The sequence below is a fragment of the Numenius arquata genome, chromosome 1 (genome assembly GCF_964106895.1).
Source record: "Numenius arquata chromosome 1, bNumArq3.hap1.1, whole genome shotgun sequence".
NCBI lineage: Eukaryota > Metazoa > Chordata > Aves > Charadriiformes > Scolopacidae > Numenius > Numenius arquata.
In genome coordinates this window covers 25,337,958-25,408,928 of record NC_133576.1, presented here as the reverse complement: position 1 = coordinate 25,408,928, position 70,971 = coordinate 25,337,958, and the positions used below count along the sequence as shown (strand labels likewise).

Genomic DNA, 70,971 nt, shown 5'->3' with positions numbered 1-70,971 from the left:
GATATTGCCTGTCAGTGGCATAAAGCTTAAACAGCTCTGCATGAGCTGTGCTTACTCCTGCATATGAATGTCACTGAATTTCTGAAGATGTAAACATAAAGAGCTGCCCTTTTCTTACTGGACACAATCTTATGGTCAAAAAGGTCTCTCACAATTTAGGTTTTCTTATAAATGTCACTGTTTTACATGCCTTTATTTTTCTGCTGCATGAAGTCTGTTCTCATATGCTTAGGTGCATTGAGGCAGGGCTGTGTTTAAAACTCTCCTTGCTCTTAAGTCATTATATTTGCAGACTCAGCTGGTACTCACTGCAAGTATTCTGTTATAATTCATTTTGTAAAGACTGCTCATTTAAAATCTTTTTGGAGACAAATTTTTTTTTTTAGTAGAAGGCATATGAGCTCAGTTCATCTGGGCAGTTCGTGGCTAATCTTCAGAGGAACAGAATCAAGTTTGCAAGACAAAAAGACTATAAGAGTTCTGAGTTTGCAGCTTATTTCGCTGCATATAAAAGACACACTGTATTAAACTCAAAACGATTCCGATTATAAATCATGAGATCCTATGGTCTTAGTGTTTATAGAGGGGACAGCCCCTGTCTCTGACTTTTTGTGTTAGAGCTATTGAATAGGTTCAGCTCCACAGCATATGAAGAACAATTCTATTAATTTATGCAAGTTTTAAAGTCTGACTTGATTTGCAAACTTTATTTAATTTAATAGGTGATTCTCGACGCGGTGCAAAGGCTTCCCTTTATGGAACAAGTACCATGCGAGGAAGAGGAATTACTAGATTGCTGAAAAGTGCATCTGATCTATCCACGTCTTTCAGTAATTGAAAATCTTTTTTGCATCCATTTTTCACGTTTCCTTGTTTCCCTAAAATAAGCAGCAGTTTCTCCAGACTGCACTCATGTGCAACACTTGACAGTTCAAGTTCTTGTTAGAATGATAAAACTTTTGACTGAATTTAAAGAAGACAAAAATCTTACATATTATCTACAGGAAGACTTATTTTGAAGGAACCTGACAGTTGCATCCTCTCTTTAAAAATACATGCCATAGTAGTTTTGTTTCTTAATGGATGGCGTACAAATTCAAGATTGATTAGTCAATATCACTGGATTAGAAGAATTCTTTAGTGGCAAATGTGACTTTAAACAAGTGCTTTATTTTTCCTTTAATAACCTCCTTCCCTCCTGCATGTGGAAGATAGAATTTCAGTGTATAACAATTGCTAAAAAATGATGGGGGGGGAGCATCGAAAGTATGAAGGGCTGCACTAGGGGAATTAAAGGTATAATAGTCTCAAAGGTTTGCTATAATCTGTCAGTTCTATCCATGAACAATTTGAGTGGTCATTCAAGGCAAAAAAAGCAGATTTTCTGTAAAATGTCTTGGAAGAAACATGGTGGCAAATTTATCTATCTGTTAATGTTCTTTTAGAGGTACGGGTGATATACATCAGGAACAAGTCAAGGGATCTTTTCTTTGTTTTCCTTTGCATCAGTTTTCTGGTCAAAAAATGCACGTTCCTCAAACCTACAGACTGAAGAGGAGTGTAGGTGTTATGGGTTTTTTGAAAGAAATATCAAATTCCAACTGATGTATTAGTCTGCAGATACAATTTCACAAGTTTGGTCAGGCTGGGTAGATAGCAGTCATAATTATTTGAGAGCACATAAAAACTGGGAGACTGACATATCACTGGGAAGTTAGATGTTCTGTTTTACAGAGGTACAAGTCTTGGACTAGTCTCCAAAAAGTTGGCTGTTGTCTGAGCCTCATCCTTAGTCCATGTGTCTTTAAGCAACTGATTCTCAGAAATAAGAGCTTTTTTTTTTTTTGAGTTGTTTCTACATTTTGTTGCAACAGAGGTCCAGTTGTGAAATACTATTTCCATAGCAACTAACTGTGAGAAGATATCTTTTTCATTCCTTGTAGGAACCAAAACTCAAAATTAGGTGGTTCATTCTTTTGGATAATAGGAAAAAAACCCAAACAAAACCAAAATTAAGAGGTTAGCACATTTATGAATAAACTTGAACATGATGATCAGTATGTCAAATAAGGCCAATTGCGAGTTTAGTTGGAAACCTGTTACAGTTGCTGTGAGGCCAGTTGAGGCCCTTGTTCCAGTATTGCAGGATCACCGAATCATTTTTATGTGTCTTACCTAAGAGTTTGCCTCTATCTCTGAATTTTCTTGAATTATTCTATATTTCCTTCCTTTGAGTCTGTTGTTCTATCTGCTAAATTTCACCAGATAAGGGGCAATAAACCTTTGAGATACATTGATGATGCACCTGGGAATGTTGCAACAGAGTAATAAGAGTGTCTGTTTAGTGGTATTTAGTAGTTCCAATCTCTGCATTGGAATGGAGTTGTTCAAGTTTTAAGTTTCTTAACTGACAGTCATTGCTGCATTGACATTTCAAAGCATAAAGATGTATAATCTTTGAAATATTGTCAGACGTCAGTGTTGCAATAAAAGTTTCATGTTTCAGTCTTATGAAGAGGAGAATTCATTATTATTAAAATATTCAGTATCAGTGTAAGTATACAAACCTAAGAGCATATGTTACTGTGCTTTAAAGTATTATGTGTCTTCAAGACTGAGATAAAGAATCTGAGCAGAAATGGACAAATGCAGAGGTAGGGTTCTATGGCGTGTCTATACCTTGTCACCTGTGACTTAAAATAGTATGTAACTGTAGAAGACCTTGTTATATGCTGTAGGCAGTAGGCTGTTAACTGGGAAGGTAACTGTAGTAACCAACAACCTGTAATGGTTTTTGTAGTGGAAACTGTAAGATCTATATAATGAGAATGAGTACACTAACTTGATGTAGCCCACTTAATACTATTATTCTACATATATTGAGATGGGCCCCTAATAGCTGTTGAAGGATGATAGAAAATTCTTTCATTTTAGAGGTCTGCTTCCCTAATTGTCTGGCAATTTGAAACGCTATTTAATTTCTTGAAAAATAAATTCTGCTTAATAAGCACAATACAGTAACGCTTCTCTACTTTAATGGAAAAGTAAAGATGAAGGAAAGATGGTGACTTGCAACCTTAGCACCCTTTTTAAGTACAAGGAATAGTACTGGGAAGGCACAAAGTGAGAGTCAAAATTGGAACAAAATTCTCCCCGCTTGCATGACAAAATTCTCAAGGGACAACGAAGCCACATAAAGGCAGAATGGCTCTGGAGCAGAATTTGAGTGATGCAGCCTGGGAGCTTTAAACAGGTACTTTCCACATGGTAAAAAGTAACTGTAACTTAAAACTCTGCATATGTGTGTATACATGGTAAAAGGTTCTATCAGACCCGACTTTGTGTTCTCCTACTAGTGCGGATTACTCAGTCCCGTGACAGTAATGGGTAAAAGTCATCCTGGTTTTGCAAACTTCAGAAAGTTAATAGTTATTCTTGTTCTTGTTATACGAGTAAGTAGACAAATTGTTGAATGATGCGTTACTACTCCGTACTCTAAAGGGTTTGGCTAGGAGATCAGTTGTCCGAGTCATGAGAACACAGTGGACTGTGGTGACAACTTTGCTGATTTAGTCTGACATCAGTATATTTACTTTCTATTCAGAGGGTATATAACTGATACTGAAAAATAAAGCAAGTTCGTGTAGAGTAAGCAGCAGTTACTGATTCTATGTAGTAAAAACTATGAATTTGACTGTTACTTGTGAATTTCTGGGTTTTCTGCTTTCTCTTTTCAATAAACTGTAGAAACTAAGTATGTGGAAGAAGTTCCTATTTGACTGCTGTCTGCTCAAGCTAAGAATGTTCTTATCAGTACCTTGTATTCTAATATAGCAGAAATGTTCTCTTAAATACATACGAATATACTGTGGATACAGTAATATCTATTTTTGATGTCTTTAATTTAATTTGAAATGTGTTTTGGAAGGCTGATCTTACCCATAAAGATAAAGGTGAAGAAGGTATTCAGTCCCTTGACCTTCTCTGTGTCCTTTATGACTAGGTCCCAATTCCCAAGAGGTCCTTCTTGTTGCCCTTCATGTGCTTCACCAGATTTGGCTTTGGGTGGACTTTGCCTCTCCTAACCCCGTACTTGCATAGCACCTTGGTATTTCTCCCAGATCACTTGGCCCTGCTGCTGCCTCCTGTGTCTTTCCTTTTCATGTCTGTATTTTGTCAGGAGTTCTTTGGTCAACTTCTGATTGTTCTCCTGTTTATCTTGGAGAAGGCGATACTTGAAAAATCAGCAAGCTCGCCTGGACCTCTGTTCTCCTCAGGGCCACGTGCCACAGGATTCTTCCAAGCAGATTTCTGAACAGGCCAAAGACTCCTTGGCTGTGGTCCTCCTCTTTGCTTTTTTCCTTCCTCAAGATCCCAAAATAACTAAGATCTCGCAGTTACTGAAGCTAAGTTTGCCCGCAGCCTTCGCATCCCTGATCAGTTCTTTCTTGTTTGTAAGTATGAGGTCCAGCAGAGAGTGCCTCCCCTCTTTGGCTCCTCAATCACTTGTATCAGGAGTGTCAGGCTTCTTTCAGTTCTCTGAAGAAGGCCTTGGGTACTTCATCCTGATAAGGCTGTCTATAGCAGACATCCACTGGAACGTCACCCGTGTTGGTCTGCTCTGTGTTGAACCCGTGAGCTCCCAACTGGCTCATTGTCCATCCCCAGGTGGAGCTCTCTGCATTCCAGCTGCTCTCTCACGTAGAGAGCATCTCTCTCCTTTCACCTGCCAAGTGCGGGAAAACAAGCTGGACAGTAAGTGATGTGTGGGAAGGGAAGCCTTAGCAATCTCTTTATTCCTGAGGCCTGTGGGCTCAACACGCTTGTGCCAGTTTTAGGGTTTGCATTATAACTAGTTATCAAAGAGAGCATTTCCTGTGTCTAAAGTAAAATTAATCTTTAGTACATCTTTAGCAGTATGTCAGTCAGCAGAATCTTAAAAGATAGAAGGAAGGCAGTAATTTGGTGGGGATTTTCTGGGTGAGGGGTCTGTCCCAGACGGACACATCAGGGTGTTGGATTTTGCTGTGTTCAGGTGCACGTCAAACTGGAGGAAGCAGTGCTGTGATCCTTGATCAAATGCACAGTCGATGCTCGTTCCACTGGGTGTATTCTTTGCCAGCTACCTAGAGTGAGGTCCGTGCTGAATCATACCCAAACTTGCTTCTGTTTCAGGGACCCTGGGTCTTGAGCCGTCGCAGTCAGATGACGTCGTTCTGATTCTTCTGAATAAAAATTTGTGTTTGGTGAATGAAAACCTGGATTCAAGGAAGCCCTGTCTGGATTTCCTTGCAAAATAGTTGTAGTTTTCTGCTCCTGATAACTTTTGGGAAAAATTTGAAATTGTTCAGAATTAGCACTTTTTAATCCAACTAACAGGTAAAAAAAGCACAATCATTCTCTATTAATTATGCAGTTTTTTTAAAAAGGTAAGTGACTCAAGCATATATTTGAAACAGAGTTTTTAATTTCTGGTTGATGGAGATCCATGCAGCTGACTGCAAAGGCTTTAACAACATCTTTCTTTGTGGCAGAGTAAATGTACTGTAGTGGGGCAGAGGAATAACAAGCTTGTTATCTAGTTTCTGCCCTCTTGATGTCTTCTGCAGGATTATCATCTCTCACTTTCACCCTAGAATGAACTGCCAAATAATTTTTATTGCAAGGATTCGGTAAAATGAAGAAATAGGCAAACACTTTTATTAGTCTAGCCCTGTATTATCTCGGTTCCCTCAGTTTTCCTTGGTTCTGTCTTGGAAGCTCCCACAAGCTTCTCTAATTACCATATTCAGATAATTACCCTCACTCCCTAGTGAACAGGTGAAAGGCAGGAGAGAAGTTCCAAATTCCCTTATGTTGGGTTATAATAAATTTAGTACTAGTTCCAATGCATCCAGAATTAATCTTGACGGTTTGCTCATCGTACTGTGAACTTCTTCATATAGAAGACTGCCTCGGTGTCTTTCCTGGAATAGATGATACAAATAAATAGAAAAGTAGTGCTGTTACTCTAGCAACAAGGATTGTGCAATAATTAACTCTTGTCTGTCTGATCAGTTCTGAATTGTGCACTATACTGAATCCTGCGTTTCTCAAAATCCTGCGAGGAGTGAGGAAGGCAGTGAGAGCAGACCTTGGGGGTTACACAGGAAATGGGCAGGGGTGGAACCCCTGGGGGCAGCTCTGAAGAATAAAGGAGTTCATTAAGGTTGGCAGTTCATTAAGAACAGCGTCTTCCAAATGCAAGAACAGTCCAGGAATGTAGGTAGATCGATCAGGGGGCTGTCTTGTCTTTACATGGCTGAACCCTAGTCCTAGTGCAGTATATTGGAGGTAGAAGCAGGTGTGTGGTATAAAGGAAGAATCCACAAATGCTGGCCAGGCATGTGGGGATGGTTTTTGGAAAGCCAAAGCTCACCTGGAGTTGATGCTCGCAAAGGATCAAAGTTAACAAGAAGAGCTTTTGTGACTCTGTTAGCAGTAAAAGACTGAACGAGGGAAAAATGATCCTGTTGCTGCATGGCGTGAGTGATTTAGTAACATGGCTGGAGTAACATAGATAAGGCTGAGGTGCTCAGTGTCGTCTTTGTTTCAGTCTGTACTAATAAGGTCTCTCAGATCTTTATACTCAGGAAGGGTTCAGGGAGGAGGACACCAGCAGTGAATGAAGATTGAGTCAGTTGGGAGATCCCAGCCCACACAAGGAGAAGAGAGGGGCTAGGAACAGTCAGTGTGGATTTGCTAAGGCTAAATCATGCCTGACCAGCCTGAATGCTTTCCACGAGAGGTTTGTGCATAAAGGGAGAGCAATAGTTGTCGCTTACCTTGACTTTAGCAAGGCTTTCAATATGGTCTCTCACAGTATGCTTGTATCCAAGTTGGGATGTTACAGTCTAGATGGGTGGACAACCAGATGGGTAGAAATCTGGTCATACTCTACGTGGAGGCCAGTAACAAGTTGGACTACTGGAAGAGTCTGTGCTATGTGCTACGGCCTGTTTAGTGTCTTCAGCAGTGACGTGGAGGAGGTGATGGAGTTCACTTTACTGCAGAAAACACCAAACTGGGGAGACAAACTGATATACTCGAGGACAGGAGTGCTGTACTTGGGACCTAAATGGGCTGGGGGGGGGGGGGGGGAGGGTGGCTAATAGGAACCTTATGAAATGCAGCGAAGTTCTGCACCTAGAAAGGATGAACTCTGCTGAGATGAAAGCCCAAATCTAAGTAGGGAATAAAACAATTTTTTCCTAAAAAACAATTTGGAAGGTGAAATAAGAACAAGGGTGTTGATGAGAATGCTTGCCTGGCAGGGTTTATCAGAGGACTGGGAATCCTGACTCATCTTCATCTCCATGCTTCTCCTGCATTGTGGTGATCTGTGTCTCCAGCCAGGTCATTTAACTTTTGCCTCATCGCTCTGTCACTCATAAATACTAGCAATTCACTTGCAACATTCCGTAGACCTTTGAGTTCCTTGGATGAAAAGTGCCCTAGATAGCAATAACTCTTAAACGCTAAGTTACTGACATGGGGAACAAACAAAAAACATTTTTGATCCCTAGTAAGCCTTATAGTATGTTGCCTTCAGAACGTTACAGGTGAGTAAAAATGTTAATGTGAATAGAAAAAATTAAAGTTGGAAAGTGAAGGAGCAGTGTGCTGGGGAGGTGTTTCTCCCCTTTAAACACAAGAGGGAAATGTGGTACAGTCCTGGTTAACGTAATTGCTTTGAGCAGGACAGGGTGAGCCAGTTGCACACAAGATTTCTGTCCTGCCTACTTTTCACTGGATTGCTAGGCTGATGAAGTGGACTTTTTTGTTTCCTTCAGATGCTTCATTATAGAGTAAATGGCCTGTTGCAGATTGCTGAGGTAGGGTCAGAAGGAAAACCGGCTAATTTTTAGAATATCCTCTTGGTATGCTTGCCAAAACAAATCTCGCCTAAGTAATGATGTATCAAAATCTCACTGTGGTGGTTGTTCCACTTGGGGTAACTGATCTCAGCAGTCCCGCAGATGGGAGAATGGTTTAGTGAGGCCTTAAATCCTTGTGTTCTGGTTCTTCCTGTTCGTGCACAGATAAAGCTTACATGTGCGTATTCTTCCATGGGAAAGTTGAACATAACTAAAGAGTAATTTAATACAGGCTGTGTAAAGGGTAAAGTAGGAATTTATTTTTCTGCCTACTTCCTGCCTTTTGAGGGAAGTGAGTATTGAGGTTGAGTATACATACGTTAATTCTTAGGAATAAATTAATTATTTCTAGCTTTCCCCATCATCCCTCCAAATACATTAGTGCTGCTTTAATTTTGTTTAAAGTTGTGGGTATACTACAGGTTCTTGGAGTTATTCCTGCTTCAAAAGACATACAAGACAGTCAAATAATTAATTCAGGCAGAGAAAAACTTGCAGTAAGATAGGAATTAGAATATCTGTATTTCTGGCTGACTGAGTTTAACAAATTGGATGAGGAAAAACACAGGTAGCATTCTGATAAATACCCAACTTCTAAAATGTTAGTCTTATTTAAAAAAAAAAAAGGAAAAAAATTATAAGCAGGACTGAAATATCTCAGCCGTCTCTTTAGGTACTATAACTTAGTTTATTTCCCAATGTAGAACTGAGATTAGCATTGCAGCATGTAAATTGTTCTGTTTTAATGGTTGTCAAGTTTAACTCTTGCTTTTCCCCTGCTGCTTCTTATGGAAGCTGCTTACAGAGAATTGGATTCATGGTTTTGGGGGTCATTACGTAATCTCTTCTGTATTTTGTGGCTGGTTTCTTCACAGTACTTAATGCAGATTTGCTAATCTGCATTTTTCTTTATGGGTAATATGACCAATGTGTACATGATACTTCAAACTTCAACTGACAAGCAGCAATTAAGCTTCATGTATCCTAAGAGTGAAGAGTATGGGATAGCTAATGCAGTGTTAAAATGGCGTAGAGGCTAGAGTCAGTTTCTGGCCATAAATACTTTCTGATCTCTTTTGCTGGTCTTTCCAGTTAAGATCCTTCATGAGAATCCACACTATTATCTCTCAGCAGAAGGCCTCTTCAGCCTCAGGGTATAGGTGTTTGTGAGGGAATGAGGGAGTGCTGAATAACGTCTGTAACATTTATACAAGAATTAGCTTTTGTTTCACAGTAAAAAATTTGTTACGCTGCTATTTAGATAATTCATTCTATACTGGCTTGTAACAAAAGAGAATAAAATGCCTATCAGCTCTGTTTCTGCGCTATGAACCTCATTTTTTTTTTTTTTTTTATCTGCTGTCAGCTTCTCTGTACAAAATTCTTTTTTAGTCATCCATTTTTGCGCTGTTTTGTCATGCATCTAAACTAAGCATAAGAATAGGTCCTCCAGAATGTCTTGCTGTGTTGCGGTTCAGGTTGTTCATTGCCAGAGAGATTTGGGTTTGTATGTACTTTGTAAAGAACTCTGGTTGTTGGTCTTTGCAATTGTTATTATTACAAATGAATAATTGTATTTGAAGTACTATGTAAAACAAAGGCAGCCAGAAAGCAAGCCAGAATAACAATTCTGGTAGTATGATTTGCATAGTTCAAAGTCTAGAAAATGCTGCCCATGTGTAGGAAGATTGCTGGTTCTTCTTCAAAGTTATATTTTAGATTTTTGTTACAGATTTAAAAGTAACTACTTGGGGATAAAGGGTATGTGGGAAGCATTGCAGTAGGTTTCTGGAATGCCTGAAGCTGAAGGTGCAATAGAGAGCTTTGAAAGGATAAATATTGTAGTTCAAGTCATTTATTGCACGTCTTTTTAAAAAAAAATGACCAAAGAAAAAACCAAAAAACCCAACCCCAAAACCACAAACAAACAAGCTCTTAATTAGCTTTAATACCATATTGTCAGTTTTTGGACAGACAGTCCATTCTCTTCCAAAGATAAGATAGAAGTGACGGGAGTTCTCTCCACACTTGCACACACAGTGCTTCCGATTTAAATTGTTACAATTTTGAATAACAGGGGTAAAGGAGGAAAAGTACCTTTTTATCTTTTTTCTTTATTCCTTCTTTTTATTAAAGATGTACTTGCCATGTATATGGTCTCTCACTGTCACTTTTTTCAGAAGCAGCAGCAGGAGCAATGGACTGTTTCTGACTTGCCCATGCAACAGCCAGGAAGAAAAGATAATGTAATGAAAATTAGTATTTAGGAGCTCTCTGAGCCAGAACTCACCTGACAGTATGTAGGCTACTAGACTGTTTCTAGATCTTGTCAGCTGCCAATTACAATCCATCTAACTTCTTACCTTATCTTATACCATTAGTATGCATGGTTGTTCCAAACAGCAGACTTTCATTGGTCATCTGTGAATTTTTTTTTAACATATTTTTATTTATATATGTATGTATAATATATACAAACAACACATTTAACGTCCTTAAAAATCAGCTTGCTTTGGTCTGCATAAAATGTTTTCTATACTGGACAACGCTGGAAGCTGTGACACTTACATAACTGTAAACAAGACCACTCTTCCCTGATGACTTGCAGTTGGTGAGCTTGAAAGCTTCTGTGGATACAGCAGCAACTCTGTTCTCCAAATAGACCTGTCTCGCTTCTTTTTTTTTCAGAAGGTGGGAAGTCTAGAAGAATGGTTATTTCTGGATGACTGGGTGAAACAGTTTTTCACATGCATTTTTCCGCGATGAAGTTATGTATTAGTACTAATCGTACATTAAGCACTTCTTTCCAGGGAGGCAAGGGTATTCTCTCCAAGATCTTGAAGGCAGAGCCATTAGCTTTCATTTTATTATTCCAAAAAACCTTCTTGCAATAAGACAGAGGGACTGACTTCTTTTCTACAGTGGTGTCTGTGCCTCAGCAAATCCTCAAGATGGCATCGGCCTCCTGCTTCTTTCTTCAACATTCATTCTCTGCTGTCTGGTTCCTTGTAGGCATCTCATTGGAGTGTTCCCTCCTATCTTCTTGTTCCCTAAAACATTGTTCAGGAGTAGAGTTGTTAATTAAAACCAGCTAGAAATCTTACAAAGAGATTTTGTGTTAAAATGGTTTTAGACTGCTCTAAGCTGACCTGGAGGTGTACCAAGCTGGACTCCATAAATTAAGTCTTGCTGGTGATGCAAGAGGTGCATGAGCTACTTTTTTTTCCATAACGTGTATGTAGAGAAAGGGTGACTGGTGTATCTTTACTCATTCCAACTTTTCTTCCAATGGGCTGTTTCCATCATGAGAATAAACAAAAGGTTTCTATCTTGGAGTGATAATTCTGCATACAGAGCCTCATGGTGATTTAGGCTAGCAAGGACAGAAACATCTCTAGGGTCTCAGAGAAATGAGAAACAGTCTGGGCTCTGCTTAACCAAGTTAGCTGCATGTGCTTGACTGACTTGGGCTTGCTAATGCATTTCCAAGGTTTGAATGTTTGGGTTCTACCCCAGAGACTACAAAGGTGTCTGCTAATACTGGGCATATTCCGTGACAAGAGATGGGAGCCACTAGGGTAGAAACCAAAAGGATAAGGCAGTGCACGCTTTTCTTGATTTCTTTTTTTCTCCCCTGCTTTCCATCCATATATTGATGCTGGAGAGAGAAGGTGAACCATTCATGGGTTCCATTCACTCTTCTAGAGAAAGGTACTTACGTCATCTCGTAGTCCCTGTCCTTGTCTGCCCGACAGCAGCAGCAATAGGCTATAATACCAATAACTATAATCGCAGCAACAGCTCCACCAATGATGCCAGCGTAAAGAGCTATGTTCATGGATGCTATACAGGAAGAAAAGAATTAGCCTTTTGCAGTGAGAATGACACCAAATGCAATCAACACAATCACTGGACTTCAAATCCCACCACCAGATGTCAGATCTCACTACCTACTCTGGGTGTCAGGTCCAGACTGAGTGGAAGCCACACTTATTTGACTACAGCAACTGGAATTAATTCTGTACTGAGTAGCTGATAAGTCTGCAGGAGCAATTAGTTAGACAGCGACAGGGAGGAGCCCCTGGATAGGAACAACTGCTGTGTTTTGTTGGTACATTTAGTTTCAGACTTTGGGGGCTCAGGCCTATCTCACTCTACACGTTCTTTTGTCATCTGTGAACTAACCATATGAGTTAGTGAGTGGTCTATTAGTATGTAAATCAATGCAGAGAATCTGTCTTAAAGGTTAAAAAAAAAAGCATGCTTTTTTTTTTTTTTTGAGAGAGAGAAAGACTTTTATACTTCCATCTGCATTGTCTCCATTAATCCTTTGACACTTAGCTAGGGTACTTTCTCTGGTCCTATTCCAATAAGCAACCTCGTCTCTTACGTGGCACAACGCTGACTGTCATGTTGCAAAATTCCTTTCCCACAATGTTCGTCGAAGTGCAGATGTAAAAGCCAGAGGTATCTGCTGAGATGTTCTTCAGAGTTATTTGTTCCCCTGTAGTGAAACACAAATCCAGCCAAAAAAAAAGAGAAGAACTAAAGCAGGGAAGGAAGTGGGGACAGCAGCCCTTCAATTCCAGCCCAGGGTAGTGGGAGTGATGAGAGGTTATTAAAGCTGATGGATTGCTGTCTTGCCCAGGAGCTGCCATGCTAGACCTCAGGTTTTAGTGTGATTTGTGGGAGGACAAACGGAAGTGTGCTGTTTTAATTACAGGGAACATTCCTTTTAGAAAGAAAACTGTAGGTGGAGGGTAAAGAAGTATTTGTGCTTAGTGAAAGATTTTTTGCATTGGATTTTGCTGAGAAATAGAAGATGGCCCAAACTGGCATCTGACTTTGAGAACTGGCCATTTGAAAAACAACAAAAAGCTCTTTGGTCCTCCAGCTCTTGGGATTTCAGATCTGAATTATTTAGCAATGGGGGAAATAGTTTTCTAGTCTGGGAGAGGCTACACAGGCTGTGAAAATGAATGAAGGCAAAGAAATACAGTAACATGAGATTGCTATGATACCGGTAGTTTTCTGTCCAGCCTAACAGAGCTCAGAACTATGTGTTAAAGCTTAGCTCCATCTGCTCAAGCAGTCAGATTTTGTTTGTTCCACCTCCAGCTGACATTTGTACGTGTGGTCCATGATTTTTGCTTGTGATCTGCTGATAAAGGTCTAGATTCCTGCTCTAAAAACAAAAGGCTCTGAATACTTTCCAGTGACTTTCCTGTTTTATTTTCCCTGTGATCTCACATCTTTCCAGCCCACTCCTGGGACTGGAATTCTGTTTAGTGTCTGCTGGCACCTAGCGCCAGAAAGTAAAAGAACATGCAAACCAGTAAATAACAGACTGCATGCTTGACTTTATTTTTTTATTTTTGTCTCTACATACTGTCCGTGCTTACTTCTGGTGGGTTTTCTTTTTTTTCAGTGTGATGTTTATAGCTCTCAGAGTAGCAGTCTATAACCGGACTGTAAATCCTTCTATATTAAACCAAAAGTAATTGACTGGCGAGACAAATTGGGAAAAACACCGGTCAGATACTATCGTTTTCGAAGTGGCTCCTGAGGGGATTCTGCACACTCTGCAGCACTGGGACTTGCTTAGCACAGAAAGAAATCGCTTGTAGTGAGAGTACATGCCAGTATGTTCAGTGCTGTGCGTGATGTGTTGGCACCACTTAGTGGCCAGTCAAATGAATAAGGTTTGTGTCCCTGGTGGTATTTTTGTCTTTGCATAATTTATGCAAGAATCAGCTCGTGAGTGTTGAATATCCTGTCGAGTCTGATCATGTTTAGTTTACATCCATAGCGACGCTACAGTAAGTTAAATCGGGAAGGGTAGGTTCAGATACTCAGTCTATCCGGAGCTGAACATACCAGGAAGAAACAAAGTTGTTTAAAGGAATAAATCTGAGTCCTCTGTCACTACTACACTTCAAAGAGTATTAAACCCTAATTTCTGTGTGAATAGTTCTACCAAAGGTCCTATCATGGAAATTCAGGGTTTTTTTTTTTTTTTCCCCACAGATTCTGACTTTAAATGAAAGCAAATAAAATATTGGGGTCTATGTCACAGTCCTAAAGAACAAGAAGCCTCTTTCATGCTCAAAGCAGGAATGGTGTAACCTTTTCTCATACCACCTTCCTCTAGGTGAAGAGTCATCTCTGGAAGGAAGCTTCCAGAGCCTACTTTTGTTTGCCTTCACTCCAGAAAGCAACCTGGTCATTGTCAAGCAAGCTGGGATATAAAGACATGGCAATTAGAAATCTTGATGTTATTCCTTGTGTTATTCCTCCCCCCCCCCCCGCCCACCTTAGGCTTAGCAATTGAGAAGTAATTATTTCTGGCTGCTTCGAGAGTGAGCCAACTTTCTTGCCAGGTGAGAGCTGAACTGAAAATCTTACTGACCATTGTTACTTCAGGTAACAGTCCTTTTCTCCCTGCTGAGTTACTCATGACTGCATCTTGTTTGAAAAGGACAACTTTTCAAAATCCTGGACAGAGAACTTCCTAGAAAAAGCCTTAAGTGTGTTTTTGTATTTCAGAATCTTTCCAACTCTGATCTACAGAGAGCTCAAAGGCTTGATGTCTTTGAATTTGCCGTACCTTCTGTTGCTTGTAGTACTCGGGGCTCATTTTGTATGTTGAAGCTTTGCCAGGTATATTTGGGCTTTGGGGAGCCCTCATGAGAAATGCAGGTCAGATTGATTGTCTGTCCATATTCTGCTGTCCCCAAAATCTGGCATTCTGGCTTGGATGGTGCAACTGAAGGAAGACAAAAGGAAGGAATTTCATTAAACAGAAGTATTTATTTGTTTCAGCCCATCTCCTGCACCTGTGGCTTTTACTCCTCCTAAACTGAGGCTGGTCTTGCACCTACCATCTTCTTCTCTAAGGAACTGGAGTGAACTTTTCTCTAATTTGTTTCTCCCTTCTTGGCACTGGTCAGCCAAGGAGGAATTGTAAGATGCTTTTTGGGATATGTCTAATAGTGTTGGGTAGCTCATCCTTTGATGACTGGAGTGTGACAAGCCACAGGGGGAATGAGAATCGCCCTGCAATGAGGCAAGGGTTGTTAGGAAACCAAACTATACAACTCTGAAGACAATTTTCTGCAGTCAGATATCTAAGGGAGTCGCGTGCTTTAAGCCTTCCAACCTACTTCCATAGTAGTAGAAAAAGATCAAAGGTGGAATTGTAAATGATGACTTCCTGGGAAAGTTTTTTTCTGTTAGAAAATCTGTGGACTAAAACAATGTGGGTATTGGAGGCAGGACGGTATTTTATCTAATGGATCTGGTGTTGCCTCCATCATGCTTACCAAGGACAAAAAGAGCCAAGGTTGCAGTCTGTCGGGGGGGGTCATTCCGTAGACGAACGTTGCATGCATATGTCCCGTTGTCTTCCATGGTCACTGCATTGATGGTGATACTGATGTCCCCTTTGGTTACATCACCACTAAACTGTATACGGTTTTCATAGCCCTTGCCATACTGTACAAGTCCATCAAAATACCTAGTGACAGCATCATCCTGATAGGGAGGGAAAATGATCAATCTTAGTTTCTTCTTTGTGAGCCTACAACCTAACTCGATGGATTAGCCCACTCTTAGGAGAAGAGCATCTTGGAAACGAGCGCCTTAAATTTCCCCAGTTTACCAAAAAGCCAAGAAAAACATAGAAATTCAAAAGGGTCTGGGTTTCTGTCTGGAATCTCCTTCTCCCACCTTATCTGAAGTCAGAGACAACTGTTGGGTTTTTTTTTTTTTTTGCTGGGGCTTATTCACCTTTCCATGACAGGACACCATGAGATTTGTGTGAGATCCATATGTCAATCAAATTCCCCTACAATTATATAAACTCGCTTGCTTTCTTCCAGCAAGGATCTTCAGAGAAGAAACCTGTGGCAGTTACTGCAAGGAGATCTCCAAAGGCTGCTGCCCCTCTCACTAATTCCCAAGAAGTCAAGGAGAACTTTAGAGGTCTTTTCACCTTCAAATACTCCATATGAAAGTAGGAGACATCAAGAATCTCTCCGTGTACTATTATCATCAATTGAAAGCTCCTTATATAGCATCAAAGATATGTGTATATATAAATATAAATTTATAATACATATACTTAAAAAGATATGTATCTTTTTATAAAGTATCTGAGTATTTCATGCATTTTAATAGATGTAAACCCACAGTACGTACAGTGATTTATCCTCAATAGACAGTTGCAAGACCAAGAGAGAGGACAGAAAAGGGTCGGGTCTGGCCTAGTATCATGCAGTAGATTTGGGATAAATTGCATCTAGAATCAGTTTCTGTTTGCATAGTTCTGAGATTAAAGAAAGCCTTAAAGGAATCTTTGTCTTCCAACACACATTCCCACCCACAGTCCTGCTTCCATCTATCTTCCCACCCCCTCCTTGGATGTCCTGTTGTATGTTTCTTTATGCAACTTGATTTACCGCACTGTTGATTTTCCTCCAGACAACAACGTCTCCGTCGTGAATAGAAGCCTGCGTTTTAAAATGACAGCGGAGAGTAACGTTGCTCCCTCGTGCCACCTGTATTTCCTTGGCAGGTGCTTCCACGGTGAGGGCATGAGCAGTCACCAGAACTAGGAAGAGAATAAATTCTGCAGTCAGCAAAGTTAATGACATCTGGATTCCACGTTTTGTCTCTTTGGCTTTCTTACACGCCACAGCAACCCTACATCCCCTCTGTCATCTGTGACATTCCCCACTGAGCCAGAGGTGACCTATACTGGGGCTGATTGACTATAGGAAGCTGCTGCACAGGATGGCTAAGAGCTAAACTGCTTTCCTTTCCTCACTTTCCTCTTCTTTACCTGGACATACATTGCCATGGAGTTTATAAAGATGTTTTTTGTTTTTTTTTCTGAGCCCTCTTTCAGAATGACTGACATCCTTTGACAGTTCTAAATGGAGACAGATAACCAGATAATACAAGTGTATCAGCAGTCTTAAGGATTCAGGCTAAACTAACAAATTGATATTGTCAAATTTCAGGGATGAGGAAAACTGTCAAATAACTTGCCTCAATCCAAATCCATACAGAAGTGACATTTTATGCTAGGGAATCAAAACCTGTTCATGTGATGCCCTGAAAAGAGAAAAACCTAGGAAAGCAAAGAGAGCTTGAAAGAAACGAGAAGAATAGTTACTAGTTTTTAAAAATGAGTAGGGTAGTAGTCACCTTTCTCCAAGGACTGTAGCTCCTGCCAGTGGAGCACAGGAATAGCTGAGAGTTGAATAAAACCAAAATCCCTCTGTGCCCTGGTGAAGCATGCAGAGCACAGGTAGGTGTTTTATGTACATTGTATTGCATTTGACTTGATGCTTAATTCATCATACCTGAGCATTAGCTAGTGGCAATCTTAGTTATTCTCAGAATTGGGTTGGAGGTTTACCTCTGCCCTGCCATAGATGACCTTTATGCCTGAGGGAACCTATGTGTAAAAACACCTGCTTTTTACTTTATAGTTTGTGGGGGGTTTTTTTGGTGGGTGGTTTTTTTTCTTTTTTTTATGACACCAAACTGAATAATTGAAAAAAAATCTAAGTCTGAAACTGATTAGAGAGAGTGCAGGGAGGCAGGAAAGGGAGTGCTGCTCAGAGGCACTCCTATGGCAAAGAGGAACACGGTCCCGTAAGGAGGAAAGTGGAGGAGGGCAGAGATGTACGCTCTCCCCAGGATGGGCACGCTGTATGTGGTGGTGAAGGTTTGCTTTTGGAAGAACCAGGCTGAGTCAGTGTTCCCTGAAGAGGATTTGACTGAAAAGTTGCTGTCTAGCAAGCTTGGGGTCCTCATTCTGCCATGTGTCTGTCCAGATTAGATCTATAAGGAAGTATAATACATAAGGGAAGAGAGCAAAGGACATCTAGATTCCACTTTGAGTTGGAAGTGATTGTGAATACGTGCTTTTTTTAGACAGGAAAAAAAAGACGGACACATACAGAATCACAGAATCTTAGTGGTTGGAAGGGACCTTTGAGATCATCGAGTCCAACCACATTAAAAAAAAAAAAAAAAACAAAAAAAACCACACAAACAAACAAAAAAACACAACACACAAAACCAACCAAACAACAACCCCCCCCCCCCCCAAAAAAAAAAAAAGCACCCACCAACTAAACCCCACACCCACAACCTCACACACAACACCCCACCACAAACCAACAATCCCAGGCACTAGAGCATGCCCTGAAGAGCCACGTCTACACGTTTCTCAAACATTAGGTCGCTAAGAGTTAACCATTGGCAAGTTGAGTACTACTAGATCCTTGACTATAGCAGCAGTGAACAATAGTTTCCCTTAGAAAACAACAGCGTAGGGATCCAAAAGGTTTTGTTGTTACGGTGCTAGGAACATGCTGGTAGCAATTCAGGTGTCTGCACAGGGTAACACGGGACAGTTGGCATGGAGATCTGCTCCCCCTTGGGAGAGGTAAAAGCTTGTGTAGCAGCTTCCTGGAGCCGGTCTGTCCTCTTCTTAGAAATGGCCCATTTTTCTAGAACTGCTGCATCTTCCCTCTCCTGAGAGGAGTTTGATGGGGATTTTCAGAGCAGCCAAACCTTTCCCTCCTCTGCACCCCTCCTTCCTTGCTGCCCTTCCACAGCTGTCTTCAGAATCAGCCTCAGACATTTTCAGCAGGAGCTCAAAGACAGTCTTCTGCGCTTGTTAGCATCCTGGTAAGAAAAGGTGGCTGAGTCACCAGAGCAGGAGGCTTCTAGCTGAAGTTCTGGTTGTTCTGCATTCCTCGTCCCATAACTGAGTTGTTCTGCGGTCTTGCACAGTTAATTAATTAAGCATGCATTTGAGTCCCTTCCCCTGTGACATGGCGGTAGTGGTTTCTGCTCTCTCGGGGATTAATTCATTTACAGCTGCTGACAGCTATGAGAAAGAAACCATCAGGGCAAAGTATTTCTAGCATGGTTTTATTGCAGCCACTCCCAGGTCTTTCCCTGCTCTGGAGCACTCAGTGCAAGGGCCATGTTTGTGTAGCCCCAAGGCTGAATGTGTTTTCTGACTGCGTTTTTCATCATGCCCTCTATATTGGGAGACATCTATGAAAGGTTTCTCATTGCCTGTCGTGACTGGATAGGGACACTTTTCTGCATTTTGGTGAAAAGCATCACCATCTGTACTAGGAGATGGAGCAAAACCCATTTCCTCATCCTTTTGTCACAGAGTCTGGGAACCAAACACCATGTACAAGAGAAACAGCCCGTAACAAGCTAGATTGCTTATTCATCTGTTGCTGTCCCCCTAATGTCCCCAAATTCTTCTGATGCTTTCCTGGTTTTCACCCACAATATCTCTTTCTGGCTCCTACTTCTCCCTTGTTAGGGCTCCTTCTGATTCTCAGGGAAGCTGCACGGTTTCATTCTGGGACGCTGTTTACTCACACCCATTTCCTCCTTCCCCCTTCTCATGACATTTCACTTCTTCATCAAGTCACTAAGAGCCAGCTAGTTACAGTCACCATGTCTGGAAATTGGGGTTTATTCTTCAGAGGTTGGGTTGTTTTTTGTTGGTTTTGTTTTTTTTTTTTTGAGAGAAAACAGAATCTATTCAAGGTATGGCTGAAATAGGGGAGGGCCAATTCTGAAAGAAGTTCAGAAGAGAGGATGAATAGCCTATATAGTACTAGAGGGATGGTGTCACCTAGATTTAAGCCTTAGAATTATTTTTTTTTTGTGTGTTATCAATTAGTATGTTCATAACATTTTGAGAAATGGAGAAAGGCTTTGTCTCCCTCTGCTCTACTTAAACATTTGTACTTGTACAAAGGAAGAAGAAAATCAAAGTGACGTGTCTACTTTCACATTCCCTACTGAGTAAGTGTTAATCAAAACAGAATGAAAGGCAATTAATAGAGCTGGAAACAATTAGAGGAATATTTTGCTTGCTGAAAAAATTGAGATTCTGATCAAGCAAAATTGTTATTGCTGATTTGTCTTGGTAGATTTGGCTAGTGAGAAAAGTAGGAAAAGTGGAAATGTTTTACTTCACTTTTACAAGGAAATGCTCTGACTTTTAATTTCTCAATCCTTTACCTCAGAAGTTAGCTGACATTTAATTCCAAAGTAGGAAAGGGAAAACCTCTTAAATGTAAAACTTGCAGCAAAAGTCAATATTTTGTTTGATTCAGAATGACCGTTTGGGGCTTTTTCTCCAGCCAGCAGTTCACAGTCCCGGTTACTCACACAACTGCAGTGAAAGGCTGTACAGCAGGAGAAGTCAGCCTGTGCCGAGATCCTGATGCAGCTCATTCAGGAATCAGCTCTGGAATCCCAACACTGCACTGCCATGTGCTGGGCAGTTTCTCCACTCCAGTGCAATGCAGGAATCTACCATAACTTCTCCAAAAATTTTTCACAGGCCGGTATTTTAAAAATCAAATTATTACCATTTGAGTCCTGTCCAAACAGGCGAGAAGAGCTTCACCCACAATACACATTTCTACTCTGAAAAGTTTCCCATCTATAATTCAGATAGCATGAATGGTGAGAATAATGAAAAAGGAGAAAGAATACCCGTGGTGTTACACAATTTACATAATGATCATGAAATCATGACCCAAGTCACATTTGTTGCATATGGAGCACATCCACTTTTTCTAATTACATTAAACTGTGAATTTCTTTCTTGTGCGTCTTATTGTTGCAGTGAGGTTTTCAGGATTTTTGATAAAAAATCCAAGCGATTTCCACGTGCATAGCTTTGTCTAAAGCCTGGAAGAAGCTGTAGGAGTATTGGTAGGAGGAAATGAGAAAGGTCAAAGAGCAGTGGAACTGAGAGTGCAGGCTCTACAAGGCAGGATGAGAAAGGGCAAGTCTGTGATGAAGGCCAAGGGCGAGCTGGCTGATTTATATATGTTAGTAAGGATTGCCGTGCATCCCCTTGACATGAATGATATATAGAGATCACAAGTTGTATTGGAGTTCGTATAAACAGTAGGATTTAGACTTACGGAAATGTACGCTACATTTACATACAAAAGAATAAAACCCAAGGACTTTCCCACTTCCAGCTGAGGAAGTTCCATCTTCAGAGATAAACATTGTATTTAACGAAGGCCATTAAAACTGTTTTTTAAAAATATTTTACAGCCTCACGAAGAATAGCATTCTCTTCCTGTTCCTAACGCTGTCTTGTGGCTTTAGGAGATGCCTGTGAGTCTAGACATTCAGCACAGAGATGGTAAACGCACCTGCCTGATTGTAAACACGAAGGAACTTTTACTAAACAAAAAGAAACACACAAAGCCCATTGGAATACTCAGACTTTGTAGTGCTGTTCCCTTCTACCCAACCCTTGAGAACATAACCAAATTGGTACTCACTTGCACCAAAAATGAACAACCAAAGGCTTTTTGTTGCCATCCTCCTCGTCTCTCCTTTGTTTCACCTCAGGATGCTCCTCCTTGTAATCTCTAGGTGGCCGGGTAAGTAATTGCCTTCAGCTGAAGGGCTGCTTCACGGTAGCATCACAGGTTCACTTCCTCAGTCTCTCTTAAAGTGCTGCTCCTCTGGTCTGCCACTCCCCTCCCAGCCAGAATGACAAGCCGGATCACCAGTAGGCTTTGACATCGCTCGCTGCTCTCTGCCTAGGAGCAGAGAGCAGACTTCTGAACTCCCTCCCCAGTTGTGAACTTTCTTCCCCAATTAAACTGCCTTTCCCAGTTTCTCCCAACACGCAGGTACACAAAGCAAGACAAGAGGCAAACCAAAGGGTGGAGTGACTGGGAGTGTACAACACAACAATTGAAGTCATATATGCGATGACACGTAACGAGGGGACAATAAGCCTCATTAATCTTAAGTATTTATTAAGGGAGCGTAGGGCCAGAGCTAAAAAAATACTAAAGCGTTTGACAAGGCAGGCTGCTGCCCACATCCAGGACTTGAGGAACTGCGAAGCCCAACCCCACTTACTTTAAATACCTCTAAGAATATGTAAGTTATGAGAATTTGATGACTAATGGGTTATCTAAATACAAGTGACTTGTGTCTCGGACAGGTTCTAATGCCTGCTGTTCGACTGCCCCAGTGTGTGTGGCCTGCACAACAGCCCTGTGTACCAAAGGTACTTTCTACCTTTCCAATGAAAAAGGCTGCTTTTTCAAAAAACCCATCAATAGCTTATAGCACGCTAGCTATGTACCCATCGAGGCACACACAGTGAAGGTCCAGCCACTGCTCGCATATTCTGGCTGGGCACTGGAAAGCACAAATAACCGCTACTATAATTGACTGAAGAATAAAAGGAGGATTGATGGCAGCTCAGTCAAATATCTGACATTACATTTAATTGAGTGCAGCTGGCTAGTGTCTTTTAAACTCTTCACTGCCAGCAGGCAGCAAGGGAAGTCTCCATCTGGGATAGTCATCTATGCTCTATTTCTAGCTATTAGAGAGACAAGTCACTTTTAGGGTGTGAGTGATCATTTGAGGCATTTTAGATGGGGACTTCATGTCTTTAGACCTCATTTTCAGATGAAAATAATCATACCAACAATGCGGTGATAATACTGATGAACTCTTTTGACTGTTGAAGGAGGATACCTCAAAAGTGGGTGTCTACACCAGAGATACCTTTGTTTAGTTCAGTAAAGTGGATCTTGATCTTGTGCTGACCCCATGGTAAACTGCCAAAAGCCATACTAAAGACTGACTTTTTGTCTACCTGGCAGTTCAAAACACCTGCAAGACAATGAAACATATGAGTAACTGGAAATACAATCCCTCTGATAGAAAGGACAATTTATACTTTGTGCTTGATTCATAACCTCAGTTTTCTTCAAACAAACTGTTAGCACAGAGCAAGTTTAAGCACGTAAGAGTACAGAAACTGTCGTCTTTGGCAATCTTCCAAATGAGGACAGCCAGTAGAAAAATCCATCCTGCTGTATGCGTCTCTGATAGGCTGATGGCAGTAGGAGATGGCAAGGTCCCTGCAAAGAGAGGAGAGTTTTTTTCCAAAAACAGCTTGCTAACCTCTAAATGCTAACTACAAATGACTTAAGATGTAAACAAAACTGGGGCAAGGTCAGTAGTCTCTGTTCTCTTCTTTGGAGCCCACAAGAATGAGTTTCTTAAGTTTTTACTTCCTTTAAAGATTTAAGAACTTTGTGACTTTATCCACAGCCTCCAGGGAGAGACATGTAGGATCTTTGCTCTAGCTTCCACACTTTTGATTTTGCTCCCATTTAATATTTTAACTGAATTTGATGAACAGGGATAGTGACAGAAATGCCATCTGCCCATATTTCCTCTGTCAATTCTCAGTTCTCTATATAACAGCTATGAGTATTCACCAAAAGAACTTGGTTACAGTCCCTGACAGATACTGTACCAACTTGGTAAGCTTGCCATTAAACTCTTCACAGAAATAAGACTTTCACTGTCATTTATACAACCTCTCTTCCCTCTCTTCTCCCCAGTAATTTCAAAACCCACTTGATTGATTTCAGCTAAATTTGTCAGACAGATAGTAATCTTAAAGATGGAAAGTTCCATTCAGTCTCATAAAAATCAGCAATCCTAATCAGTTGGAATAAGAGAGCAATCTAAACTAGCGGTACCTCTTAGGCATTAAGCATTGTCTTCCATTCCAAGAATCTGTGGTTGCTCAACTGATGCACATAACTATGGTCTGTCTCATCTCCTGCACAGCCAGGCAGATAGGGAAATACTGTATGGTGAGTAGTCACAGGGGGCAAGAGATGATGGCTCCATGAGGGATATTTATCATGCTGGGACGCCTGGACTGCAGGACTCACGTCCATTGGAAACCAGGCTTGTTAATCCCACTGCTTATGGAAATACATGGGGTTTGGTCTGTTTTCTTAACTCCAGCAACTGATGAGTAAAAAACCCACAACGGAGAGAACTTGCAGAGTTAAGCTGAAAACAATCCCTATAATAACATTTCCTCAAACACCGAAAGCAGGTCTGAGCTTAGTAACCTTACTGTCTAAAAGATGGTATGTAGATTAAGCACTACATGTTAATCCTACAACAAATGCAATATTTACACATAAATTTAACTGTAAAAGTAACAAGAAGCATCCTCTCCAAGCGTATTGGCATTTGTCTACTTCCACTGCGTTGGGGAGGAGGGACAGGCACTGGATCTCGCCTCACGGTCCATAACTTGGACAGGCTGCCTTATGTGGTGTCCGAGCGGAAATACTGGTGTGGAAATGATTCCCTGTAGGAACGGTTTTACCCTGCCTCTCACAGCCACTCAGTTGCATTACAAGTAAATAAGTTAGTGCTGAGATTGGTAATACTCTGTTGTTTTGGAGACTTAGCTAAATAAGACTGGTCTCCTAGGTATCATAGACAGCATATGCTTCAACCCCTGATACTTACATAAATCTTGTTTAGATGTTCTTTATTTATTGCTTTTGTTAGTTATTTAGGCCTAGATTGGAAAAAGGTATTTAGGGACTTACATCCTGTCACTTTTCCCTGACAGTTCTCATTGAGGGGCTCAGGAGCTGTTGATAAATGCAGGAGGCAAATGTACAGTTTACCTACAGCAAGTCGGTACAGCTGCCCAAACAGAAAGACCGGGACAGCTGGCAATTTTAAGAAATTTTAATTTTGTTTCTAGGTTGACTTTCTTTCATTGTCTAGTGTGAGCTGCCAAAACTCACAGGCATTGGCATCACAGCTAAAAGAACTGCCAAAGCTTTGCCATTGCCCTACTTAGGCTAATGCAGGCTATGTCTTAGCATAGGCTGACACACATCGACTTCTTCATCGCTCACCCATGGGCACTGCAAACCCTCAAAGTCTTATTTTTGCTGATGGCTGCAGCTGTGGGGAATCTTTCTGCTGATATATAGGATTTTTCAGGGATATTATTAGTTTATTTAAATTAAACTGCCATTGGCATGAAAAGCTTTAATGCGAAACTAGGGTGGCTTCATTGTCTTGCCAAAAACATACTCTGACAAGGCTCACTTATAAAAGCCAATGAGGATTAATGCATAGGTAGCATAGTGCTAACACTATAAATGATAGTAACTCCTGTTAAGCCAGAGAAACTTCAGAGGAACCTTCCATCAAGATCCCATCTTTCCCACCTAAGAGGACAGCACCTGGCCATGTTCAGTTTGGGTTCGTCTATGAATGGATCTATTAATCACCAATGACAGATGCCCAAACACTTACAGCTTGTTACTTTTTGCTATGTTCGCATGTGCATACATTCATTAGCAAAGATTTCTAGCTTCCTTGCCTCTGTTCTGCATGGTCATCTTAATCCCATAAATCAGCAACTTGTAACGAGCAGTGAGGAAGAGCTGCCAGGCTGCCTGTTGTCTGTGTGTTCTCCACAAGTCTGCAACGTACGGTTTCCTATCTGCATCTCTGCACGTGAACGGTTGCAGTGGGCACGGCAGGGCTTTCAGGTCTAGCCATCATCCCCTGCTGCAGTTTTATCCTGAAGATTCACGAACGGGATTTTCAGAAGCAGCTCAGTGACTTAACAGCATCAGGTTTTATTGGGTGTCAATGGTATACATGCTCCCACAACGTGTAGGTCCTTTGAAAACTCTGTTCTCCAATAATAAGGGAGTTCCATAGGCAAATGTCTTTAGATCACTTCCTGCCTCAATTAGCAGTAATTAACAAGAACGCATGTGGCACTGCATTGCAGAAGTGGCTCAAAATTGCATTGCCCAGAGGAGGCAGCTCTAGGTTCAACAAAATTCATCCTCTTTTGGTACACGGAACCGTTAGGATCTCTTCAAATCTGTAATCAGTAATCCATTTTATCCCTTGGTATGACACCTGAGATTCAATATACCACTTTCTCTTGTTCCTGCTTGCTCACCCCAGTAACTGTATTAACACAAGTCTAGGCTATGAGCACACAAAGACTTGAGTGCCTGTTTCACGGCTCTTCCCTGCCACGATGTGGCATCCCTACAGATGTGGCCCCAACCCCATGTGGGGATGCAGCACTCGAGTAAGAAGGAAAGGAGAGTACACAGGCCCTGCCCAGCATGATGCAGCAGCAAAGCTATGAGATAGGTCAGTCCTCTCTTCCACTTCCTTTCTTGTTTGCTTGTTTGTTTGCAAAAGGAATCAACAGTGGGATGGCATTGCGTGACTCTGAACTGGAGCCTGTATGAGCCTCTACTCAGTACAGGTAAATAGCACTTAGGCTTTCGTCTGGTTCTGCCCTGGACCAGCCTGGCCCATGAGCTTTGCTGGGGAGTCAAGAGATGGGAACTGGAGGTTTTCTCATTGAAAAGGCATCAGAGCAAACATAGTACACCTCAGTCCTAGCTCTTCCAAGAACAAAAATCAGCTAATCACATAATCATAGAACCACAGAATTGTTTGGGTCAGAAGGGATCTTTAAAGATCATCTAGTCCAACCTACCTGCCATAAGTAGGGACATTTTTCACTAGATCAGGTTGCTCAAAACCTCATCGAACCTGACTTTGAACACTTCAATGATGGGGCATCCGCAATTTCTCTGGACAACCTGTTCCATTCTCTCACCACCCTCATAGTAAAGAATTTCTTCCTTATATCTAATCTAAATCTGCCCTCTTAGTTTAAAATCATCGCTCCTTGTCCTGTCACTACAGGCCCTAGTAAAAAGTCTCCATCTTTCTTGTAAGATCTCCTTTAAGTACTGAAAGGCCACAATAAGGTCTCCCTAGAACCCTCTTTTCTCCAGGCTGAACAACCCCAACTCTCTCAGTCTTTCTTCATAGGAAAAGTGTTCTTGCCCTCTGATCATTTTGGCGGCCCTCCTCTGGACCCAGTCTAACAGGTCCATGTCTTGTGCTGCGGACTCCAGAGCTGGTAGCAGTACTTCAGGTGGGGGTCTCACGAGAGCAGAGTAGAGGGTCCGAATCACCTCCCTTGACCTGTTGGACACACTTCTGCTGATGCAGCCCAGGATAGTGTTGGCTTTCTGGGCTGCAAGTGCACATTGCTGGCTCATGTCCAGCTTTTCATTCACCAGTACCCTCAGGTGCTTCTCTGCAGGGCTGCTCTGAATCCATTCATCCCCCAGCCTGTACTGATACTGGGGACTGCCCTGACCCAGGTGTAGGACCTTGCACTTAGCCTTGTTGAACCTTACAAGGCTCACATGGGCCCACTCCTCAAGCCTGTCAGTGTTCTTCTAGATGGCATCCCTTCTCTGTACCAAATCAACTGCACCACTCAGCTCGGTGTCATCTGCAAAATTTCTAAGGGTGTACTCAGTCCCACTGTCTATGTCATTAATAAAGCTATTGAACAGCACTGGTCCAAATATGGAACCCTGAGGGACACCACTTGTTGCTGATCTCCATTTGGACAGTGAGCCCTTGACTGTAACTGGATGCAGCCATCCTGCTAATTCCTTCTCCATCGAATACTCCATCCATTAAATCCATTTCTCTCTAATTCAGAGGTAAGAATGTTGAGGGGGAGCACATCAAAGACCTTACAGAAGTCCAGGTAGTTGACAGGTAGCTTGCTTCTAGTAAGCTTGGAGTGGCTCATTCTGCACTGCGTTTCCCAAGGACATCAAAGGTCATACCAGCATTTCAATTTGTGCTTGGTGGGATCCCACTTGCCTGGAGGCTCCCTGCAGGTGGAGGTCTAGCCTCACTGGCTCTGGGCTCTTCTCTGGGCTCCTCCTGCAGCTGGGAAATGTTGGAGGATTCAGCCCACAGCAGGGAAGGAGTTAAGTGCTTGACCAGCTGCCATCTATGAGGCACTGAATTCTTTCCCTGTGCAATCCAGCAGCCAGTGTCAGGACAAGGCTATATTTAGAAAGCTGATAAAGGTTTGGTGCTGACAGTTGTCCTGCCCCTTGATGAAGAAGCCGCAGAGCGAGTGAGAGGGGGCAGCTGATTTCTCTCCCCCCAGCACTGTTCCCTTCTAGGACTCCTGCCCTCTTCACTGGACTCCTTCGCCGTTCCTCTGTCAGGGACCCCGTCGGAGTCGTCCAGACACAGAGTAAGTGCCCTTTCCTCACTCTCCTGCCTTCCCGCGCCCTGCCCCAGCAGCAGCAGCCGCTCCTCAGCCCCGGTGGTGGCACGCTGCTGCAGTTGTCCTGCCTGAGGCCAGCTGCTGGGGCCCTTCGGAGCCACCGCCGGCTGTCGTGGAACGGCGAGGCAGGAGTCGCTCTGGCCAGAGCTGGGGAAGCATCGGCTGCTGTGCTGTCGTGCTCCTAACGGAGCTATGGCCCCCTCGCTCTCCCGCGCCCACGGCAGGCTCCCCACAAAAGGATTACAGGGACAGAGTCCCAAAGCCTAGAGGGCCTTTGGCCTTGAGCTTTAGGAGCGTTTGCTTTTGGGGAGGCGAGGTCTCATGTTTCTTGCCCCCGACGCTCCTTCCAGTCCGGCTCTGGCTGTGTATGGCCCCTTCCAGCCTCCGCGCAGGGGCTGAGCGGCCAGGGGGGGGATAGAGTTTCTGCCTCCGCCACCCCTTCCTTCCTGGCCTTCCTGCATGCTTACTCACAGGCAAGAAGGGCATCGGCGCTCGCTGGGCAGCAGCCAGGGAGCTGCACGAGGCCTCGGGAACGGCAGGCACCCGAGGAGGAGACGCCGCAGCTGGCTTGGGGCAAGGGCTGCCGGCAGGGTTGTGGGAGCCAGACGTGGGAGCCCCCGCTGCCATACCCCCCACCTCTGCCACCGCTGCCTCCACAGCCGGGGGGATGGCGTCCCACGCCAAACTCTCTAATGGCCCTCTCTCCTGCCGTGCTCCCCTTGTAGCGGATCCTCTCGCAGCTGCCATGGCCAGCGGCAGAGATTCGGACAGTGAGCAGGTGGTGCCCGATGAGGAAGATGAGGGACCAGATGTGAAGGCCGTGCAGGCCCACTATCTCCGCAGCCCCTCACCCAGCCGGTGAGTATGCTTGCCGCAGGCACTGCTGTGGGCCCTTGGTAGCACGTGGTGGATCAGCTTCCCTTCCCTCCTCTTCCACCAGCTCCTCTCCACACAGGCACTTGGATCAAACCTGGAGCGCAGGGCTTCCCTCCCCTCCCTGAGGCAGGGGTTGGCATGCCAGCAGGGAGAGAGACCGCAGAGCCAGGACAAATATGCTAATTAATTCATCCCACTGCATGTATGTGCACATGGAGGGGGGATAAATTGCAGAAAGCATTACTCTCGGGCAGTATCATTGCTCTTCCCTGTCCCATCCTCTCAGATCCATCCCCGTGCTGAAAACTCGGATCCAGATTTCAACTCTTTCCAAATTCAACTCCATCTTTCTGTCAATTAAAAAGAACTGTGGAATTTTTTAAGTTGATATTAGCCTTTCCCAGCCTCAGAAAGGTTGAGAGTCTTTGGATTTGGGTTTGGTTCAGAGTCATCTTTAGCTACAGGTTTCAGACACTGAACAGGAGGCTGTCTCAGCACAAGCAGAAATTGAGTTACCTCAAGCAAAACAAGCATGATTAGATGTGTTTTCTCCTAATACAAGGTAAAATACGTCCCTTTGTACTCTTTTCTGAAAGCTAAGTGTTCTGCAGGGCTTTCTGTACACTTTAAGGTGCTTTAACTGAAGGCAGGGAGTAGGGATCGAGTTTGAAAAGAACCTACCCCAGTGGCCCTCAACGAGTAGGAGGTTATGAAATGTTTCCCATTAATTGTGGAGCACTGCAGAAAAATGAAGACAAAGTGCTTATTTCACTTAACTACATATGTTTTAAAATTGATTAGGAAGTTTGCTGAGCTCACATAAAGTAAAATTATGTATTGAACTTGGTAAATCACTCTCCTGCTGCTCATTAGTCACTCAAAATGAACAGAAGCACCTCTCTGGTTTGTTTCTCCCTTCCCTTCCCTTCCCTTCCCTTCCCTTCCCTTCCCTTCCCTTCCCTTCCCTTCCCTTCCCTTCCCTTCCCTTCCCTTCCCTTCCCTTCCCTTCCCTTCCCTTCCCTTCCTTCCCTTCCCTTCCCTTCCCTTCCCTTCCCTTCCCTTCCCTTCCCTTCCCTTCCCTTCCCTTCCCTTCCCTTCCCTTCCCTTCCCTTCCCTTCCCTTCCCTTCCCTTCCCTTCCCTTCCCTTCCCTTCCCTTCCCTTCCCTTCCCTTCCCTTCCCTTCCCTTCCCTTCCCTTCCCTTCCCTTCCCTTCCCTTCCCTTCCCTTCCCTTCCCTTCCCTTCCCTTCCCTTCCCTTCCCTTCCCTTCCCTTCCCTTCCCTTCCCTTCCCTTCCCTTCCCTTCCCTTCCCTTCCCTTCCCTTCCCTTCCCTTCCCTTCCCTTCCCTTCCCTTCCCTTCCCTTCCCTTCCCTTCCCTTCCCTTCCCTTCCCTTCCCTTCCCTTCCCTTCCCTTCCCTTCCCTTCCCTTCCCTTCCCTTCCCTTCCCTTCCCTTCCCTTCCCTTCCCTTCCCTTCCCTTCCCTTCCCTTCCCTTCCCTTCCCTTCCCTTCCCTTCCCTTCCCTTCCCTTCCCTTCCCTTCCCTTCCCTTCCCTTCCCTTCCCTTCCCTTCCCTTCCCTTCCCTTCCCTTCCCTTCCCTTCCCTTCCCTTCCCTTCCCTTCCCTTCCCTTCCCTTCCCTTCCCTTCCCTTCCCTTCCCTTCCCTTCCCTTCCCTTCCCTTCCCTTCCCTTCCCTTCCCTTCCCTTCCCTTCCCTTCCCTTCCCTTCCCTTCCCTTCCCTTCCCTTCCCTTCCCTTCCCTTCCCTTCCCTTCCCTTCCCTTCCCTTCCCTTCCCTTCCCTTCCCTTCCCTTCCCTTCCCTTCCCTTCCCTTCCCTTCCCTTCCCTTCCCTTCCCTTCCCTTCCCTTCCCTTCCCTTCCCTTCCCTTCCCTTCCCTTCCCTTCCCTTCCCTTCCCTTCCCTTCCCTTCCCTTCCCTTCCCTTCCCTTCCCTTCCCTTCCCTTCCCTTCCCTTCCCTTCCCTTCCCTTTTTTTTGGTCCCTTTTTTCTTGCTGTCAGTGCCAAAAACAATGATGCAAATGCAAGGCAAGGTCCTTCCCAACCAGAACGAGGCCCTTGAAGCATCCAGGCCTGGGCAGTTCTGCACTTCTCTGTTTCATGGATGCTTGGGGCAGCTACAGGTAAACTGTGCTGAGGCTGTGGTGGCAGATTATTGCCAGCCGTTATCTTTTTATTGAGCTCAGAGACAACCTTTACAGCAAAAGGAATTGAAGGCAGGGCATAGCTGCAAATTTGTGTCAGTTCCTGTAAATGAGACTGAGACTCTCCTTGCTCATCTCATAAACTCCTTTGAAGAGCTAGAAAAGGATTACTTTCAGTCATGGTTGACAAGTGCTGGAACCCAACTAAATGACCTAGACGAGCCCATTAAGCGGTGTCCAATGGCTGTGCCCTCCATTTTGATTCTGGAGAATGAAAGTAGTTTAGCTCTCCAGACACTTTGATGCACCTTAATTGCACATTAATCACCCTCCCTCTCCTGCTTTAATTAAACAAAAACAAACACTGTGTTGCAAGTAATGCAGGCCTGCATTGCCAGGTAGCTTCTGAGATGGCAGATCAATTCTAATGATCTGTACCATCTATTTGGAAGGAAACGTAGAGGGTGTGCATCAGGGAAAAAGCTTTGTAAAATATTTTGTTAAGATGGTCTAAGTAAGAAGAGAAGATTTGCTTAGATTGTACAGGTGGACCCAGATGGAAATACATTTGTTTTCAAGATTTTGGTCCTTTTTTGCTTAACAAAAACTTATGCTGTGTGTCAAAGAACTCCCTTCAAAGTTGTTTGTGGGTTTCATAGCTGTTTCTGACCTGCAGTTAGACAACATGGGTATGCGAGTGGAGAGACTGACCACAGATTCATGCTGTGAGGTGACCAATGTACTGAGGGAGAGATTCACAGGCTTCAATCTTAATGCTGGCATTGCAGCTCATGGCAATTAGCTAACAGAAAAGAACCCCAACAGTTTTCTGGCATAATCTGCTTTGAATTGTTTGATAAATTCTAGTTAGGACAATACTTATGTCTGTCCGTCTAAGCAAGAGCTACTTGTGAGACTATTCTTTGTGACCCACCTACCTCCCAGTCTCAAACCAGACACTGATCTTTACCCAAAACCTCCTCCACCAGTCCATTCTCTTGCACTCCCAGCCCACTTCAGCTCCTCCCTGTGAGACCTCTCTACATCCTGCAAACACTGGATACCAAGGTGTATTTGAAACCTGTAGCACCACTCTGGAAAGCAGGGTGGGGGTGAGGGGTGGGAGAAGAGTGAGGACTTCCCTTCTACTGTCAAAGGATCCTCCCTGCTCCAGTTCCCTGCTGCTCTCTTCTGGAATGGCCGAAAAGGGCTAAAGTCCTGGAGAAGGGATCCCAGTGGAGGGCATTTTCCTAATAGGCAGTGTGGTTGGTTGGCAGGTATTCAGTGATATCGGACACTGATACAGAGAGCATCTTCATGGAGCCAATCCATCTGTCATCTGCTGTGGCTGCCAAACAAATAATCAATGAAGGTAAGAGGAGGAAGGGTAAAAGAACTGTGTAAGTAATAGAGACTGGAGTTGTACTTGTTTTGCCTTTCTCAGCCAGAGATCCTAAAATGATAAAAAAGCCTTTATAAGAAAACCCCACCTGACATGGAGGTGAAAACCACGAAGAAATAACAATTTACAGAAAGGTTTGGTGGCTTCCTTTGAAGTGGTGTACTGAATCTGTGGCAGAACCATATGCTGCAGTGATGAACACAGGTTGATCAGTGGTTGCTTGCTGCAACAAACTGACTAGACTAGACTAGGCTAGACTAGAATATTTCAGTTGGAAGGGACCTACAACAATCATAGAATGGTTTCAGTTGGAAGGAACTGTAAAGATCCTTTTCCAACCCCCCTGCCATGGGCAGGGACACCTCCCACTAGACCAGGTTGTTCAAAGCCCCATCCAGCCTGGTCTTGAACACTTCTCCGGGCAACCTGTTCCAGTGCCTCACCACCCTCATAATGAAAAATTTCTTCTTGATATCTAACCTTAATATACCTTCTTCTAGTTCAAAGCCATTGCTCCTTATCCCATCACTGCATGCCTTTGTAGAAAATCCCTCTCCAGCTTTCTTGTAGGCCCCCTTCAGATACCGGTAGGCTTCTATAAGGCGTCCCCAGAGCCTTCTCTTCTCCAGGCTGAACAACCCCAACTCTCTCAGCCTGTCCTCATAGGAGAGGAGCTCCAGCCCTCTGATCATCTTCGTGGCCCTCCTCTGGACCTGCAAAGAACAATCATCTAGTCCAACTGCCTGACCACTTCAGAGCTGACCTTAAGCTAAAGCATGTTTTAAGGGTATTGTCCAAACGCCTCTTAAACACTGACAGGTTTGGGACATCGACCACCTCTCTAGGAAGCTTGTTCCAGTGTTTGACCACCTTCTCGGCAAAGAAATGCTTTCTAATGTCCAGTCTGAACCTCCTCTCACTGAAGCAGCTTTGAACCATTCCCATATGTCCTATCACTGGACACCAGGGAGAAGAGATCCGTGCCTCCCTTTCCACTTTGCCTCCTCAGGAAGCTGTAGAGAGCGACTACATTCTTCTGGGGCTAGAATGAGCATGCCCTTAACTCCCAGGCCTCTGGCCAGTGTGGGTCTCTGGACCGAGAGGACAGTGCAATATGCTCCTCCCATTAGTAACTGCCTTGAGGGTACTAGATAAGCATGTATGTGCACACATTGCAGACAGGACAGTGTGATGTTACTGGGAAAAAAAGCAAGCCACAAGGCTTGTCCCAGGAACAAAGAATGACAGGTCATATATTTGCATTGTTTTTACATGCTTTTAGTTACAATGTCAGTTTATTCCAGAACTGAAGACAAAGGACACCAAGGTAGAGTCAGTGTGTCCCAGGATGCTAGAGTCTGCACAGCAGCTGATGGTGGAAGACCTGTACAACCGAGTTAAGGAAAAGATTGATGACACCAGCTTGTTTAACACTCCATGTGTGATGGACTTGCAGAGGGCACTTGTGAAGGACAGGCTGGAGACCCCCAGGGATGCTGTGGATGAAGTCTGGCCTAATGTCTTCATAGCAGAAAAGTGAGTGTCATCTTTTGTCATCAAGTTGCACAAGATTCCCAGTGAAGGGTCAGATGGAACCATTGAAGGCATGTATTACATGCATATAATCCCTTTCTTCCCCAGAGAGCCCCAAAGTGTTTTTTTTTCAGAATATGCTTACAAAGGTCTCTGTGTGCTGAAAAGTAAATGCTTCTGGAATAGAATCAGCAGCTTTCCTATGCTATTTTGATGCTTCAATAATTTAGGAGAGGAAAAGGCAAATGAGCCCAAATTACACTGTTCTGATTGGAATTTGGCCCTGAAATTGGGACTAAAGTCTTTACTATGTAAAAGAGAGTTAAAAAAGAAATGCCATAGCAAATATCGAGTGGGAATGGTTTGGTCTTCTGTACCATGGCTCAGCTGTCTGAGACACCCGTGCAAGTAACCAGGCAGAATTAGAAGGGGATATAGTGTAAAGCGTCAATTACAGAGTGATAAAAATTGAGAAATAAGTAAACAGCCTGAACCTAGGATGGCAGAATGACTTTAAAATCAAGCTGGAGTGGAAACGAGCATGCAGCTCTGCTGGTGAGTGCAGGGTTCGCATTTTCTTTTCCCAGTGCGTATTGGAAAGAAATACCTGTAGAACTCTCAAAGGACGTTAAGGTCTGAGTGGAGCCGCATGTTGGAGGACTTAACGCAGACTGGGAGCTCTATAGACCTTGTAGCAGACAGCTTCTTCCCTACCCAAAATAGGAGCACTGATACCTACCTTTTTTTTTTTTTTCCTTTCTGAAGAAGTGTTGCAGTGAACAAAAGCCGTTTGAAGAGACTGGGGATCACGCATGTCTTGAACGCAGCTCATGGCACAGGTGTATACACAGGACCAGGTTTCTACAACGGTCTAAATATCCAATACCTGGGCATTGAAGTGGATGATTTTCCAGATATGGATATCTCCAAACACTTCCGCCCAGCTGCCGAGTTCCTTGACGAAGCACTGCTGACTTACAGGGGTAAGAGGAGAAGCTTACAGTGGTTCCAGAATGCTTGGGAATTAATAGGTGGATAAACAACTGATAAAAACTTTGCTAAACAACTGATGCCATATTTGTAACTGGGTAGAAGGCAGATACTTTGTTCTCTGCATCCAGTTGCAGTGAACGCTTCTTGCCCCCTTTTGCCCATGCCTCATTCAAAACAGGAGGGGGGCAAACTAGTGAGAGGAGGCAGCCCAGCAGCCCCTGCTGCAAGCCCCATGTCTTCAGACACAAACTGGCTGCAAGCCACCTCCCTCAGCTGCTTTGAAAGTACCCTACTATTGCAAAGAGGTGAAGCCCTGCTCCAATAAATATGTATTTTTCATATTGGTATTATATAATAGCATATATATGGATATATTCATGTACACTGTGAGCTTCAGTTTTGCCAGGGTGCTTACTACAAAAGAACAGGCTGATTTAGTAGAACAATCCAAACAGCTGGATTAAACCACCCAGGCTACTGTATAATTTGCTGGATTCCAATTCCATGGCAACTGTTATTCTGTGGACCTCCAGTGCATACTGGTCAATTTATTGCAGCTTCAGTGGACAGTTTGAAATATCTTTATGGAATTCAATATGAAAATGAACACCACAATCGGTGATATCACTGATACTCTTCACATATGTATTCAACGCATACAATTTTTGTAGAGAGGCAATGCGTTACCTCCTAGTAGAAGTGACAGTGAGAAAAGTGAGAAGTTTTGTTACTACACAAGAAAAGTTGAGCTAGTAGCTGACCAACACCACCACGAGGAGGGACATTCTACCCATCTATGTTCTTCCTCGTAACTCCCGTTGCTACCCTTGGCATAGTACAGATGCTTACTGCTGCGGGCATTCATCCATCCTTCAACTCACTAACCCAGCAAAAATGACAGCCCAGCTGGGAAGAGATGGTTTTCCATTGGGTTAGTGAGCTGAACCGGCTCATTAAAGGGCCCAGTGAGTACCAGAGCTGACACAGGAAAGGCTGCACAGAGATGGAGGAGCCTTGAAAGAAAGGAGACGAATGAGATCTCCCCTTTTTTGTGAGCTGTTAGATAGGCTTTACCGGCTGTTAAAACACTTGCAAGGCAACTGAGACTTTTGATACTAAGAAAGGTGTAAAATCTATTTTGGGATTGTAAGAATAGGTACATTGGGTAAGTACTTGCGGTAACATATCAGGAGTCCGAAAGGTGGTGTTTAAACTGGCTTCATTAAGTTTCAGTGCAAACAGTTTAATTAAACTACAGTTTATCACACATTTAGAAACAGTAATTTCAGTTATTTGCAAGCTAGCAAAGCCTTATTTATGCTCTTTTCATATTTACAAGCTTTTATTTAACTGTAATTTGCCATAAAAGTAACTCTCAAAAAAATTCTTCTGGACCAAAGCTTAGTTTTGTGCAAGAGGTGGTTTCTGTATAAATGCCACGAAATAAAGCAGATCCTCAGCTTTGATTCTAGCTCTTGCAGTCACTGTTCACAGAATGGTGGGTCCCAGTAGTTTGACGCAGCAGCATCAGTTTGTCAGAGTCAAAATCAGCTTTCTTCTGCTAGTTGCTTGGTTCTGCTGTTGAGATATACTATGACTCTGGCCTCCAGCCAGTCTACATGTAACTGAGTGTACCTTGCAAAACAGCAGATTTGGATTCTGGCAAAAATATAATTAAATTAATATAAAATTGTATTTAAGTCCTATAATGTGCTTTATTAAAAAGTAAGTTATTTGCTTATCCTCCCAATACCTTCCTGGAGGCTAATGCTAATATCTCCCTTTTTACATATGAGGAAACTGAAGCATGGAAAGCTTAAATGTCTTACTCTAAGTCAGCCAGCAAGTCAAGAATATGGTATCACTTGTCTTTCTAATACCTGTTATAAGCTTTTGATTATTTGAAGAAGTGAACTATATAGGTGAAAATATAAATATTATTTTGATTGTTTTAAAATGTGCCTGCCCACAGCTTGTGAAACGAATGTGTTTTTTATTAATATGTATCTAGATTTTTATTAAGATAAAGCTAAAAAATATTTATTATTGTTTTCAGTCACTGAAACATATAATATGTCTAATTTTTAACACTATTCAGAGAATGCTTTTGTGCTACATACCAGAGCAACCTCTCTATGTTATTGGAAATAACTGATTACTTTTATATTATTATTTATATTATTATATTATATATCTGTAGGCAAAATCCTTGTCAGCAGTGAAATGGGAATCAGTCGCTCAGCTGTGTTGGTGGCTGCTTACCTGATGATCTATCACCATATGACCGTTCTGGAGGCTCTGATGACTCTGAGGAAGAAGCGTGCTATTTACCCCAACGATGGCTTTCTGAAACAGCTAAGGGAGCTCAATGAGCAATTGTTGGAGGAACGAGAGTTGGAGCACACTGGAGATGAAGAGGTCACTCCTAGTCAAAGTCCCGTTGTCCATGCAGGGACTTCTTCCCGGCTGTCTGGAGTTGGGGACTCAGAAAGCATCATGGGAGCCAAAGCCCACTCCATCACAGTAGAAGAAGAGGAGACCAACAGCCTGCTGGGTAGTCTTATGAGCTCTTCATCAGTGGAAAAAACTAGCTGGGTTTCCAAACACTCCACCCTCATCAGTGAGGAGGAAGAGGAACAGTTGTATAAGGAATGGAGGAAGAAACAAGGCCTACCTGCAAAGGAACCAAGAGGTAACAACGGAAGAAGAACGTCTCCAAAGTTTCTGGATCAGGAAGGGGAACAATCTGAGGAGGATATGGAACAGAGGATCCATGACTGGCAGCGCAGAAATGAGAAATACCAAATGGAGGGTCCACCCAGGGAGGATGATGGAGATTTCAGCATAGGAGGAAGACCTTACCCATCAGGTGAATTCAGTGACGTTGAGAGTGTGAGCAGTTTTGAGATCCGAACCCTAAAACAACAGCTGGAAGCCAGTAGCTTTAGCAGGATGAGGAGGAGCCGCTCAGGCTCTATGTCTTCAGAGAGCACTTGGGACATGTGGAACCAGAGGCTTCTGGAGATTGAGAAGGAAGCTGCTCAGAGGTATCATTCTAAGAATAAAAATTGTGGGGAGAGACAATCCCCAGAAACAGGAAGAAAGGAGAGGGATGTGGATGAGGAGAGTGTGTTTTCAGACAGTAGCTCCTTTTACAATTTCTGCCAAAAGAACAAAGACAAGCTGACTCCTCTAGAAAGGTGGAAGGTCAAGAGGATCCAGTTTGGCTTTCACAAGAAGGATTTAGAACCATCATCATCTTCTGCACCATCTCCAGCAGAAGATGGCAGTCAGGCAGGTGAGGAGGGGACAGAAGGGAAGAGTTTGTCAGATATTAACCTGGCTGCTTACCAGGCTTGGAAAATGAAGCGGCAGAAGAAGGTGGGCAGTGAAAGCAAGGAGGAATTTGTGGAGTTTGCCAAAAGTGAGGACTCTGCTTCAGCTAAAAAGAAGCAGAGGCGTGTAGAGCTCCTTGAACGTTCAAAGAAAATTTTAGAAGAAAGCCAGTCCATGTGCAGCTGGGAGACAGACAGTACGATGAGTGGGAGTATCCCACTGTCAGCTTTCTGGCCCTCAGCGCCTTCTGCAAGTGGTGCCGAGGATGCAGCTTCTGCAATGAGCATGCAGACAAATCATTCATCTTTATCACAGACCAGAAGCAGCACAGGGGCAATGCAGCCTCAGATGCCAAGTGTACCCCTTCCCAATCTCCCAGTTGGCCCCGGTGACACAATATCCATGGCAAGCATTCAGAACTGGATTGCTAATGTGGTCAGTGAAACCATTGCTCAAAAGCAAAATGAGATCATGATGCTGTCCCGTCCATCATCTGCAATGGCCTCCAGCGTAATGTCAGGAGACCTTGGCAGGCGTGTAGATGATGATAAGGTTTCTCTTCTCAGTGGTCAGAGTGGCTCATCTCTTGCTACCTCTCAGCTTCGCCAGCAGGACGTGCACAGGGCTGAGTCTCAGTCTGTCCTGTCTTGCAATACCTCAGCGAGCGCAAGGACAGAAGGGACTAGTTCAAACATGAAGACAACACAGACAAGCAAGCCACTGTACAGCCTCTTTGCTGATGATATTGACCTGAAGAAACTCAGGAGGAAGGAGAAGGAGATGCAAATGGAAATGAGAGAGAAAATGTCAGATTATCAAGTTGAAAAAGTGATCAGAGACAATAAACGTAGCACTTTATTTAAAAAAAAGACGACCAAAGGAGAGGAAAATGAAGATGACGGGGAGAGTACAACAAACAGCCACAGGCGCCCCTTGCAATCAGATCTTGACAGAACCGATACAGTCTTTGATCTGTCCAGTCAACGTGCAAACACAGGTGTACCAAAGTCACAGACAGAGACTGATATTACCAAGTGGCTCAGTGGCCTGAAAGCAGAAAGAGAACCACCGTCATATTATGATCAAAGTGAGAAGGTTAGAGAGAAATATAGCAAATCATCCAAAGTTAGAGAGATGGATTCTGAAACATCCAGTTACAGATTCTCCAGATCCCAAAGAGAAGAGTTAGACAGCTGTTCTTCCTATGAGTCAAAAGGAGATTCACTGAGAACCATGTCAAGATTTTCCTCTGCTTCTGCAAAAGAGGACAAAAAGATGTATAAGTTCACAAGGTCAAGGGTCAGTGAGACAACAAGTTCCAGAGAAAAGAGCCCAGAGCTGCATGTTTTCAGCCGAACACCTGAACCATCCTTTGACTCTGAATCCCCTGAACCATCTACACAGAGTCGAGTTAGATCTCATCATGTGGAGGCGTGTGAAGAGGAGGCCAAGTCAGACATGTCAGAATTTGGAGCTAAGAGAAAGTTCACCCAGAGCTTTTCAAAGTCTGAAGAGGATGGGAAGAAGGAGGCAAAAGTGGAACAAAGTGAAGAAAGATTTGCATCTAGACAGTTCTCTCAGTACAGGCGAAGCATGCGTAAAGAAGAGGAAGAAGAGATGGATGATGATGCCATTATTGCTGCTTGGAGAAGCCGACTAGAAGAAACTACGGCAAAGCTCCGGCGGAGAAGGGAAGAGTGACCAAGATCGGATTATAGGAACACAAGCAGAGCCACAGAGTCCCTGAATCACTCATCATTATATTTCTGATAATCCTTTGTGGTTTGTAGGGCATTTCCTGCAGATAGTTCTCTTCTTAATCAAAAGCGATAAAGGGAAGAGGTCAAGTTTTGGAAGTGTTTGTGGTTTGTCAGAAAGAAGATGCTAGTATTAAATGATCAATGTAGGTAGGAACATGATGTTAGAAGTCATTAGGAGCCAGACGATGTTTCAGCAGTAAAAGCAAGTAATGGTGGCACCTCAATTCAAAAAACCAATCACATCTCGTTTTGGTTATTTCAATTTCCTACTCTTGTTAAAGACTGAACGTATTTTTTCTAGGATCTTTTTGATCATAAATGGAAGAAGCCAACAGCCTTTTCTAGGAACTTGAAGAATGTTCCTCTTAATCAGTTTTACTTTATACCACTGAGAAGATATTGCCAGGTAGGCTCCATTTTCTGCACCAGTCTTATGAACGTCTACAGAAATAAGACAGTTCAGGGGAATACATGTATTGTTTTACTTCACTAAGTAGCAGAAGCAAAGTGAAATACTAGAAAAAAGAAGATGCTTCCTTCTTTTTAGAAGTTCAATGCAGTAATGAATGTATTCCTGTGGTACCACTGTTTTCTATTAGATGGAGTTATCTCTGCTCCAGAATCATTGGTTCCTGCTAATGACTTTGGGTCAACAAAGGAAAAATGCAGTAATATTAACAGCCATCTAAAAATGATGTTCTGATGTAGTTAAAGAGACGGAGTTAGGATTAGTGTTAGGTTAGGCTGGGTTTCTAAAGTCGTGACTTCAGTTTGTTTTTATATATGCAGCTCAGCTAAGTCTGTGCTTTTATGTCTATAGTCAGATTGTCATGTATTAATTTTTGAAATGATGGCCTTAAAAGTGATACACAAACTGACCTCATAAATAAAATGATGTATAACAAAAGCATTGGTATAAGGCACCATACACCTAAGGACAAGTTGTGCGTCTGCCGAGTGTGGTGCTTGGAAGCTTATTTTTAGGAGATGGTAGGTTTAGTTGGTGTGTTGCATGTAACATGTTGTTTGTATCACGAGGTACGGAGCCCACCTTTCACAGTGAGTGGAAGGAGCACAGTCTCCATGTTAACTGAGTACACCCAGTTAAGAGCCTTAGGCCTTTCCATGCCCTGCAGAGCCTTGTGAGCTTGCGTGGCACGACCTGCCAGGCCTGCCACGGCATCACTTGTGTGGCTCGTATGACTCTGCGTCTTTGACGCATCAAAGCGCCCAACTCTTTGTCACCAGTCAACATCCTCCGCCTCTCTCTTATAAACACATATGCCAGTTTCTCCTGATTTCTATTCTGGAATTATCTGTTCCCTCTTCTGTACAGACTGTATTTTGAAACAACAAAACCCTCTGGCAGAGCTGAATATAAAACAACAATGGAAGGATGATGCGGTATTGCTCTCTCACAGGAAGTTTTGTCTTCCTTTTTCTTGTCCTATCTTCTCCCTCCCACTGCGATGCTCAGAGCTCACTATTACTATTATGCTAGTACCTCTCCCTGTTTTAATTGTATAATACAGACACTAAGCTCCACAGGACAAGAGCCTGGTCTTTGTCCTTGTCTGTATGACGCCACACACATCAGCAATGCTATCTAAATAATGGTTACTGATAACAAAATGCAGCTGCCAATTTTCCTAAACTTAGAATCATTTCTCTCAACTGTAACTCACTGATTAGACATTATCCCTGCTTCTCTGAAGATAAAGATGACTCTTTCTGACAGCCAAGACTAGGGTAAATGATAGCTACTTATTGTTAGGTGAATGGAGTCACAAAATCAGGTGATTGAAAAATAACAGGGGTAGAAAAATAAGAGAAAGAACATATTTTACTTGTGTGGGGGTTTGGGTTTTTTTTTTTTTTGAGTAAACTCAGATTACATTTTTGAAGTACATAAGGAACATGGTCTTGTTAATGTTTCAGGCATCCAGAGATGCTATAGGGCTTAACATGCATATAATGCACTTCTACTACAATATTATACCTAATACACTGCACCCCTTGTTTCTGCATACTTCTGTGAGTTGTATTTTTTGACAGTAGTGGAATTACAGGCTTTGATCCACATTCTGAGATTTTTATATTGCATTTCTGCAATGTGTGTTAGGATAGGCATTTTCTTCTTCATCCCTGGTAAAGTTGCTCTGTGGAAAACAACTCTGCATATGCATATTCGGAGCTTGCTTTAATTTCAGTCTAGAAAAGGTCTTAAATTTCGATGGATCAAAGTGGAAGTGTGCAATACCTGCTGGCACTGAATTTACTTTTTTATCAAAGGCTGGTTCCCTCTGAAAAACCTCTCTCTGGCTTCCTATGGCTGGCTGCTGTTCTCAATAGAAATGTCTGTCCTCTGCAGTACTGTAGGGGGCATCTTACACTGTGAAAGATGAGCATTATATGATGTAGTAATTGGTTTCATTTTGCACCGTACAGCACAGCCTTTGTTTGGGTAGCATTTTGATTTAAACAGTAATCTAGGTCTGCCGCACAAATAAATTATTCAAGACCAAGGGGCAAGAATATGGTTCTATAACAAGCCTGAGCCAAACCACCCTGATAGTGAGTTTTGACCCTTCTGGGAAAGGGTTAAGTGGGTTCTGCTGACTCACTGAGGTAGGTGGCTTATTAGTTCACTTCTGTAAAAGGGAGATAAAAATGGTTTGCTGGGGAGAGGCCATCTAAGATGCTGGCTGAGCAGTCATGAGGGAGAAGCCTTAGAAATAGCTGAACTTTATTTTCTTATTGCTTATATCCTTGTTAATAAAGCCAAACCCCCAAAGCAATAAGGGGGTGGGGATCATTTTGGACTTCATTCAGTGTACGGCCAGTGCTTGAAAGCGAGATGGGAAAGGCTCCAGCTCACAGGTATAAATTACATGAAACAGTGACATAAAGACCTTGCATGGTGAAAATATTAAAGCATTCAGTCATAAGACCAATAACCAGGAGAGACAGAAATGGAGAGGTTGAAGGCAGGCTAGAAAGTCAGGTTTTTAAGATGAGAATTTAGAAGGAGATAGGGAATCGGTGAAAGGGGAGAGGTCTGCACAGATTGTTTCAGGTGATCAGAGCTGCAGAGTGAATGGTTTTTCAGCAATGACTCTGGTCTGACACTAGATTAAAAGAGTAGGTAAGTATCCATATTTATCTAGGAAGGATTTTTCAGCAAAGATGTGCTGGGACTGATATTTTTGCTCAGCGTCAGTTTGCTGCTGGAGGCAGGAGGGGTTTTTTTGGCATTGTATAGTGGAAGGTGAAAGTGCAAGGAGCATCCATACAGTCAGTTAAGAATATAAACACAGGAACATCAGAAAAGCGGTATGGGGTCAGACCAAAGGTCCATCTGGCTCAATATCCTGTCTCCGACAGACAACAACAGTGAATACCTAGGGAAGAATATAAGAGCAGTGATATAAATGATATTTCCCCTGCATGATCTTCCAGCTTCTAATCATTTGCAACTCAAGGACTTCCTAAGCCAGATGTGATATTTTTGTATTTAATAGCCCTGGATAGATTTTCCTTCTATGGAGGTGCCTAGTCATTTTTGAGTTATAGCCGTTATAGCCTTGTACCCGCTAGCCTCCATGATCTCTTGTAGCAAGGAGTCCCACAACTTACTCTACGCTGAATACTAAGCCATCTCCTTCTTGTCTGTTCTGAACCCGCTACCCATTAGCCTCATTTGATGCCAAGATGATCTCTTGCTGGTATCTACATGCCCCACAGAATTTTACCCACCTCTATCGTTATACCTCATCCTTAACTCTCCGTTTTCAGCCTGAGTTACTCATCCCTCACATGGGAACCGCCCCATGTCTCAGATCATCCTGGCTGCTCTTCTCTGAACACTTCCCAGCTCTGCTTTGTCCTGTTTGAGATGAGGGACCAAACCATCACACAGTATTCAGGTGCAGGTGTAGCAGGGATTTATTCTGTGGCATAATGACCTTCCTTATTCTGTTCTGTCTTCCTTCCCTATTAACTCCTAACAGTTTGCATGCTTTTTTGGCCATTTATGAGCACCAAGGTGACGTTTTCATGGAACTATTTATTATAGCCACAAAATCTTTTTGCTGGATGGCAATGGTCAGCTCCGAGACCTTCATTTTATATGTTGTTTGCTTATGTGTAATTGTTATGGTTTGAGAAACCCATAACAACTTACTGTCATTAAGACAATTATTCTATCACCTGATGACCCCTCCCCACTCAGAAACGGTAGTCAGGGAAAGCATGGAAACATGAGGGTTGAAATATAAATACATTTAATAGGATACAACTAAATAATTAACAATAATACTAAAGAATCAGTATTAATCCTGATACTGATATAAGATATACAGGAATTATACTCAGCCAGTTCTATCAGCAGGAAGCTGTGCACTCCCAGCAGTGGACAACGAATGTCGGACACTGCGAGTGCTTATGGCTTTGGGAGGAAGGGAAGGGCTCAGGGGTCCGGCACCGGGGCAAGGAGTTATCAGGATCACTGCCATCAAGGGAGAGAGAGCTACGCAGCAAACTTTTCTAATTTTTATTGAATGTGATGTTCATGGTATGAAATAATCCTGTTGGCCAGCTTGGGTCAAGTGCCTAGGCCTTGCTCCTCCTTGTCCCTGCACCTGGCACGGCTCGAAAACACTGAGACCTTGAATCCCACAGAGCCCAGTTGGCTATAAAGTAAAGATTTTCACAAATTCAGATACTAGTCTTCTAAAAGTGCAGTTTTCCCCAGTATTAAAAGAAAAGTTAGTCCTGTGTCGCTCAACCCAGGACAGTAATGCTTTAGGTTTATTAGTCTTGAATTTCATCTGCCATCTTAGTACTCAGTCTCTAAGTCTCATTAAGTCCTTCTGCATTTTTTCACAGCCAGCCTCTCATTTCCACCACTCTATTTCCTCAATGTCCTTTGAACAATACAGAAACTCAGAGTATGTGGGAAACAAAGAAGTTAAGGAGGGATACATGAGAGAGAAACCCATTTGATGTTGGTTTGAGTGAAGTAAGAAAGTGATGAAAGCTGGAGAGCTAGGAGATAAGTGTACAGAAAGAGACCTGAGACAATAGGTAAATTAAGAAGGGGATCTACATTGGATGGAGACAGTAAGATACATACGTTAGCAGAAAAGGCTAATGCTAAATATTTATTTGTTTAGATGTATAAAAATCTGAGGGAAGGTTATGGGGCAACGTCTGTGGGAAGGAAGGAGATGGTGGGATTTACGGGTGTTACAGGTTTGTGAGAAATGTGAAGGGGACTGTGAGAAATGGAAAGGGTGACAGACATAAGTGGGACATAGATGATACAATGACGTCTGTGCTAGACTGGGAATTCAAAGTGGCAGAAGCAAGTTTAGAAGGAAGTGGAAATGTGCCAGAAATAAGTTATTCCTAGTGTAAGAGCTGCATTCTGCATGGCAGTGCTCTTAGGTGTGGGGCCATGGTCCATTTCTCCCTCTCCAAGATTTTCAGGGCAATTTGATTTATTGCATGCAGTACCAGCGTAGACTGGATAATTTTTAAAGGAGTTTAGCAATATTTCCTTCTTTTACAGCTCCTTGAGAAATGCTTACACATTAGCTGTAGTGGAAATCTAGGTGAATTATGAGACAAAAAGTTTTACTTGGGGATGGTTATGTTGCATCGCCTGCCTTTCCTTAAAGGGTTTAGCTGGAATACATTCAATATAGACATTATAACATGAAAACACAGTATCCATGACATTCCTAAATTTATAGACAATCCGACAGAGATGCAGAAAGTATGTAATTAATATAGTCTAGGGCTTGGAAACAGACGCTGCATGGTCGTGTACTCCAGCAAAATCTCTTCCAGAGCTACCTGCCTATTCTCTGGAATTTCACTTGTCGTTTAGAAAAATGAAAGTGGGTTAAATCTCTGGCTGTTCTAATTGTGAAGAAAACTTCCAAAATTGGAACTATGTGTTACAAACAAACAGTTCTCTTGAGAGGTGGGAGAATAGCTCTAAATGGTGTGTGAACTGCCCCAGTCATCTCAGCAAGGTGCTAACTTAATTGCCCAGGAGTAATAATTTAAATGCCAATAAGATTTTTCACATTGTTCTTCATGTAAAAAATGGAGAGAGGCTTAAAGTATATATATTTAGGTTGTATATTGTCAATACTAGCTTAATCTACTTAAATTAGCAGCCTGTCATTTTGGCTACCCACACGAACAGAAATTTTTTGAACAGGGAAGAATCCTATCTATTTTTTTTCCCTAGCCTGCCTTTTGTTCTTTGGTACATTTCAGTGTATTCAGGAGCTGATTTTATGTTGCTTACATCTATCACCTTATTACAACCATTCAGTAGCTTCTGAGCTTGGTGTTTTCTGTAACTGCTTTTCCCCTGCACACACACATAAGCACACAAACACATATACACACAGACATAAAGGGAAAACATTTGTGACTTATAAAAGCAGGCAACAATATGAATTCAGTTCTTCCCAGGACCAAAAAGTTAAAGTAAATATTGGGATGTCTATGCCAAGCTACCCAGGTGTGACAATGTGAAAACAGTCTTAGAGAGCAGGAGATCGGACATCCTGTCTGTGCTTTGAAGCTTCCCCTCTGAATTGCATTTCAAATATTTTTATTTCAGTGTATCTTTAAAACAGACACATTTAATCCCTACACAAGAGTGTAAATGCTTCCACATATGATTCATATCTGCATGCAGATCGGTTTAGTTTTAGTTAAGATATGTATGCCCTGGAAGACACAAATGAGTATAAACTAGCTTCATTGTTAACTATGGAGATAACAATGTCTCTACATAATCAATCAACCAATCAATCAATCAATCCCTTATTTTTTTCTAGTGCACCCTTCATGCCAACATGCCTGAATGCTTTACGGTCATTAAATTAAATCAAAGAACACACCACAGAATGAACAAGGCCAGATCAATAAATCTTAAAACCTGATTCAAACTTACCAAGGACTCTGCACAAGTAACCATGAAAGGAAGGATGGCTCCAATCAGAAGGGCATGTGTGCGGGCATAACACTGAACCAAGACATAGGTGATACTAGTTAGAAGACAGAAACATTTAAAGGAACTGATCGTTTTTATAGCATCTCCCAGCTACCAACAGCATCTACCTGAAGCCCAACGTCTTAAGAGTCTTTTGGAACTTCTGAGTGATATTAGAAAATAACCATGATGGCAAGAACTGTTTACAACTGACCAGACAGCTATTTGCATTAGGTCATGTCCTGCCAAGAACATGCCTAATTTTAGAGATTTGCCTATTTGTGATCTCTCCATTTGATTCTTGCAGGGTATCATATCAAAGAAAGATGCAGCACACACCAGCTGGTATTAAACATTGTGTGACTGGTCCATCTTCATGGACCACCTCAGCAATTTTATCTTTGCAATGACTCCATACTGAACTCAGATTCAGTCGAAAGCCATCCGTTAGTTTGGCAGAACTCTCCTTCCTCGCTTGAGAGGAGAGTTTTATGAAACCACAATAGCCTTTATGAAACTACCAATTAATGGGGAGCTTTGTACATTTTGCTCATAGTAATTTCCTGGTAGCTGTCACAACCTATGAAGGTTCATTCCCAGGCCAGTTAGGCCCAGACCACAGGCCTAACTACATTTAAAACTAAATGCAAACCCCAGTTCTTCAACTTAAACTTCCCTCCCTCAATAATTTTGCAAGGCATGTGCTCCTTAGTCTGTGAATTGGATCAAAAGTATTGCCTAGAGGCAAAGGGTCAGAGGAGATTCCACATATGAAAAGCAGGAGGCCCTCAAAAGGGTGCAACCTCAGTTGCTGAACAGACACCACAAATAGGATGGATAAAAGGCCACATGAGACTCTGGCATGTGAGCAAGCAGAAGCTGACAGTTGCCCCTCAGGAATACAGTATAAAGCTTTCAGTTCTGCAGGAGACGTGATCTGAAAGTCTGCTTCCTGGGAGCAATCACACCTGAACTGTTGCACGGTGCTGCAGTTGCATAATTTAATAGTTGTCATGTTTCATCCCAAGGTGAGTGTTCTTGGTGGTACTGTACATATAAAATTTGTAAGTTATTAGGGATAAAAGAGTCTATGCAAGAAAAGGTCAGACATTATCCTCATGACTGGCAGAAGGGCTCCATATTAAAACAAAGAAGGTATTTGATTTTCTTTTGAACGTGGGCAGATGATTCAGACCCACCTGCCCTTCATATGCTCCGTCTCTCCCCTTCCCATCTCCTCTCTTTTGAAACAGATTTAAGTCCATCTACTTTTATATTTTCAAACAAAACCCATAAAAGGGCCATAAATATCATGACTCGCTAAAAATGAAAGCTGTTTTCTTCTCCTCCCAGGAGACTCCTGCCTGAGAGAGAGACAGAAAGAGTTCACCTCTTTGAAAATTTCCTCCTCTGTTGAAGTGAAGCTGGTATCTAAGAGCAGTCTTCAAGGCTTTGTTCTTATCATCTTGACCTGGGCTTTGTACTGGCTCTCTGTATTGCTTGTGGAAGTGTGAAGGACAGGGCTAGGGGAAGGAGTTTTGGCTATCACTGGCAGAGCAGGGGTCATGCTTGGAAAGGGATTTCATTGTGGTTTCAGAAAAATGTTATAAACTCAGCGCACTGGCAAAAAGAATGAAGAAACTCATTCCCCTCCTGGATCAGACCAGTGATCCACCCCTTCTGTCTCTGATGTTGGCCAGAACCAGATGCATCTCAGAAGGTATAAAGAAAGTTTAAGTGGGTAATTATGGAATAACCTGCCCTGAGTAGAATTTTCTCCCTGCCTGGCCCAAAGCCCTCCTTCATCTCTCTTCCTTGGTTAGAGTTCAAGTCTATGCCCTGAAGCATGACGGCTTCTCTCCCTTCCAAACGGCTTTTCATCCTGGCCTGTCTAATGCAGCTGCATATGACAGTGTTGTGATGGGATGTATAGGTCTCGTCCATTGAGAGTCTGTGACAGATCATAGCCTTATTGGAAAGAGAGGCAGAGAGGTGAAGAGAAGGCGAGGGAGGAGAGCATAAACTCAGATGAAATATCCATCAGGAAGATGGAAAGAGCAGTGAGTGGCTGAGAAACTAATTGCTGCCTGCTGACCTGGGCTGTGGAGATAGCTTGCAAGTGAGCATTTCTGCTTTTCAGACATTTCAGCCTGGAGCACACTAGTAAAGTCAGCTCTTGGTTGAAACTAGTGTTCATCAATACTTCCCTATATATATATATATTACTTTTTTTTTTAAAAGCTGTAGAGGTATGAGAGTAGTCCTGAGAAAACTGTTCTGTTATATTCTGAGGGAGCTTTTTCTTCCACCGAAGTTCACTACTCATTTCTGAAAAGGTATTGGAGTAATCTGGAGCTACTAGACATTTAACATGGATGAAAATCAGGCTATTTTTCTACTGCCTGAAATGGATGTAGGAACCCAAAGTCAGATATTCCCGCCTAGGTCCTTGTCCCTATCTTACAAACAGAGGTGGCTGCTCATGCTCCCAACTAGAGCAAAGAGCAGATCTGAAAGCATCGCAGAGGTCACAGCTTCTGTGGGTTTGTTTGATCATTGCATAGTGCATCAACATTTATGTGACAGAATGCCAGATGCCCCAATGCGAGGGTTAGAACTGCCTGACACATGAAGGCTCTTGACTTTTTAGATGTTGTCAACTCAAGATGTTGTTATCTCCAGTGATAGCACTTTACCACAGAAAGTATTAACAAACTTCCAGGGAATGCTTAGTGTACTTTCTAGATAGATACTTGCCACAGTATGCAGGTTGAATGTCAGCTTTCACTTACTTGTCCAGGAGTTCAACAATTCCTAGGGAGAGGGAAAGAAGACCTAGGTCTTGGATCATATCCACATCTTGGTAATGATTAATTTCGCTCCCACAGTATCCACAGTTTCCCATATTCCTTTTCCTCAAGAAGTGCTGCACAGTGACCCAGTGTTTCCCGAGAGATGGGTGTTGAAATCTCACCCGATCTCCTGGATGCCACACTGAGGTGTTCAAAGCATCCTGCTGGTGTTGGTTCAGCACTGGGGATTGCTCATTAAGAAAACTGACTGTATCATTTATACTGGGAACAGCTGCAGTGAGCAGTTCAGTGGCAGTGTTCAAGGCTCTGTAATCTACTGCTAGTCGCCACTTGCCATTAGGATTCTTTACTGGCCATAAAGGAGAATTGCAGGGGAAATGAGATGTGACAATGATTCCTTGTTCTTCTAGCTCCTTTATCAATTCAGTAACAGGATGAATAGCATCAGAACATAATTTGTATTGTGGAATATTAACTAGCTTGCTGTGGGGTTACAGGAGCATCTGTCTGCAACAGATTAACAGTGAGGGGTGCATTTGTAGGAGGCAAACTGTGGGGGCAAAGGGGATGGTGTCCCTATGTCACATTTTCCCCACAAATCCACTCATGACTGACTCTTCAATACATTCATACCCAATATATTACAGGAACCTAAAAGTAAGGCCAGGCAGATTGTCTGTCCATTAGACAGAATTAGTTTAGCCCTGACCAGTGGGTGGTCAGTGATTTTCCCATTAATGCCTACAACAGAAACTAACTGCTGTTAGTTTCCTCAACAGAAACTGTTCTGTTGTTTTCCCAACAGAAACTAACTGCTTGCTAAGCGGAGGCTGTCCTTTGTAAGTGTCCTTACCTGCCATCGATATTTGGGCCCCTGTGTCAATGAGGAAGCTTGTAACGTCGGGATCATTAACTGTGACCATCATCTCGGGACTGGGGTCCTCAGCAGCAGGAGTAGCAGCAGCCAGCACTGCCACTGAACCGAGCCCCCATCCTAGTTTCCTTTATATTCACGCTCTCAGTTAGTGCTGATAGATTTGGGTATATCTCTAAGTTCACCCCTCTTGCATCCTCTGGCTCCCTAGTTGTTATCCTTTTAAACTGTATGGTGTCACCCCCATATCCTGACCCAGGTCTCCAAAGGCCATCATGAAAATTGGATGAGGGAAACCCAACCAGTTGCTGCAGAAGGGGAGTTCGTAGCCCACTGAACTGACTCAGAGACAGCCCCTTCTCAGAACATATTTTCCATCATCTCTTATGTTCAGTACTAACTGAGGGTGTTTCCCAATTTCCCCTTTTTGCTATTATTTTTTTGCATGGAGACAGCCTGGCTCTTTTCTATTACATTTACTTTAACGAGGCTCTCCCCTGGTTTTTATCCCGTGGTGCATGTAGTGGTAAGTCTGCTAGCTAGAGGTCCTACTTTGAAGGACCTCTTGGAAAGTAATACTGTTTAAGCCTGTTTTAATGGCTAAAGCTAAAGATTTCAACATCTCCTCAGCTCTCTTTATTGCAGGTCGGAAGTGTACAGGCTCACAAATCACCTCCCAGGGGTGCGGCTCTGTGGGAGGAGGTTGTCTGGCACCCAGGGCAATGGGTCCTGGTCCTTCTAATTCAGCTAAAACCGGTTTTCAGCAGGGCAGTTTGCAGGCTGGCTGCTGCGGCTCAGGGCCACACACTTTCCCCCCCCCCCGCCCCGGTCAGTGGGATGCATCGTGCCTCCTCAATGCAAAGCGTAAATCTGTAAGGCACTGGTCGTGTTTGGCCCCGTGGTATCCAACCATATTCCCAGACCTAATGTTCATGATGGAGCTTTAGCTGGGGCGAGGTGGAGCTGGTTGGCTCTGGCTGTGCAGGTCTGTGCTAGCCAGTCCACAGCTGTCTCCCCTGGGGTAGCTCAGTATCTCTGCCCCAGACCTCTTAACCCTTGAACTGTTGTTTTGGAGGGAGGCAGATTTTGTTCGCCGGTGGGTATGCGCTGTTGTTCAGTCTTGGTTACTGGTGCCAAGAGGGCAGCAGGCAGGGAATCATCCTCACTATCACCTGGCCCTGAGGGAGAAGGTTGTGGGTCTGCTTCTTTCCAGATAGGCCCATCCCAATCAGCATCATACATGGCAGAATCGACTTTAGCTAGGCCTACTGTAATAGCTTCCAACATCCTCCTCCTGCACTCTTCAGCTTCTGCGATGATCTGGGGCACAAGTCCTGACTTAAGCAGTCTATTTTGCATTTCTAATTGCTTATGCTTTGCTTCCCAAGTATTCTTTCTGGTTTTCTTTTCCTTGTTTTCCTTTGTCAACTGTACATTCCCCCCTTTCAATTCATCAGTCGTATCTCTTGCTGCCCTATGACAACTGCCTAGTAGCCAGCACATAGCATCTTTCCCTTTTCCCTTCTTTAACTAACAAGAAGTCCACCATCTGGCAAACTCCTGCCAAGTACGATCAGCACTCGTGCAGTGGCTCGTGACCCAGGACAAATCCCGCTTGGGATTTTGCCTTTTTCTCAAATTTTTCTCCCAGTTGTTGCTACTCACTGTCTAGTTTTCATGACACAGACAATATCTTTATACGCACATCAAACTGATTGCCTCAACAGGTATGGCAAAGCAGCTTGTGTTTGCATGTCCAGGAGAGATCCCACTTCTGATACCAGTAAAATGTCTGTTTGGATCTCTCAAATTCACAGGAAACCTCCATACAAAAAGATGATGGCTGCAGGAGACAGCAATTTTGCTGTGAACATGGCTGCATAATGGCCCTTTAGCTCTTTCTGGCCACCTACCCTGCCTACCTAGTGCTCTGGTTTTGACCTAATGGTGCTGCTCCCAGCATACACCAGGCTTTAGCATGAGCTGGGTTAGCCAAAATCTGAGCAGGAGTTGAGTGAACAGTCACAGAAAGGCCAGGGTCTCAAACAACCAAACAAAAATAAAAAAAAGAAAGGGGTTATTAATAAGATAATGTAAACCAATATGTAATTTCTCATTTAAGCTCATTTCTCCTTCACAACAAAAAGGAATCGTGATTGTGAGGCAGTATCATAGTGTAAAGAACGGAAAACACGGCTGTCTCTTTGAAAGCATCTCCTTTGCTAACTCCTGTGGATCAGCTTAGTAAGCCGTGCTTTTGATCTGTATACATCCTTCTTAACACTGGGGAGCAATACTTTTTTTCCCATAGGCTCACTGGAGAGGCAGGTGGGACATTGCTTTCCAGCAGCAGATTGGCAGAAATTTGTGCCTTCTGCTTTCTCAGGTGACTGATGCCCAGGCCTTCTCAGCGCTGGCAAGCAGATTTTCCCCCCACTGTCTACAAGAGATGCTGGAAAACCAGGGGTTTAGTGCTGGCTAATTTTTATGCCAGATTTTCTCTGGTGAGCAGATACTTGGGCGAGACTTTTGCTCAATCTGACAGGTGATCTGTAACATGGCAGAGCTGTCATTACAAGTTCAGACAACTAAGTGTTTTCTTCTAATCCCATAACACAGTGCCACTGCCTGGTATGGATGGGGTGATAAGAGTACTTCACTGCACTGTTCTCATATGCGTGTCCAGCTTGGTCTGAAGACAGTCACACGCTGTAAAATAATCACTCAACTCGTCAAGTCTCTCTTCTGTCCACAATTAAATCCCCTTTATAATTCCATTTTTTGCCATGTTGACAACAGTCTAGCTACTGCAAGTGTATGGAAATTGTAAACAAGTCGCCTGTTATTTTTCCTAGTCACCTTTCTTGTCTCTCCTTCAGTTATGAATGCCATGGAGAAGAGATCATCCTTGCTTAGTGCCTGGAAATTCCTTAGTTCTTATAGGGAGCTACAGAGAAGTTAAAAAATGATGCTAGATTCTATTTTCACTAAAAAAAACCCCAAAAACCGATGTTATAACCTGATTTGGTGTGATTATACTGTAAATAGGCCATAAACAGTCAAAGGGAAAATAACCCACAGTAGTCACACCATTGAGAGACTGTGTGGTGGTAATCACTGTTCTTCCCTGCTGTTCAAAATATTTTCCAAGTGTTCCCGAAACTGCATTGGCAGCAGAATGTGGCCCAATTCAAGAGCTTTAATGCTACTGCTAAGTAGAAATTACTTTTCTCCTAGAAATTTTCAGTGAAAGAGTTTTCCAAAAAAAAAAAGAAAAAAACCCCAAAACCATAGCTGTTCACTGCAAACGAGTCAGTCCTATGTTTTAAAAAATTTGGCCCAATTAAGGAAAATTAAGGAAAAAGTACAAATGTTGGATTTCAAAAACAGGCATTTTCTATCTGAAGATACCAAAGAATTTTTTCAGTGTTGGTTGCCGAAGTTAATAGGGAACATAACCTCCTCTTTATTCACAGGGAAAGAGGAACAGAAAATTGCCTTCAGCTCATTTTTTCCCTTTTTTCCCAAGAATTGTTACACTTTCCTTGCCACACAGAGAACCGGCATTTTAAACTGGTGTTTTAGTTTACCTTTAAGACCACAAATCTTCTCAGAGAACATGGCCACCTCTGCCTATCGTAACGCTACGAAAGAGCTCTGCCTGAGATCTGTTTCTGACCTTGATGCAGGGAGATGCTGAGCTTTCCCTGCCCTTCGTGGAAAAGGTCTTTTTCATCTGACATTCACGCTCAACACTTCCAAATATTTCCCCTTTATGACTTCTTATTCCTCAGCATTCTTTTGGGCTTAGTAATAGCTAAGGATGCTGTTATTTACTGTTACTCCATTAGTATCCAGCGGTCTTAACTAGCACCAGGACCCCATTGCGGTATGTACTGCATGCAGCACAATTCAAGATGTTCTCACCCTAAAATACTTACAAATTAAATGAACGAAACAGACCCAGGCTGGGAGAAGGAGATTGCATCTGTCAGTGTATTGGAGACCCAGAAACTGAGCCCAGCATCATACACAAATACTGCAGCAGAGGAAGTCTGTGGAAAATTTCAAAAGATTCATCGCACTAACAAAGTCATTCTCCCTGAGCAATCACTCATCTCTAGGTGGCACAATTAAATACTCACTGGCCTCCAGAGAGCACAAGCTCTCTAAATGGGTGATTAAGGTGTTTGCCTGAGAGGGGCTGACATATGTTTCAGGCCTTTTTCCAGAGAATGTGCGATGAAAGAGTTAAGCGTTCATCAGTGCAGGTTTTTCCCCTCCCCAGTCACTGTTCCTGACTGGTAATCTCTGAAGTTGTGCTTCATCTTTCTGGTCCAAAGAATACTTAAATAATCAATTATATAGCTTGATGTGGGTATATCAGGGTATAGCTGATGTGGGACTCTCACTCCAGAGTAACCACAAGCAAAGGAAAAGAGCCTGCCGCTCCCTTGGATACAGATCAGGTTCTCTTGGTGAGTTAAAGTGCTATTTCCCACCTTCTGACGTGGCCTGGACACTGAGCTACTGTGCTGAAAAAAAAGCCACTCTATGCTTTTTGTCACCTGTTTCTTACGGGCTATGTCTTGTCTGTGTGGGTAATGGTTGGTGTAATAACCAAAAGTAAAGTTTAGCCCAGGCTAGAAAGAAGTGCTTCGTTGTCGTTTCATGTTTATGACTAATCCAGCATAATTGCAGACTGCTGCCAGAAGTGGTGGTCCCATCTCCCTCACCTTGCCTTCCCCAGCCTCCAGGCAGCACACTGACACCACATTGCTTATGCCAGATCTAGCAATGACCTGAGTATGGGGCTTGTCAGATCAACTTGTTGATTTGACAGAAAATTAATCCTTTTTTAGCAATGGGGGCACTTCCTAACCCTTAGTGACTACCCTGTGGCCACTCACATTGCTATCTCCCATATAAAAGAGCCAGCAGGACTCTAACTCAGTAGGAATCCTCAAATATACCAGGGTAAAAATCCCACCTTAAGACTGGAGCGGACCCAGTCCTTGGTTTTTCTGATTTATTTTCTGAAGAGATTCCCCATTCATTGTGGTGGTGTCAGGACAGTTACATAAGGAAGCCAGGTACCTAACCAAGACCTGCAGGATCGGTAGGCAGGCGAGTCCCTAAACGCTAGATATGCTTTTAGGCACAGGCACTGAATTTTACAGTCCCTAGATCATCTTTTGGATCTGGGTCACACTGTGATGGTGCAGGTGGTTTCAAATATAAATGCAGGCCATCACATGGATGGAGCATACATTCCTGACAAAACTGGCAGCTTTACCTATGTCCTTCTGTTTGAGAAATGATTCATAAACAATCAGATTGGTTCTGGCTCTGTGTAGCAGATTGCACTCGAGCATGTGGCAGCCTTCTAGCCGAAAGCTAGGCTATATCATCCACTGAAAGTACAAGCCTTCTTTAGCATTTAACACTTCCTTAGCATTTAACAGCGAAACTCAGAAAAGCGCTGGCTTTATTTTTTTCTTTGTCCTGCTCACTCTCCTAAGGCTCAAAAGATTGCAAATGCCTCTGCAGTATGAAAGCTTCAAATCCAATGTAGACTGGCTATTATTCCCTTCAGCCGTGCGCATGGCAGCAGATGGGATGAGTGCCCGCCATGTAGATCATTTAAAACCCATGTTTAGTATTAATTCTGTCACTTTTTAACAAGACTTCTAGTTTGGAAAGTAGCCAGCTGACAACACAGTGCAATGCAATACCCTGTACCTCTGTCGGACTTACACGAGATAAGAGATCATCTTGTAAGATCAGGGTGCTTGCTGGAATGGGAAGGGCATCGTGATTTTAGGTGAGACTAGACAACTGGCAGAAGAATCTGCTCTGAGGGAAATGTCTTGCCAAGTTTTCTGCAGGCGGTGACAGGATTAGAAAGATACTGCATATGGCACATAACAGTGGACACATGAAGAGTATTCCTAGTCCCTTATTCTACCACACGGACTCAGTTGCACACTCTAAAAACCATGGTCCTTGCACAAAGGAACAGAATAAAATAGTTTGGCTTAAATCTATTCCTGCTTGTAAAAGCAACTTAAATATTTTTTTCTGCTGCTTTTATCTTTGTGGAAATTTTCCTGGGTGACTCCTCCGTCATCAGTTTGGCCCTGACAGGTGAAAATCATAAACTCTTCTAATGTCGCAAGCTCTAGGAACGTGTCCTTGGTAACTTCCTATCTTGGCTGGGGGCAACGTGGAGTTACAGAACCCCAACCAGAGTGCACTGGTACATTAACTTTTCCTGCCCTCTTCTGTGCAATTATTTTGGGAAAAGCTACAAATCTAGGCCAGAGAAACTAGATTCATAACATCTACTGTTTACGCCTCTCACTCAGGTTCTTTCCCTGCAGCGGGAACTGACATACTGTCAAAGGTGACAGCACTATGCCAGTTTATTTCACCAGAAGACCTGGCCTTTTCTTTCCTCCCATCTCCTGAGCTCGGCTGCTCCCATTATATGAATGCTGGCTCACTCCTGTCCTTAATAAAATCTCCATGCTCCATATGCTCCCTCAGCCTCACTTTGATTAGTGCTCCCAGAGTCTTCCTCACCGCTGACGTCGGGTGCATGCACAGCTCTGTAATTTCCTGACAGCCTTTTTCAAACACTGGCTTTTAATCAGGCGCTATTTTACCAGCACTTCCTTCTCTCGCAGAGCGCCTTTGAAGCCAGGCCGCTGATAGTGGTGGGGTTCCTTCTCCGCTACCCTTTCTTGTTGTTTCCATACAGGATTCTAGGACAGAATTTCGTAGTTTTTTGGATGCTTTATTTTTTTTTTTTTGGCTGTGTCGTGATCCTAATTTCCTTCAGGATTTCTTCTTCCTCTCCTGGGAAATTTGTCTCTGTTTCTGGCATCTGTCCTTCCTAACCCTTCCCACATTTTTTTTTTTCCCCTTCCAAAGACAGGGGAAAAGAATCCATTTAATATTTTTCTGTAGTAACGTCTATCTCATCTGTCAATAAATTACCCTTTGCCATCTCTGGGAGACCCCTTTGTCTCCCTTCACTGACCTTATTCTGTACCTTGCCTGTTTTTTTTTAAGGGAGGATGCAATATCCCTGGGCTGTCATTCCATGAAGAACAGCTGTCATTCCTCCCATAGTGTATGCGTATGTGTTTGAGGAGGGAGGGGAAAGAGAGGGGGGAATTAGGGAAGGACAGGGAGCTGCTATTGGGAAATATTCACAGTGGTGAATGTTTTATTTTCATTCACGACATTAAGCTGCAATTTTGTCTTTTTCTTCCGGTGGTGTTAGACATTCGTTTTTGGATTAACAGAAATCTAACACTCACATATCTGAAATATAACTACAGGAATATTTATTAAACACATTTTTTAAGTCATTATGTATGCATTTTATAAATTTCTAATTTCTTCACAGTCTGCAACTGTGAATGCTATCTCACTGTCAGAGCTGCAGCCTGATACTATGGAGTTGCATTCAGAAAGCGTATCTATGGCTAAAAAAATATATGAGTTTTCCATATATTTTCAGTGTTACAAACTGATAATGCTCACTGAGAGGGTTAAAAAGCATGCCATAGTCCTGCATGCAACTAGGTTGCTGTGCAGACCTGCATGAGGAAGAGACAGACCCATGAATCCACCAATTCCTGCCCTGCCCTTACTCCTCCTTGTGCTGTTTGAAGCACTGCAGACTCTCAGAGAAGTCATCACGGAGCATTCCCTGTGTATCCTGTGGTCCAAGGGCTGCTTTGTGCTGGTCACACACAGCACAGGCACAAGTTCCTTTCTTCCTGCCCCTGCTCCCTCACACGACTTCACCACAAATTAAGACAGTTTGGAAAAGCAAATTCTTGCTTTGATCAAATTTTACCAAGAAGTAAAAGAACTAAAAGAAATCAACCGAAGATGCTCTCACCTCTGTAGCATCTGGTAATTTTTAATTACCACTTTTTAATGCATCTATTCTCACAATATGGACGTGAAATAAGGAAATGCAGTTATTATCTATGAAGCAGGTGTGCATTAGAGACACACCAAAATGACCTGAAGGTACAAGACACAGCACATGCAGGGGTCCTCATTCTCCAAGTATCTGAGTCAAAAACCTGGTGGAACACACCATGACTCTTGTTTGATCTGCTCTTGGGGTTTCCTTTGTTTGGAAACCAGTGACAGGCACCACGCGTGTGTCACAGGCCAAATCCAGGCTGGGAGAAACCCAGGGCACCCCTCTGGACCTGTGTGCTCAGAGGCGTTCCAAGGCCCCAGATTAGCCAACGTTAGATAGAGGCTTGAAGAGCTCATGCCAAATCTAAAAGGATGTCTAAGTGAGACGTACGTATCAAACCTGTCACTTCCTTGTCCTGTGCTAGTAGGACATCAGCAGAACATCTTTTCTCTTAAAAGCACTATACTAGTTATTTTACAACTGCTTTATGACTGATGTGTGCTCTGGCCCTTTCTCTCTCATCTGACGGCTCTGACTCACAGTCTCTGCTGGATTTAGTAACCCATCTCTACAGCCAGAGGTAATAAATTCTTTAGCCACCACAGCAAAATACATTTATATGATCTTGAATTTAATCACTTATTTCTGCAGTCCTCAGTCCAAGATATCAGAGTAAAGTGGTATCAGTTGAATTCAGATTTACACTAGTGCATCAGGCTACGAGCTGAAACAGTTAGCAGTGGACACACCATTGATTCAGCCACCTCTTCTTTGGGATAACTACTTCCAGCACCTTAGTAATGCAGGCAGCTGAAGATGGTAATATCTCAAACTTCTCCAGGGCCTAGCAATCAGAGCCCTTACTTCCCTGGGATGTAAGATCATGGTGCTGGAAAGAGTCTCGTGCCTTCAGGGACTGAGGCTCTGTCTGCATACTGGTAACACCAACGCTGCTCCAGTGCCAGGAACAAAGCTGGGAATCTCATGAAGAATGGCTCCTGGCTACCACCACCTTCAGGACTATCCCATGTAATTATTCAGGTCTTTTGTAAAAAGACACCTGTGGCAACTGGCAGAGTATCTGCACAAACATTACCAGCCTTGAGGCTGAGAAACTGTTAAATAGCCTTAGCAATAGAATATTAAAACCTTGATTATGAATGAGCGTGGGTGGAATAATTGTCTGCTCAGAAAGAGGCGCTTTTTTTTGATTCTATTCCTATAGTTGAATCCTTATCTCCTGGATAAATAAAAACAAACCTCCCCAGTTATTATTGTTCTTGTTCACCTTTTGACTCTTGATTAGATTTACCGCAGATACATCCCTTTGGCAATGAAAGTGGAACAACACATTTCTGATGCACTCCAGTGGAATTCTCACCCCTGCTCCACCTCAGACTGTCAAGCTCCTCGTTTTCTCAATGACTGTTAATTACTCGTCCTTCTAGCTCATGTCTGAGATACACCTTTCCAAGTGATCGCTCCCTCTGATCAACAGACTGTTCTGTATCACTTTGAATCTTTATTTTATTTTTTAATCCTCAGTACTTGGAGCCAAACCTGATACCTTTCTGAAGAGAGAAACTCATGGTGATAGCTGCCTCACTCGGGCTGCTTCTCCTTTCTATATTTTTCAGTGTTTTCCCAGATGAGGCCCCAGGATTATTGCAAACCAGTCCCAGGAAGAAATGCTGCTCAATTAGGCGAAAAGAAACTCGAAGGAAAAAAGGAGTAGAGCCAGCAAATTGCTTGAGATAACAATCTCCCCCCACCCGAGTGTCTCTGTAACTAAGAGGATTAGCTGAACTTTCTGTGTCACACCAAAACTGACAATAAGCAACAGTGACTTCCCCCCGCTGGCACTTGTACCTTCACATGTTTCATTTTCTTGCCCATACTACTGCCTTGCCCCTTGCTGATTGTATGACAAACTTGGGGATGAACATGATGGCTCTTTCCTTTCCTTTAAGATTTATGACTCAAAGCCAAACAAAACCCAACTCTAGTTATTACATGCTCTGTTTCCTCCTAACAACAACTCACTTTTAACAGTATAAGCTAACCAAGGAAACATGGAAATATGGTCTACTTGATCTCACCTGATCTATCTGCTGTTTGCCAGAGACGCAAACAGCAGCCTCAGGTCTGCTACCACAGGAGCAGGCATAAAGATGTCCCTTGGGAGCAGGATCAAATCGGCAGAATATATAAAGCAGAAATCCCATCAAAATTCAACGTGACTGAGGCTCCATGTAGATACAGCACTGCCAGCAAGGAGCTGGATGTTTATTTCAGGTAAAAATTTATCTTTGTGTGGTAGGAGGACTACCCACAGTATTTTTGCAGTGAAGGGAAATGAACTTTGGTAAAGCACTCTGTCGCTGATTACAGTATCAGCCGCATGTTTCTCTGACAACGATGTACACATGGTGAAAAGAGTATGTCTTGTGGTTGAGGATGATCAAACGTCAAAAAATTCCAGCTTTTATAGTCAACCAATTCCTTTTTGCTGAGCTGTGTAGACCACCACTTTAAACCAGGAGAACAACTCCTTTCCATGAGCCTGCCACAGAACTTGTACGAAGAGAGGAAGTTTGTTTTAAAAGACAAGACAAAGTGATGACGAAAGGAAGAGTATTCTCCCATTGACACTTGCTCCCTCCCCTTCTCTGCCCTGAGTTTTCACAGAAGACCACAGCAGAAGGTGATGAAAATATGAAAGGCGAATGTCTCTAATACCTGAAGAGCCGCACACAGGCACACTGACCAAGTAAGCAGCTGTGCCACACTAAGGAAGGAAATGGAAAGGAAGAGGAGGCAGGAGAAGGAGAACTATTTTCACATTGATGTAGACAACCAACACTTAAAAAAGCAATGTTGTGATAAAACAAATTGGGATGTGGGACTTGGGTGATTGCCACCAGGGTAGGGATTGAGGGGAGATGCTGACAGCAAAATCTCCAAGAAGTTTTGGGGTTGGGTCATAAAATGCATGGGACTTGCCAGTCTTTGTAAAGCATTTTACTGAAATAGGCATCTGTGCTGCATACCCTCTCATTGCTACACAACTCCCTGAGCCTAAATTAAATCACTATGGCATTTCTGCCATGTTAAACGGTGCGAGCAGGTACTCTCAGGCCACATAAATTCAGCAAAGTAGTGGTTTGGGGGTCCCTGTACAGCTTTATTTGCGATCAAAGGGCACGGTGTTGTGGGGGAGAAATACCTCCAGACAGATTTAGACTTTTACTCCAAAAATCTGTTCAGACTGAGGCATTGTAAAAAATGCCCAGTGTATTGCCATGGGGTAAGACTGCCTTGTCACTCTATAGCAACCCCTGTCTCGCCTATATGGAGCAGCAGTTATAGTTCAAAGAGATCTAGGTCCATTCTCTTTCCCCATTTACATGAAATGGGACTAGAGCGGAGCGTGGCAGCCTTTTAACAGTGCCCCACAGCACTGCAAGAGTTCAGCCTAGAGAGTGAAGGACACCGTGTCCAATTGAAATTACAGAGGAATTTGGGGTAGGCAGAATGTAATTACACAATTGGAATTTAAACTGTGAAATTAAAAGGAAATATTCAAGGATGAAGGGGCAGAGAGAATCCCTAATCTCCAGCCAGGCTAGGCTGTGTGCCAGAAAAGTCCCTTTCTGAAGAGGGAATAAGCAAAAAGCCTGTCCTCGAAGAAAGGGAGGTAGAGAATAAAGACAATGTTTTCAAAAGCACCCTAACTCCAGCTGTGTGTTTGTTTCACAGGCTATGTCTATTCTACAGAAAACCTTGCGGTTGCTAAAAGGTGTCAGATGTGTCCCTCTTGGCCCCCTCTTCACTGAGGTCAAAAACAATTTGGTTCTTCATGTAAGCAGCACCAATGCATTCCCAAGGTCTACAGCAGAAAGTGTGCTGTACATCTGGTTGAGAAAAGGAGTTTAGCCCTCTTTTTCATATCGGTGCAAAACTGTGTTTGCCCTTTATATGGGGTCTGCCAGACTGCGGCCACTCTTGCTGTAATATCTGAGCATTTCCCAGGTCTTAGCTAATAATCTTCAGAACAATAAATATTATGTATTTTTAAGGGTTCCCTGGTAGTAAGGGGAGGCAGAGAAAACCACTGAAAACAGATATGCGGCAGTTTTGAGTGGCAACTTGAATCAGGCTATTGCAAATCCCGGTCCCCAAGTGATCTGAGTCAAGTTGTAGGACACCATTGTTGTCCCCCTCGGAGTAGAGAGACAGGTAAAGACAGAGCCAGCCTTGTGGATCTCTGCGAGAGGAATGACAACGAGCTGAACAGCGTCTTTCAATCAAGGCACAATAGACAGAATTGGGGGCTCCTCTTCTTGGGCTGCCCAGCCACACAAGCAACTAAAGACAAGTTAGTTAATTTCTCTGCCTTAGTTTACTATTGCTAAAAAAGCATAGTAATAATTTAATGAATCTTCTAAGTTGGTGATTTGTAAGGGGTAATTGATTAAAATTGGAAGGTGCTCAGATGCTGTATTGATGGCAACCATTGAAATGTGTACAAAAAATTGAGCTAGAAAAAGTGCACCCAAAGCAGCAGAGTGAGAAATAGATTGAAAAACCCACCTGAAAAGATAAGTGTCCTCTTAGTGATTACCTCTCCCTTTCCTGAGGATGTGTCAGGGTTCTAAATTACAGGGTTTTTTAAAATATGAAAATGAAAACCACGTTTCTTTTTGTCTGTGCTCCCTTTCTTATCTCCAAAAAAAGCAGTCAGCTGCACCTGGGAGGGGCAGAGTATTATAAGATGGTACAACTTTCCTGCTACCATTTCATTAGCTGGGAGATTCACAGGGTCGGCGACAACTCTCAGAAATAAGAGATTCAGGGTCATCCTTTCTCCAATACGGAGACAACAAAAGAGGGACAGAAACAGAGCTAGAAAGCAATGTGGTCAACGCAGCCAGGGGAGTGTGCAGGGGAAAATAACAGCCTATATATGCAATGGGCAGTCTCCATTTCTCTTCTGCTGTTCGTGCTCAGCACTCACAAGGTGCATAGGAAGGAGCTCTGAAGAGGAGGCAGAGCATAATGCTGGAAAGAGAGATTACTGGTGGGACTCAAGCCTCAGGGCCAAGGGTGGACGTGTCTCCTCCATGCTTGAGAACTGGAGGAGGGCGGGAAGCAACGCAGGAGAGAAAGGAAAAATAGCTGAACTGTACAGCTTCAGAGCACCTACGACCAGGTCCATGTACCACTAATATCTCTGCTGTGACACTGGAGTAGCTATGCATGGTCTTTATATTGCTTTTCTTCACTTCTTGATCAAGGAGCTACTAAGCCTTTTTTTCCCTTGTTCTTTGCCTGCCATCTCTCTAAATTGCAAGCTTTTTGAGACATGGACTGTCTTTTGCTGTTCATAACTGTAGCACGTTAAAAAAATGAGACTGTAACCTCTGTAACTATTACAGAGGCTGTAACAGAGAGACTGCCAGTCTCTCTGTAAGGGTGTGTACTGCACATGAAAAATGGTAAACAGAGAGAGATATAAAGGTAATTTAATTAAAGGTGAGACAATCTGAGCAGTCTGAAAGTAAAAGGAATGGAGAGGTTTTGGGGAGGTGTGCACAAAAGCGTTAAGAATGCGTTAAGAAGCAAAGAACGGCTGTTTTGAGGCAGAAGCCTCTGTTGCAGTACCTGGAGGACAAAAGGGAAAGCTGAAACAAACACGACTCTAGAAACAGGGCCTCCTTGAGGAGAGAAATGTGATGGGAAGAGAACATGATAGAGGGAAGGGACATTGCGTGAGAAAAGCAGCATCTGGGATTCACATCTGAGCGGCACAGTGGAATTGGAGCAGAGCAGATAAGTTTGCTCTTAATTTCTCTACACACTAGAGCTGCGTGAGGAAAAGGAGAATTTCCTTCCCAATGTGCTTTTTGCTTAAATATTGCCATTTGTGTTTCTTTTGCTCCCTGCCTCCCCACCTTAAAAAAAAAAAAAAAGATTTCTGAAACACTACTCAATTAATTCTAGCAGGAGATAGGAAATTCAGAAGGTAATATAGCCATCACAGAAAATTTGGGGTTACAAGCACAAGTAGAGCAGGCCAAGGAGGTCTAGGAATTGGAAGGTATCTGGATCAAAATCAAAACAACAGATATACAGGACCCTGCAGATACACTGCAGAGCTTCAAAAAATCCTGAAATACTATTTCTTCCCTTTACAGGTAGTGTTGAACACTGTGTTCAAAATTGTTGTTTTTCACTGCCAGAAAATATTTTTAAAGCAAAACCCCTGCGAGAGGTGATTCTACGAAGCTGACAAGTCCAGTCAGAGAAGAGAAACACAGAGTCCTGCAAGGCACTTGCTGCTTTGGGCTGTTTCAGCAGAGGATGTAAGCGCTTTCTTAACCACCACTGTGAGCCCAGCCTCACTGACTGCAGCCAAACAACTCAGTTTCCCACTTAAGTCTTTTTGTGACATGAATCTAGAGTGCTCAGCTTCTTGTACGACTAAGCTTCGTATCATCTTTGTGTCCAATTATCTCAAATTTCAAGTATTTCCAGCAAGTTGCTCACGAGTAAGACACCAGTGTGGCAAGTAACATCAAATAATAAGTTTGCAGAAATCACAAGCTGTTCACAGACAACTCACAACTGAAATAGAGGTAAAATTTGTCTGATAAATTATTCACCACTAATGATTTGGCCAGCTTTCCTGTATATATAGCCACAGGGATGTATGACACCTTGGGGAAGGCACCAGATAGAGAAGCATTCAAAGTAAACTAGAGAAGAGGGTGCAGACATAGGTCCAGAGCAGTCTTTAAAGAGAGAGGGAGAGCAGCGATGTGGCCAAACAGAATTAAGTTCTCTTCATAGTCAGTCAATTAGAAAACACAGAGCAGGTTAGTAACTACCAGGAAAAAAACTAGTAACTGTTTGTTTTCAGACAGCTTTTCTTCAGCAGCTGTGGGCTCCACCTAACTGTGCAGAAGCTGAGCAAGAGCAAAGGCTAAATCAGGTGTGGTAATGGGAGCAAATTTTCCCCAGCGAGAAGCTGCTACTATCAGGGAGGATGTTACTAGGAAGTAGCATGCAGGACTGAGAAGAGTGTATGGGTGAGATGGGAAGATACGGGAGAGAATATTCAGCGTAGGCAGGATTAGAGCTGTGCAGAGTCTTAATCTAGGCAGCCCTTTCTCTACACCTTTATCTGTCATGGTGCAGCCAGCGTGTGCTGCAGTGCTGGTATAACCTGGCCATAAAACTGGATTAACTGGCCCGTGAGGATCATGGCTGAACAGAAGAGGAGCACGACAACATGCCTTTGTTTACATGTTCACTTCTGTGAGTGAAACACATCTTCACAAGACAAAGTGCTTAATTACTGTTATGGAACATCATCAAATGAATGCGCGAGAGTAGAATTAGTGTTAGGGGAAGGCTTTTGCTCTTTCATAGCACAGTCCATTTCCACTAATGTTTACTGCAGCATCAAGAGGTTATTTTGTAGTACAGAAAAAAAATCCCATTACCAGGGGAACTTATTTTTAAATAAAAATGTCAACATTACCTTTCTGATGCAGCCACTGGAGAGAAACCCTGCTGTCTCCCTCCCTCAGCCTCTCCTTTCTGGCTCTTCCCTACCAAGCAAGAAAAATCCAGTGACGGCCTCCTATACGACTCATAATTTCTTCAGCAACAGCACGCAAGAACAGATCCTTGCCAGTTTGTCTTATTCCACAAGGTTTTGAGCCCCAGAAGAAAACCAGTTTTGGACTCTGACCCATTGAAGGTAGTGACTCTTGGAAAATGTTAAGGCTGAGTCCTTAATGAATGCCATTCTATACCACCTTGTGTTTCTTCTTTTTATGGATGTACATTACAAAGCTCAGGGATAATGTGTATTTATGCAATATTAACAACGTAAGCAGTTTTTATTTTTACTGTCAAATCTGTCAGGAATCAGCAAAGTTTTGCCACTGCCACTCTGCCTGTTTAGCTGACTGCTAAATTGTCCTGATTTGGAAGTTTTTAATCCAAAGCTAGCTTTGTTGGTCCCCCTAGTCTCTTAATACTTACTCTACCCCCTTTTAATGAGGGAGGCATGAAGCCCGACTCCCTCTTCCTTTGGGGTTAGTAAAATTTGATGTGGGACGTGGGAGAAAATAAAGTATTTGTTTGAGAAAGACACCCCAGGAGCATTGTACTCCCCAGAACGAGGGGCACGTAACAGTGGGTTTCTTAAAGAGAGGAGAATCGCTGCCTTGTGATTGCTCTTTTCTGAGGGAAATCCAGACCACCACTCACGCGCCCTCCTCCACGCACAACCGCAGGTTCTGTTATTTCATTTCCTCTGTATGCAATTCCTTTTTATTCATAGGGGATTAATTTCGCTTGGAGCTCGGGGAGTACCTGCCGTGCAGACGCCGTTAACGCTGGCGATTTTCGCACCACCGCTTGCGGATACAGCTCTTTCCGAGACGCCCTTTCAGCCTAACGCTTGTGTTTGAAGACGCCGTCGTCGAGCCGCCTCTCTTTTACCCCTACGGTTAACTCTTTGCGCCGCTCCCCGGCGGCCGAACAGTTAACGCAGGCCCCACGAGGCCTCCGCCGGCAGGGGCCCCTCCCTGCCGCTCGTGCCTGCCCCACCGCCGTTAACCCGCCGCGGCCTTCGCTCCGCGATGCCGCCCCTGCCGCCGCAGGGCGCCTCAGCCAGCGGCGGGCGGCCTCGGCACGGCGGAGTGGGGGAGGCCTAGGACACCCCGCGTCCCCCCCGCCCCCCCTTTTCCCCCGGGCTGTGGCGCGGGGCGGGGGGGGGAAGCGCCGCCGCCCGTCCCGCTCCGTTCCCCCCACCCGACAGCCCCAGTGCGCAGGCGCCCGCGCCCCCTCCCCCCCAGCGCTGCGGGGTGTTGGGGGGGGGGGGGGGCAACTGGACCGTTGGGCGCGCGCGGCGGTTTACACGTTAACGAGCCCCCGGCCGGAGGTGAAGAGGCGGCGGGGGCGCGCCTGCGCGGTGCCGCGCAAAACCTGCCCGGGGGAGGCGATGGGGGGGAGAGAGCGAACGAGTCTTCTCGCTCTGCGCATGCGCGGCGGCGCACCTCACGCTGGCCGGGAAAGCGGGCGGGGGGGTTTGCGCAGGCGCAGAGCGGGGCCGCGGCGCGGTGGGTTGGCGGCTGCGCAGTAGGGCGGCGGCGGTTGGTGGGGGGGAGGTGGTGCGCGGCGGGGGGAGGGGAGGAGGAGAAGAAGGAGGGGGAGGAGGGAGGGGGGGGGCCGGGAGCGAGGGAGGGTTTATCGGGCGGCCGATTTTGGTTAAAATATTCAAAATGGCGGACGGAGGAGCAGCGAGTCAAGATGAGAGTTCGGCGGCGGCGGTGGCGGCAGCGGCAGGTAATCATTACTGCATTTTACATATTCATATTCATACTCGCACACGCGGCCCCCCCGCCGCCCGCCCGCCCCGCTTAGCATAATTTATTAGTACTCAGGATTATTATAATTAACGGCACAGGAGGGAGCGGGGGGGGGGGGAAAGAAGGAAAGCAGCCTCCCCGTGCGGGAGACACACACACACACACACACACGCTCCCTCCCTCGCCCGCTCCCTCACACGGAGCCGCACTCGCACCCGCCCGCACGCCGGGGCACCGGCGCCGGGGCAGGCAGTGGGGCGATGGGGGGCGGCGGCGCGGGTGGCGGCAGCGGCGCAACGGCGAGGCGGTGGGGTCGGGGTGGGGAGTCGGTGAATGGGGGGGAGAGGAGGGGAAGCTTGGGGGGCAGGCATCCCCGCCACCCAAAAGCGGTTGGAGGTGGCTAGCCGCCACCCGGCCCGCACGCCCACAATAAAAGCCGCTTTACATATTCATGGCGGGGGGGGGGGGGGGGGGGAGTGAGGGGGGGATGATGCTGGAGCCGTCCCGGCGGGGGCCGCGGCGGCGGGGGGGTGTGTGTGTGAGCGGTCCCCCGAGTGGGGCAAGGTCCCCCCGCCGGCGGCAGCAGGACGGGGGTGCCGGCCCGCGGTGGGGCCGGCTGAAGGGAGAAAGACTGTTTCCTCGTCTCGTCTCGTCTCGTCTCTCATTGCCCCCCCGCCCTCCCCCGCATCCCCCCCATCCCCCCCAGCCAGGGTTATTTCCCCAGAGCCTGGGGCCTGCAGGCGTGGGGTGGATGGGTGCGGATGGCCGCGGGGAGGGGTGGGACGAGAGCGTGGTTTGGCTTTTTATTTAAAGCTCTCCCCCCTTTCTTCACCCCCCCTCTCCCCTCCCCTCCCCCCAGTAAAGGGCAGGTTCAATGGGGGGTGACTCGGGGGGTGTGCGGGCAGAGTTTCTCCGTGCCCCTCTCCGACAGGCGGGGCCGCCTGTTTGCACCCCCGAAGGCAGGATTTGCCCCGGCGGTGTTTATCCTCCTGCTCCCGGGGGTAGAGGGGTGCTGCGGCCCCCGGGTGCTAGGCACCGGCCCCGCGTCCCCTCGCCCGGGGTGCCGGGGCTGGGGCGGGCGGTGGTGCCGGCAGCCCCTGTGGGCTGGCGCTGGGGTGCGGGTCCCGTCCCTCTCCCTTGCTTGCTCGCTCGCTCTCTCTCCCTCTCCTTCTCATTTGAATAATGTCTAATTCGGGGAGGTTTATATTATTGAAATGGCCGCCTGGCTTTCCCCGCCTCTCATGTTTAGTAATTCAGACCTTTAATAACAGCCACTCAGAGCCCAACGCCGTGTTTATATTTTACATTCGCCCCATGTGCTTTTGTGGTTCAATATGATTCTTCTTTCTCGCTCTCTCGCTTTTTTTAAATTTTCTTGGCAACCCACAGGGCCCCGAGATCAAACCCAGGCTGTGTGAGGAGAGGAGGGGGGAGAGCTAGGCCCTGGCTCCTCTGGCAGGAGCCTAGGCCTCACTCTCTGCTGCTTGATTTATTTACTAATAACCAAAATGACCCCCCCCATCTCCACTCCACCCCTGCCAGCAAAAACAAAACCCTCCTGGGGCTTGAGCAGCATCAGATCTGCTCATAGATTCTCAAACACTCATGTCTTTTAAATAAGGAGCTTATTTTTAATTTATAGCAACTCAAGACTGTAAAGCTGTTCCTTTCATATCTGCTTTTCAGAGGCTTGGGCACTTTTGGTCCCTTTGTCCTTGATTCTTTTCCTTAAAGGAGAGTTGCTTCTAATTTACGTTTCCTGGCACTGAGAGAGCTATAGAAGACACACTCAAAATCTGAACAGCTTTCCTCCTCCCTCTGAACACAAACAGAATTGAATACATTGAAGATAATCTTATTCACCTTCTTTTTGCTTAGTTTGGATGCAGTTTAACAGTGCAGTGTGTCAGATGCTTTTGTCGCTGCTTGTATCTTTGACTGTTCTGGGTTTTTTTTTTTTCTTTCATTTATATCTGGCTTTCAAGACAGAAGATACTAGGAGGCAGTACAGGTCTAGAAAGGAAGATAAGTTTTCTGTGATTGTGTCATAAGAACACCAATTGAAAATTGAAATTAATCCTCTTAAATTGTCTGGAGTAATTCAGTTTTAAACCAGATATTAGTCTAGTTAGAAAGAAAACAAATGGACTACTTTATTTATTTACTGCTTCTTTCTAATAAAAAAAAAAAATTATGCAGGGATGGGTTTCAGATAAAACTGTGTAGGTTTTAATTAGTGACCATTGTTTTCACCCTGTGGAGAAGAAGGACCTAACAGCAGGGTACTTCAAAGTAATAGTGCCAGATTAGCATGTAAACATCGTTGAAACATGACTAGGAAGACAGTTCACATACAAATGCAGAGGGCGTATTTTATAGTTTGGTTCTAAATTTAATTTGTCACAAAATACTACGCTGCAGCTAATGAAAAGCATTTTGATTTAAAAAATAACGACTCGGGTTATTTACCCTTTTTCTTCACCCTTGGTGAAGACAGGCCTTGAATACTAGAAGAAGGAAATCTGTAGAAGCGGTAATGAGACTGTTCAGGTGACTGACTGTTTCACAGACCAACAGCACAAGGCTGGCTGGACAAAAAGCAGTAATATGATTTCATGCCTTAAATAGCATATGTTTTTGCACTCGCTTCACAAGATGTGGTCAAGCCGATGATGTCATTGGCCAGAGGACAAGGTGCCGTTAATTTGATTTATTGACCTGGGGTGAGGTGTAGCACTGAAACCTTCTCATAGGGAAACCATTTATCTGAGGACAATTTCCTTTATAGCAGCAATTTAACCACTGCTGAGACTGTAGATATTTTATCCAGCATGATAAAAATGTACATTGCATCTTGCAAACAAAATTTCTTTGTCACTGACGTTTTAGTAATTTTTATAGAATGGAATACTGGACAGTGG

General features: G+C 43.8%; 3 protein-coding genes across 3 annotated transcripts in view; 2 read left to right on the top strand and 1 right to left on the bottom strand.

The window, feature by feature from the left end:
* MAEL (maelstrom spermatogenic transposon silencer) overlaps positions 1-838 on the top strand; it is a 13,343-nt gene extending 12,505 nt beyond the window's left edge. Inside the window, exon 12 of the mRNA XM_074155419.1 lies at positions 723-838. Within this exon, the coding sequence (XP_074011520.1) occupies positions 723-838 (116 nt within the window). The remainder of the gene's footprint in view (positions 1-722) is intronic.
* A 10,055-nt stretch (positions 839-10,893) lies between these two features.
* On the bottom strand, positions 10,894-28,701 carry GPA33 (glycoprotein A33). Its single transcript, XM_074166631.1, has 9 exons — positions 28,422-28,701; positions 22,533-22,640; positions 21,281-21,334; positions 16,376-16,527; positions 15,239-15,449; positions 14,524-14,682; positions 12,307-12,420; positions 11,636-11,759; positions 10,894-10,966 (listed from the first exon to the last, which is right to left on the bottom strand). Exons 1-9 carry the CDS (start codon positions 28,699-28,701, stop codon positions 10,894-10,896), a joined length of 1,275 nt encoding a protein of 424 aa, XP_074022732.1.
* STYXL2 (serine/threonine/tyrosine interacting like 2) lies at positions 27,771-40,908 on the top strand. Its single transcript, XM_074145642.1, has 6 exons — positions 27,771-27,921; positions 28,680-28,812; positions 32,262-32,356; positions 33,691-33,922; positions 34,685-34,902; positions 37,113-40,908. Exons 2-6 carry the CDS (start codon positions 28,700-28,702, stop codon positions 39,947-39,949), a joined length of 3,495 nt encoding a protein of 1,164 aa, XP_074001743.1. The 5' UTR covers positions 27,771-27,921; positions 28,680-28,699; the 3' UTR covers positions 39,950-40,908.
* The last annotated feature ends 30,063 nt before the right edge of the window (positions 40,909-70,971 follow it).

Bases quoted from the DNA above. Each gene is read 5' to 3' on its own strand.
- STYXL2 (XM_074145642.1), top strand. From the start codon at position 28,700: ATGGCCAGCGGCAGAGATTCGGACAGTGAGCAGGTGGTGCCCGATGAG. The intron at 32,357-33,690 runs GTAAGAGGAGGA...AGTTTATTCCAG, and splicing joins CAAACAAATAATCAATGAAG to AACTGAAGACAAAGGACACC. The intron at 34,903-37,112 runs GTAAGAGGAGAA...ATATATCTGTAG, and splicing joins AGCACTGCTGACTTACAGGG to GCAAAATCCTTGTCAGCAGT.
- GPA33 (XM_074166631.1), bottom strand. From the start codon at position 28,701: ATGGCAGCTGCGAGAGGATCCGCTACAAGGGGAGCACGGCAGGAGAGA. The intron at 21,335-22,532 runs GTATCTCTGGTG...GGTGAAACAAAG, and splicing joins CTTTACTGAACTAAACAAAG to GAGAGACGAGGAGGATGGCA. The intron at 16,528-21,280 runs GTGAGTACCAAT...TTCTCTTCCTAG, and splicing joins GTTGTTCATTTTTGGTGCAA to TTCTGGTGACTGCTCATGCC.